At 34.2% G+C, this 72,089-nt stretch overlaps 3 protein-coding genes and 1 non-coding gene across 4 annotated transcripts; 2 read left to right on the forward strand and 2 right to left on the reverse strand.

The window, feature by feature from the left end:
* The first annotated feature begins 22,283 nt into the window (after positions 1-22,283).
* Positions 22,284-33,374, forward strand: LOC141693196 (uncharacterized). The gene is made up of 11 exons (XM_074498214.1): positions 22,284-25,342; positions 25,568-25,807; positions 26,428-26,557; positions 27,932-28,084; positions 28,223-28,464; positions 28,556-28,625; positions 29,464-29,670; positions 31,546-31,778; positions 31,971-32,049; positions 32,126-32,266; positions 32,814-33,374. Exons 1-11 carry the CDS (start codon positions 22,392-22,394, stop codon positions 32,994-32,996), a joined length of 4,629 nt encoding a protein of 1,542 aa, XP_074354315.1. The 5' UTR covers positions 22,284-22,391; the 3' UTR covers positions 32,997-33,374.
* A 1,945-nt stretch (positions 33,375-35,319) lies between these two features.
* On the reverse strand, positions 35,320-38,917 carry LOC141689641 (eukaryotic translation initiation factor 3 subunit E). The gene is made up of 8 exons (XM_074493995.1): positions 38,613-38,917; positions 38,381-38,535; positions 37,794-38,021; positions 37,578-37,699; positions 36,743-36,962; positions 36,146-36,288; positions 35,748-35,885; positions 35,320-35,644 (listed from the first exon to the last, which is right to left on the reverse strand). Exons 1-8 carry the CDS (start codon positions 38,818-38,820, stop codon positions 35,545-35,547), a joined length of 1,314 nt encoding a protein of 437 aa, XP_074350096.1. The 5' UTR covers positions 38,821-38,917; the 3' UTR covers positions 35,320-35,544.
* A 109-nt stretch (positions 38,918-39,026) lies between these two features.
* TRNAT-UGU (transfer RNA threonine (anticodon UGU)) lies at positions 39,027-39,098 on the forward strand. The gene has a single exon. It is a non-coding gene; the product is annotated as a tRNA-Thr (tRNA).
* An 800-nt stretch (positions 39,099-39,898) lies between these two features.
* LOC141689642 (calcium-binding protein CBP-like) lies at positions 39,899-41,383 on the reverse strand. The gene is made up of 5 exons (XM_074493996.1): positions 41,072-41,383; positions 40,739-40,785; positions 40,467-40,642; positions 40,337-40,355; positions 39,899-40,237 (listed from the first exon to the last, which is right to left on the reverse strand). Exons 1-5 carry the CDS (start codon positions 41,322-41,324, stop codon positions 40,133-40,135), a joined length of 600 nt encoding a protein of 199 aa, XP_074350097.1. The 5' UTR covers positions 41,325-41,383; the 3' UTR covers positions 39,899-40,132.
* Positions 41,384-72,089: the final 30,706 nt, after the last annotated feature.

A 72,089-nucleotide genomic window follows, 5' to 3' on the forward strand; every position in this document is an offset into this window, starting at 1 on the left:
ATTTTCAGCAAGACAAATTCAATTGTCTTGCCGATTGTCATTTCAGTAGAAAGACACTCAAATATGTACAGAAATTATATAACAAAATAGCAAAACTGAAATACAGACCTATAATATTTACAGAACCAAAGACAATATATCAGAATTTATTATTTTTATTCCAAAAATAGATTTCTGTTGAATTTTAGCAAATAAAATTCATAGAAAAATATTTTTAGAGAAAATAAAATATTCTGAGATATTTTAAATTAACAAGAAGGGAAAATAAAAATAGATAAGATAATATATATTACATAGAAATAAGCAAGAAATATGATACAATGATAACATAAATTTGCAAATGAATTTTTCATTTATGAAAAATTCATTTGTAAATTCATTCAAGAACAGATCTCAGATATTAACTAAATTAATCACTAAAACTATTCAACATGCCCAATTTACCAAGTAATCTGGTAAATGTGGATTCGTCAAGTGGTTTAGTGAAAATATCTGCTATTTGTTCTTCTGTTGGAACAAAAAATAGTTCAACAGTACCATTCATGACGTGCTCTCTAATAAAATGATACCTGATGTCAATGTGCTTTGTCCTCGAGTGCTGCACAGGGTTGTTGGTGATGGCTATTGCACTTGTGTTGTCACATAAAATAGGAATCTTGTTCAATACAGAGCCATAGTCTCGTAGTTGGTTCCTAATCCACAAGATCTGAGCACAGCAGCTTCCAGCAGCAATATATTCAGCCTCGGCCGTTGAGTTGGAAACTGTTTGCTGTTTCTTGCTGTACCAAGAGACTAGCCTGCTTCCTAGGAATTGACAACTTCCTGGGGTGCTTTTCCTATCAACAACACTTCCTGCATAATCTGAAAGATTCGTTTAACAGCAACGAGATGAATATCTCTAGGACCCGCTTGGAACCTTGCACATAAACATGTAGCATACATAATATCTGGTCTACTTGCAGTAAGATAGAGTAACGAGCCAATCATACCTCTGTAGCTTGTGACATCTACCTTAATGGAGTTTTTACATGGTCCAAGCTTGACAGCTGTAGTTGATGGAGTCCTTGCTGATGCAGAATCCTCTAGATTGTACTTTTTGAGGAGTTCCTTGAGATACTTGGATTGACAAATAAATGTTCCATCTAACCTTTGATTTACTTGTAATCCAAGAAAGAACTTCAGCTCTCCCATCATGCTCATTTCAAACTTGCTGTGCATTAACTTAGCAAATCTCTTACAGAGATTATCATTAGTAGACCCAAATATTATATCATCCACATAGACTTGGACTAATATAGTATCCTTCTTATGTGTTTTAGAAAAGAGAGTTTTGTCTATGACACCTCTAATAAAGCTATTTTCAATAAGAAATTCAGAGAGAGTGTCATACCATTTTCTTGGAGACTGTTTTAGCCCATAGATAGCCTTGAAAAGAAAGAAGACAAAATCCAAATGATCTGGATCTTCAAAACCAGGAGGTTGCTCTACATATACCTCTTCATCCAGCTTTCCATTCAGAAAGGCGCTCTTGACATTCATTTGATAAACTTTAAAGTTTGAAAATGCTGCGAATGCCAGAAATATCCTGATGGCCTCAAGTCTAGCCACTGGAGCATAGGTTTCATCATAATCAATGCCTTCAGCTTGAGAATACCCTTTAGCTACCAGTCTTGCCTTGTTTCTTGTAACCACACCATCTTCATCTAGTTTATTCCTGAATACCCACCTAGTACCAACATCTTTCTTGTGTACAGGCCTAGGTACCAGTTTCCAGACTTGTTGACTTTCAAACTGATTGAGTTCATCTTGCATAGCAATCACCCAATCTGGATCAGTCAGTGCTTCTTCAATTTTCTTAGGTTCCATCTCAGAAAGAAATCCTGAGAACAGACACTCATTTTGAGTAGCACGTCTAGTTCTGACTCCAACATCTGGATCACCAATAATCAACTCAAAAGGGTGAGCTTTATTCCAGACAGTCTGTCTTGGAAGATTTGATCTTGATGATTCGCCTTGAAATTCATTGTGATGTTGTGTCCTACTAGATGATCCTTCAGCATCTCCCCCTGAGTTGTTGCCATGTTGACTTGAAGATTCTCCGTCAGTAACAGTGGTATCTCCATTGTTGCCAAAGTTTCCATCACTATTACCTTGAGTATCATCAGGATTAACAGGTTCTTCACCAGCAACAACCTCAGGTTCTTGACCATGTTCTGATTCTGAATCTGACGTATCATCAAACTTCAGTTTCTCAGAAGGATCTTCAGTTTGGATACTAGGGAGTTTAGTGTCATCAAATGTAACATTGACACTTTCAGTTACTTTGTGTTGATCAATGATATACACTCTATATGATCTTCTTCCATATCCAACAAAAATACCCTCATATGCCTTTGCCTCGAACTTACCACGACGATCATCTCCATCCTTGAGCACGAAGCATCTGGCACCAAATACATGAAAGTATTTGATAGAAGGTTTCTGTTCATTCAAAATCTCATAAGGAGTTTTCATGAAGTCTTTGTTGATTAGAGTTCGATTCTGAGTATAACATGCAGTATTGACAGCTTCAGCCCAAAAGTACATTGGAAGACCTGATTCACTTAACATCGTTCTTGCAGCTTCAATCAATGTACGATTCTTCCTTTCTACCACTCCATTTTGCTGAGGGGTTCTAGGAGCTGAAAATTGTCTGGTAATCCCTTTGTCTGTACAGAATCCATTGAGAAGTGCATTCTTGAATTCTGTTCCATTATCTGACCTTATTGCTCTAACAGGGACGTTAGAATCTAACTCAATCATCTTGATATGATCAATCACAACTTGTGGTGTTTCATCCTTAGAGTGAAGAAATAAAACCCACGTATACTTGGAATAGTCATCAACTATCACAAGACAGTAACACTTCTTTGACATAGAAAGGATATTAACTGGACCAAATAAATCCATGTGCAATAATTGCAGAACACTAGTTATGGAAGATGTGTCAGTGCCTTTGTGACTTGCTTTCTTTGACTTTCCTTTCTGGCAAGCCTCACATAGTCCTTCTGGAGAGAATTCCAGCTGAGGCAGACCTCTTACCAATTCTCTTTTGACAAGAGAATTCATTGTTTTGAAATTGAGATGGGAAAGTCTCTTGTGCCATAGCCAACTCTCATCTGACGATGCCTTTGCATAGAAACAATTGACTTCAAGATTGCTTCCAGAGTTCATGTCAGCTACGAACAGATTTCCTTTCCGGATTCCCATTAAGGAGGGTTTTTCACTTTTCTTGTGCAGAATCTGACACTTCAGCTTGTCGAATAAAACATTGTAGCCGTTATCACAGAACTGACTAATGTTAAGCAGATTGTGTTCAAGTCCTTGCACAACATATACATTTTCAATGATAACATTTCCAGCTAGCAAATAGCCATATCCCTCCGTTAAACCTTTGCTGTTATCTCCAAAGGTAACCACTGGGCCAGCTTTCTCAACCATATTTGATAGCAGGGCTCTATCTCCGGTCATATGTCTTGACGATCCGCTGTCAAGAATCCATACTACCGGTTGTACCTGTTTAATGCCCTCTTTTCTTGATGATGAGGTGCTTGCATTACTAGCCATGAGAGCAAGATTCCCAACTTCTTCATCTTCACTGTCAGTATCATCCCAGCTTCTTCCCTTTGCCAGGTACGCCCTTTCATATTTACTCTTCTGATTAGAATCGTAAGAGTTCTTCCTAGCTTGTTTTGGCTTCCTGCATTCTGTGGCAAAGTGTCCCAACTCATTACAGTTGAAGCATCGAATGGTGCTTCGATCAACCATCCCTGTTTTATACCCACCACTGCTGGTGTTAGAGGATGAAGATCCACCTTTCTGGAATCTGTTGTAGTTGGACTTGTACTTGAACTTGGGATTCCTTTTGAATCTGACATTTGAGAATCTCTTGACAATCAGGGCCATTGACTCATCCTCCAATTGCTCCAGTTCTTCCAAGGAATAATAATCATCTCCTGATTGATTTGTAGTAGGAGAATCAAATTCTGCTACTATCACATTATCTTCAACCTTGGAAGACTGTACCATTCTTTCTGACTGTTGAGATTGTTGTTGATATTGTGATTGTTGTTGTTGTTCATCAGCTACTAGAGCAGTAGACGTGCTGACCACTCTTCCTTTCCCGTAAACTTCCTTCTGCTGAATCTGCTCCAACTCATAAGTATTTAACACACCATAGAGCCTTTCCAAAGAAATCTCACTCAGATCTCTTGCTTCTCTTATGGCAGTGATTCTATGTTCGAGATGAGTTGGCAGTGTTAAAAGGAACTTTTTGTTGACCTCCCTGATGGAATAGTATTTACCATTAATGTTCAGGTTGTTGATCAATGCATTGTACCTCTCAAACACTTCAGTGATTCCTTCTCCTGGATTGGATTTAAAGTATTCATACTCAAAGGTTAGGATTTCTAGTTTGTTCTCCCTAACTTCCTCTGTGCCTTCATTAATAATCTCAATAGTTTCCCAGATATGTTTGGAATCTTTACAATTCATCACATGTCTATTCATCAGGGGATTAAGGGAATCTACTAAGATTAATTGAAGGCTAGCATCCAGGGAAGCTTCTTCTATTTCAGCAGGAGAGAAGTCCTCAGGATCCTTCACATAAGTTCTCGCTTTGGTGATCACCACATCATTTTCTATTACCTCTGGTTCCATAACCATAGGAATTTTTGGACCCTTCTTCAACACTTGCAAATATTTGGGATTAGCAACCTGTAAAAACAGTAGCATCTTCTTCTTCCACATAACATAATTTTCTTTATCGAAAAGTGGAATTTTAACGGTTCCAACTTTTTGTGTAGTCATTATGAATTTTTTGAGTGAATAAAAAATTCAAGAAGTGAAAGAAACACAAAAGTCTAGGATCTAGATTTGTACGTTAATCAGAAGGCTCTGATACCAATTGTTAGGTCCCAATTTGTTTGTAGAAGGGGGGGTTGAATGCAAACAATACCGTTTCGTCGAATAAAATGCGGAATAAAATTGTGAAACAAAATTCAAGTTAAATAAAACTTTTATTAAACTTGAAAGGTGTTACAACTACGGTATCGGTTACAAGGGATTAATCTCAAATCAATTATTACAAATCTAGAGTAAATTCGACATGAACTTTTTCTATTTTTGTAATTAAAAGATCAAATGCTAAATGCGATTTGAGATTAAGTTCTAGGGATTTTAATCCGCTAGATTGATACACAAGAACAAGATAAGTATTTCTAGTTGATTGGATTTAACTTTACAATCTAAAAATTGATCTTGAAGTTGCAGATGAGATGTAATATTTATCTGCTCCTTTTTCTTTTTGTTCTTCTGTATGTTCTGTTTGATTGCTTTTTTTGTAAGTGTTTTTGAATTGGATGCTTCTGCTTCTTTTAATCAACACAGCCGAGATTAATGAACTGGTATGACAATCCTTTGTCCAATAAGACTTTCGGTGTGACAATCTTTAGAGCTAGCAAGACAATTAAAATGAACTAGCAAGACTTTCGGTATGACAATCAATTGTCATACCGATTGTCATAGTAGTACAAATGAAATTATCTTACTGAATTAATAAGTGATTTTAATCTAAATAATAATTCCATCAAGACAGTCAACTGAATTAGCATGACTTTCGGTATGACTATCAATTGTCATACCGATTGTCATACTAGTACAATTAGTTGTCTTTTTAGAATTAAAACAGATTTTAACCAATTAAAATTCTGTAAATCCTTAATATTAATTCTAAATTAATTAATCAATTTAATTCAATTAATCAATAAATTAATCCTTGCAGATATAATTTATTTTCTTAATTAAATTATATGACTTAATTAATTAATAGAGAATTAATACTAACCCTGAGCAGCATCCATTCTTCTGACAATCTTCTGAAAGTCACTGAGACTTATGAATCAATTCCGCCACTTCAATGCTGACACTCGATGTACTGTCTGGTTCATGAGTGACTAACTTTGGTGACGTTTCTTCATGTCTTGACTTTGATATTCTGATTGAATCCTTGTAATAAATGATACCCTGACGAGATCTCTGTCACTTGATTAAATCCACGATCTTGATTTATATCACTGAGGCATGATCAAATTCTTGAACTTCTTCCAGTGAATCTTCAAGTCTGCAGATGAACAATGTTTCTTTATTCTTTGACAGATGTTACATTGTGAGATCTCTCTGATGATTAATCCACTATTTACTTATTACATTCTTATTTGAGTTGAGTTAAATACTCGAATAAACGAGTAGGCTATGACATATGCCTTTCACCGTTCATTACATATTCCCTTATGAAGTGGTACTTAATATCTATGTGCTTTGTCCTTGAATGTTGTACTGAATTTTTAGTGATGGCAATTGCACTTGTGTTATCACAGAAAATAGGAATCCTCTCAACTTGCAAACCATAGTCTAGCAATTGATTTTTCATCCATAAAATCTGTGCACAGCAACTGCCAGCAACAATATATTCAGCTTCAGCTGTAGAAGTAGAAACTGAATTTTGCTTTTTATAGAACCAGGACTCAAGCTTGTTTCCTAGAAATTGACAGGTTCCTGTTGTACTTTTCTATCAATTCTACAACTTGCATAATCTGCATCTGAATAACCAGTTAGATCAAAACCAGAATCTCTAGGGTACCGAATGCCAAGTTTTGGTGTTCCCTTGAGATATCTGAAAATTCTCTTAATAGCTATTAAGTGAGATTCTCTAGGATCAGCCTGAAATCTAGCACATAAAAATGTAGCAAACATTATATCTGGCCTACTAGCTATTAAGTACAGAAGTGAGCCAACCATGCCCTTATAACTTGAAATATCCATAGACTTTTCAGTAGTATTTAATTCAAGCTTAGTTGCAGTGGTCATGGGAGTTTTTACAGATGTGCAATCCATTAAGTCAAATTTCTTCAAAAGATCATAAATGTATTTGGTTTGACTAATGAATATTCCATCACTAACTTGCTTAACTTGTGAACCAAGAAAGTAAGTTAGTTCTCCCATCATGCTCATTGCATACTTACTTTGCATCACTTTGGCAAACTTTTTACAAAGTTTCTCATCTGTAGAGCCAAAAATAATATCATCTACATAAATTTGAACAAGTATACTAGAGCCATTAATATTTCTAAAGAATAAAGTTTTATCTACAGTACCTCTTGTGAAATGATTTTCCAGAAGAAACTTTGATAAAGTGTCATACCAGGCTCTAGGTGCTTGCTTCAATCCATAAAGTGCTTTCAAAAGATAATAGACATGTTCAGGAACATTTGGATCTACAAAACCAGGAGGTTGACTGACATAGACTTCCTCCTCCAAATCTCCATTCAGAAAGGCACTTTTGACATCCATTTGATAGACCTTGAAATTGGCATGGGTTGCATAGGCTAAGAAGATTCTGATGGCTTCAAGTCTTGCAACAGGAGCAAATGTTTCATCAAAATCTATTCCTTCTTGTTGACAATAGCCCTTAGCAACCAATCTAGCTTTGTTCCTAACTACTATGCCATTTTCATCCATCTTGTTTCTGAATACCCATTTGGTGTCTATTGGATTCTTTCCTCTAGGCTTGGGCACCAGCTTCCATACATTATTCCTTTCAAATTGGTTTAGCTCCTCCTGCATAGCTAAAATCCAATCAGGATCCAACAAAGCTTCTTCTACCTTCTTTGGTTCTTCCTTGGAAAGAAAGCTGATGTATAGACATTCTTATTGAGTTGCTCTTCTGGTTTGAACTCTAGAAGAAACATCACCAATTATTAGCTCAAAGGGGTGATCTTTTGTCCATTTTCATTGTTGAGGTAGATTAGCTCTAGATGAAGAGGCCTCATTGTTGTCTTGATGTGTGATTGAGTTTTGATTGTTGGAAACTCCCCCTGAGTTTTTGAATCTTTGATTTGAGAAAGGGGAACTTTCTATAGGTGATATATCATTACTTCCTGCTCCTTTTGATAACCCGACGGATGGTGAATTTTGAGTACCGACGGATGAAGATGGTTGTCTCCCGAAGGATAGCGCAGATTGCCTCCCGACGGATGAAGCATTATGCAACTCGACAGATGTTGAGTTTTGTGCTTCATTAGTAGTAGATTTTCTGTATTATCCTTTGATACTGTTTCTTGATCACTTTCATCGTCACTGTCATCACTAACCATCTCCACATTGTCGAATTTGAGGCTCTCATGGTAATCTCCATCTTGAAGTCCTTCAATTTTTTTATCATCAAACACAGCGTGTATTGATTCCACAGTAATGTTGGTTCTTAGATTGTAGACTCTATATGCTTTACCAATAGCATATCCAACAAAAATTCCTTCGTCTGCTTTAGCATCAAACTTCTCATTTTGATCAGTTTGATTTCTCAGAATATAACATTTACAACCAAAGACATGAAGAAAATTTAGAGTTGGTTTCTTGTTCATGAACAATTGATAAGGAGTCATGCATCTTGCTTAATTAACTAGGGAAATATTCTGAGTGTAGCATGCAGTATTTACAGCTTCAACCCAGAAATATGTTGGAAGTTTAGATTCTTCAAGCATTGTCCTTGCAGCTTCAATAAGTGATCTGTTCTTCCTTTCCACTACTCCATTCTGTTGTGGAGTTCTTGCTGCTGAAAACTCATGCAGAATCCCATTTTCCTCACAGAATGATCTCATGACTGAATTTTTGAACTCAATTCCATTGTCACTTCTGATTCTTCTAACCTTGAAATCAGGATGATTATTGACTTGCCTTATGTGATTGATGATGATTTAACTAGCCTCATCTTTAGACTTTAGGAAATATGTCCAAGAAAACTTTGAGAAATCATCTACAATTACTAGGCAAAATCTTTTCCTTGAGATGGACAACACATTGACTAGTCCAAACAAATCCATGTGTAGCAGTTGCAAAAGTTCTTCAATTGTTGAATCAAGTTTCTTCCTGAATGATGCTTTAATCTGCTTCCCTTTTTGACAGACATCACACAGTTCATCCTTAGAAAACTCCACTAGAGGAATGCCTCTAACTAGTTCTTTCTTTCCTAGCTCATTCATATTCTTGAAGTTTAAATGGGATAGCTTCTTGTGCCATAGCCAACTTTCATCCTAACTTGATTTACTGAGAAGACAAGTAACAGATTCTGCATTGGATGAGTTGAAATCAGCTAGGTACACATTTCCTTTTCTCACACCAGTGAGAACCACTTTGTTGCTTCTATTGTTAGTCACAACACAGGCTTCTGAGTTGAAGGTTACTGAGTTTCCTTTATCACAAAGCTGGCTGATAGGTTGTGTTTGAGACATCCACTAAGGCAACTTCCTCAATGATGACAATGTCCTTTGAAATCAAGCCATATCCCACAGTATAACCCTTGTTGTCATCTCCAAAAGTAATACCTGGGCCAGCTTTCTCCTTGAACTCTGTGAGCAGGGTAGAATCACCAGTCATGTGTCTTGAACAACCACTATCCAAGTACCAAAAATTCTTTCTGTTTCCCTGATTACTTGAAGAACTTGTTTCTGTTTCATCAGACTTGGCCATTAGGGCTAGATTGACATAGCTGACATCTTCATCTTCATCCAGACCATCTGTTGCCCAGTCGTTTTCTTGTGTAATGAAAATCCTTTCCTTTTGTTTGAGCAGCTCAAAGTATTTTTTGCTTATAATCCACAGGCTCAAACTTTTTCTTACTGGAATCTGACTTTCTACACTCACTGGCAAAGTGCCCTGCCAAGCCACATTTGAAACATTGGAATTTTGATTTATCCACCATGTTTCTATTTGGCTTGGCTGCTCCAAAGTTCTTTTTGAACTTGAGCTTGGCAAATCTTCTGGAAAGAAATGCTAAATGTTCATCAATATCTTCCATGTCATCTTGGCTCAAAGAATCTTCACTTTCTACTTCAAGCCCCTTGCCTTTGCTTTCACAGACCCTTGAAGTTGACTCAACAGCTTCCATCTTCATCTCCTTCTCTTTCTCTAACTCAACAACTAGTGCAATGGACCCTCCTTTCTTCTTTCCTCTCTCCATCCTCTCATCTTGCTCTATTTCAAGCTCATAAGTTTTCAGGATGCCATACAGTCTCTCCAAAGTAAACTCCTTATAATCTTGTGAGTTTCTTAATGAGACTGGCATTGGTTTCCATTCCTTTGGAAGAGATCTAAGGAATTTCAGATTTGAGTCTTTTGTCTGATAGAACCTTCCATGCAACTTTAGAGCATTTAGCAGTTTTTGAAACCTACTAAAAATGTCAGTGAGAGACTCACTTTCTTCATTGTGAAAATGCTCATATTGCTGAATCAGTAGCTGCATCTTGTTTTCTCTAACTTGCTCAGTGCCATCACAGATGATCTGTATTGTATCCCAAACATCCTTGGCAATTTTGCAGTTGATAATGTTGTCAAACATATCACCATCAACTCCATTAAACAGGATATTCATGGCCTTTTTATCCTTCCTGACTTGTTCAATATCAGGATCAGACCATTCATGCCTTGGCTTGGGGACAGATGGCTTATTTCCAGTTGCAGCTCTCATTGGAACATGAGGGCCTCTTTCTTTGCAGTCCACATAGGCCTCATCTTGAGAAAGCAAATGAAGATGCATCTTTACCTTCCAATGATGGTAATTATCTTTATCCACAAAAGGAATCTTGACTCCAACATCCTTCTTGTTCATCTTGTTGTATTGTTTTGATTTTTAAACTCTTTGTTCTTCAAGAGCTTGCTCTGATACCAATTGTTAGTCCCTTAACAATGTAACAAGAATTACAGAAGGGGGGTTGAATGGAATTCTTGAAACTTTTTCTTGAATAAAAATATTCTAACTCAAATATATATATATATAAGTGTGAATTGATTAGCAGAATGCGGAATAGTTACTTGAAATGAATCAAAACACAAGTAATTAAAAACAAGAGCCTTTAAAAACTTTCTGGTGGATTTGAATGATTCCACCAAAAATATATAATATATATCGAGAGAACTCTGTGTGCAAAAATCTCACAGCTGCTTACAAAATGATAACAACTAAGAATGAGAGAAATGCTAAGAATACAACTTACAAATATTTCTCTCTTGGTTGCTTAGTTTCTTAGTTATTATTCTATTGTCGCTTCTTGGTTTATATATCACCAAGATTACAAAGTAATAAGACAGGATAATAAAATAAAAACTATCAAGTCTAATACAATGCTACTTCATTACTCTATTCCAGCATCTTTGAATATCTTCATAATAGCATGGAAATGGTAATGCTTCTTTGTTCTCGAAAACCCAGTTGAATAGGCTACCACATTCCATTTGCATACACTCGACGTATGTGACTGTGTTGTCACTGTGAACAGATATTTGAATTTGTTATCCGTCGGGTTTATGATCATCCGTCGAGTTATTGATCATCCGTCGAGTTGTTGATCATCCGTCGAATTCATTGTTGTTTATCCGTCGGGTAGCAATCAGGCACTTGACTTCATTTCTTTTATGCAGAATTACAAGACATCAACTATGTACAATTATTCAACCTATTCTGCATATCTAGTTAAAGTCAACATGACTTAAGTACTACTACAGATTCTAAACAATGTGTATGCAGAAATGTGCTACAGACTTATTGTTACATAAGCTACTCACTCGATGGATAATAAGTCATCATCCGTCGGGACTAAAATGAGTTATCCGTCGGGACTATAATCCTTATCCGTCGAGTGCTACATTTTCACTAAGTAAAATCTACCAAGGTGTTTTGATCATGAAATCATCAAGTACACAACATATACACAACAATTTTAATGAATTTTCAAATTAAGCACATATTACATATAGATAATACAATCTGTAAACACTGATCATAAAGTCTGATGTATGAGAACAAAATTTAAGCAGATTTAGAGAAAGAACCTGAAACCATTCCAAGTTCATTTACCAATTTTATAAAAGTAGCTTCACATAGTGGTTTTGTGAAGATATATGCTAGCTTTTGATTTGTTGGAACAAAATGCAATTCCACTGTACCTTCATCCACGTGTTCCCTTATGAAATGGTATCTAATGCTGATGCGCTTTATCATTGAGTGTTAAACTGGATTACCTGTCATAGCAATAGCACTTTGATTATCACAGTAAATAGGGATTTTAGAAAATTCTAACCCATAATCCAGTAACTGATTCTTCATCCAAAGAATCTGTGCACAACAGCTTCCTGCAGCAATATATTATGCTTTTGCAGTTGATGTGGAAATTGACTTTTGTTTCTTGCTAAACCAAGAAACCAATCTGCCTCCAAGAAATTGGCAGCTTCCACTAGTGATTTTCCTGTCTATTTTGCATCCTGCAAAATCTGCATCTGAGTAACCAATTAGCTTAAAATCTGATTCCCTAGGATACCACAATCCTAGATCAGTTGTACCCTTAAGGTACTTGAAAATTCTTTTCACAACTAATAAGTGAGGTTCTCTTGGATCAGCCTGAAATCTTGCACAAAGATAGGTAGCATACATGATATCGGGTCTACCTGCAGTTAGATAGAGTAATGAGTCAATCATACCTCTGTAGTTAGTAATATCTACTGATTTACCAGTATCCTTATCTAACTTGGTTGTAGTGGCCATGGGAGTGGATGCAGTTGAACAATCTTACATTCCAAATTTCTTCAGCAAATTTCTGATATACTTGGATTGACAGATAAAAGTGCCTTCTTCAGTTTGCTTGACTTGAAGGCCCAGAAAATAGCTGAGTTCTCCCATCATACTCATTTGATATCTTTATTGCATTAGCTTTGCAAACTTCTCACACAGTTTGGAATTAGTAGAACCAAATATGATATCATCAACATATATATGTACCAAAAGTAAGTCCTTTCCATAGTTGAGGTAGAATAAAGTCTTGTCAATTGTGCCTCTGTGAAATCCACTTTCCAGAAGAAATTGAGCTAAAGTCTCATACCATGCTCTTGGAGCTTGCTTTAGCCATAAAGTGCTTTGTCAAGCATGTAGACATGATTGGGAAATTTAGGATCTACAAAGCCTGGAGGTTGTTCAACATATACCTCTTCTTCCAATTCTCCATTGAGAAAAGCACTTTTCACATCCATTTGAAAGACTTTAAACTTCTTGTGAGCAGCATAAGCCAAAAAGATCTTTATGGCTTCTAATCTAGCAACTGCTGCAAATGTTTCATCATAATCAATGCCCTCCTGTTGAGAGTAACCTTTAGCAACCATTCTTGCTTTATTCTTTGTTATTATGCCATCACTGTCAGTTTTGTTTCTGAACACCTATTTTGTACCAACAACTGATCTGTTCTTTGGTCTTGGCACTAGGGTCCAGACTTTATTTCTTTCAAATTCATTTAACTCTTCCTGCATTGCTTGCACCCAATCAGTATCTTGAAGAGCTTCTTCCACTTTCTTAGGTTCAGTCTGAGATAGAAAAGAATGATAGAGACATTCATTTAAAGTTGCAGTTCTAGTTCTGACACCTGCTTCAGGATCTCCAATGATTAAATCAGGTGTATGTACTTTAGTCCACTTCCTTGTAGATGGAAGTTGATCTCTAGAAATGGATCCTCCCCCATGATCCATGTTGTCTCCATCAGCATTTTCTGATGCTCCCCCTGTAGTTATGCTCTCTGAGACTTCAGAATATGAATTTGATTTTTCAAGAGTTGAAGAATCAGAGCTTCCAGAATTATTAGAATTTGGCTCATCTGAGCTTGATGAATCAGAACTTGAAGAGCCAGTGACAGGTTCTGATGCTTCTCTAGAGTCTTCAGATGTGGTAGGATCTTCAGATTGCTCCCCCTGGACAGGTGCATTTTCCTTTGGAGTTGTTACCACAGTTTCAATAACATCAGAACTTAATCCATCAGAACTTACAGGATCATAATTTTCAGAATCAGAATTTAAATCTTCATTCTCAAATCTCAGCTGACCATGATCATCGAAATCTTCAAGTCCTGTAATCTTCTTATCATCAAAAGAGACATTGATAGATTTCATGACAACTCGTGTTATTAAATTGTAGACTCTGAAGGCTTTTGTGGAAAGTGGATATCCAACAAAAATTCCTTCATCAGCTTTTAGATCAAATGTGGAAAGCTGTTCAGGATGAGTCTTAAGAATAAAATACTTGCAACCAAATACATGAAAGTATTTCAGATTTGGCTTCTTCTTCTTCACCATTTTATATGGTGTTTTTCCATGCTTGTTTATGAGTGTTGCATTTTTTGTAAAACAAGCAGTCTGCACAGCTTCAGCCCAAAAATAGGTTGGTAGCTTTGCTTCATCAAGCATTGTTCGTGCAGCTTCAATGAGAGTCTTGTTTTTTCTTTCTACAACTCCATTTTGCTATGGAATTCCAGGTGTAGAAAATTCCTGTTTGATTCCATGATCTTTGCAGAACTCTTCCATGATTGAATTCTTGAACTCAGTGCCATTATCACTCCTTATGATTTTAACAGAATCTTTGATCAATTTATCCAGCTGTCTGACTTGATCAGTTAGGGTAGATGCAGTTTCAGTCTTCTTGTGCCAGAGGTACACCCATGTGTACCTTGTGAACTCATCCACTATAACCATAGCATATTTCTTCTTTGCAATAGACATGATATTGACTGGACCAAATAGATCAACATGCAGTAGGTGATAAGGCTCAAGAATTGATGACTTAGTTTTGCTCTTGAAAGAAGATTTTCTTTGTTTTGCCTTTTGACATGAATCACAAAGGCCATCAGGAGCAAATACTGTTTTTCGAAGTCCTCTCACAAGATCTTTCTTTACAAGCTCATTTATATTGTTGAAATTTAAATGAGAGAGTTTCTTGTGCCAATTCCAGCTTTCTTCAATTGATGCTCTACTCAACAGACAGATTGCAGAACCATCAGTACTTGTTGAAAGTCTGGCTTCATAAATGTTATCATGCCTGTATCCTTTTAGAACCACTTTGCCTGTTGAATTACTTATAACTTCACAGTATTCTTCAAAAAAATCCACATTATAACCTCTGTCACAGATTTGACTTATACTCAACAGATTGTGTTTAAGTCATGAGACTAGAGCTACTTATTCAATGATGACATTCCCAAGATTGATCTTGCCATATCCCAAAGTTTTCCCAATGTTGCATCTCCATAAGAAACTTCTGGGCCAGCTTTCTCCACAAATTCTGATAGCAGGGCTTTATTTCCAGTCATATGTCCTGAACATCCACTGTCCAAAACTAGGATGTTCTTCATGTTGCCCTTTAACTCAGCAGCATCAAAACTGCTATCAGCATTTGCCATCAAGGCATAGTTCTCCTCATCTTCAGAATCTGAGGTGTCTGTCCAGCTTTTCTTCTTTGTGACAAGTGCCTTGCCTTTGTCACTCTTTCCTTTCTTGCATTCAGGAGATATGTGGCCTCTCTCACCACAGTTGTAGCATTTGAAATTTGAGTAATCTCCTCTGTCAAACTTTCCTCCTTTGCCTTCAGATTTTCTAAAGCCCTTCTTATCAGAACTTCTACCTTTCCTGAAAAACTTCATTTCTCTTCTAAATTTCCTGTAGGCTATCTTTGTGATACCCTTCACCATAAGAGCACACAGCTTCATCATTTCTTCATCAGCATTTACTTCAGGTAGACTTTCAGTTTCTGAATCATCATCATCAGAACTTGATGATTCTGAATCAGACTTTATGATGAGAGCCTTTCCTTTTTCTTTCTTTGAGACAGCCACTTTGGGGGATTCCTCCTCAGCATTAAGAGCAACTGTTCTTGACTTTCTCCCATGTCTCTTGCTTCTTTTATCCATCTCAAGTTCATAAGTCTTAAGCATTCCATAAATTTCATCAAAAGTAGTTTCATCAAGAGCATAGTTATCTCTTATAATAGTAGCTTTCAAATCCCAACTTTCAGGAAGAGCTAAAAGAAATTTTAGATTTGAATCTTCAATGTCATATTCCTTGTCCACCAGTGACAGATCATTCAAGAGTTTGACAAACCTGTCATATAAGTCAGTTAATGACTCATCACTTTTTGAGTCAAAGTGTTCGTACTCTTGAGTGAGTATAGTCCTCCTATTTTTCTTGATTGCATCAGTTCCCTGACACATTGTCCCCAAAGCATCCCATATCTCCTTTGCAGTCTTGCAGTGAATTACCCTATTTGACATGACATTATTAATGGCACTATGCAGCAAATGCCTTACGTTTGCATCCTTGGCAATAGATGAGATATCTTCAGCTGTGTATTCACTTTTTTCCTTTGGTACGGTTTTTGCTGGCTGATCTGCAACTACAACAGAGAGCTTGATTGGCTTATGTGGTCCTTCACTAATTCTGTCAAGATATTCTGGATCTATAGCTTCCAGAAACATAGCCATCTTCACTTTCCATATGGGATATTCAGACGGTCTCAGCATGGGAACCATGATAGTCTCATATCGACTATGGGTTTGAGTCTTTGGAGTTTCTTCAGTTTTAGCGGGCTTGGTTTGATTTTCTGCTTCCTCAGACATAATTGTTTTGGATCTTTACTGTATGTGTGTTAACAGATAGGCTCCGATACCACTTGTTAGGTCACACAACACTGTAGAAGGGGTTTGAATACAGTGTAGAATACAATCAAATCGATTTAAAGCACAAGTAACAGAAAACAGATGTATTCGATATAACAAACTCTGTTATAATGGAACTATTCTCTCTCAGTGATGAACAAATATCACGAGAGCTGCTAGGTTATAATGTATAATTTTCTCGATGATCGTAACTCTTATAGAGTAAACCTATGTTTGTGTTTATATAGACACACAGTTACAAGATAACTTCTAGTTGATATGGAATATAATTATTTCTCCTAAAATATATCAACCAGATATCTTATATAATTCTTCTAGTCCTCGAACTCTTTCCATGCATATCTTATTCCATATTAGTTCTGATCTTCTTTCCTGTAAATTAGCTTCCTTCCTTAACTGTTAGTCCTTCAGTACTTAAGTTCTGATATCCATCTTCTGATATTATCTTCTGATAATCTAAGTCCTGATATCCTTAAGCCCTGACTTCCAGTAAGTCCTGATTTCAGTAAGAACTGATATTTCCTGTTAGTTAATATCTGAAAACTAAACATGAAACATATTAGACATGACATCTCAAATATATCCAACATTAATCTAATTCTAAAAATTACGGGATATTACATTTATGAATTTTTTTAAATTTATGACTATATTATTAATTTGAAAATAGTCTCTAAAGTAATTAACAAAGATACATATATTGGGCCTTGCCATTGTTATTCAAAATACTAGGACATGCGCCTAGGCTCTTATCCAGTTTCCTAACGAGCACTAGCGATCCAGATTAACCGATTAGGTCACAGTCTCTCAGACACAATTAGTAAATTTCATTGTCGATTAGTTACAGAGTGGGAGATTGAGAGTATTACAAATTTGGATCTAGTTTTTAGATAATTTTTAACTCATGTCTAGGAATGAAATTCATTAGCAAGGAGCTCGGCAAGAAGGAACTCAGCAAGAATGAGCTCAACAAATAGCCGGAGAAGTATTAATCTATGTATATCAATATGTATATGTGCAAATTAGATATTATGCTCATGTTTTGTATATATAAGTCTTTGTTATGTTTGAAAGAAGCAGAGAGAGAGAGAAAGAGAGAGAGAGAGAGAGAGAGAGGGGGGGGGGGGTTTGAGTTTGGCTGGAACTTTGGTATTAATTTGATTTTGAAAAAAATCTAATGACGTGAGGTTGTAGATCAGACAGTTGTTATTGTAAATCAGAAAGAAAAGTGGTGAAAAGACTTTGCCGAAAAACGGTCGGACCACCCCCGGTCGGTGGCCACTATGGCTGCTAGTGACCTGTGGTTGGGGGGGATGAAGAAGATGATGAATTAAATTAGAGTTAAATGCTAATGTCATAATTGATGGCGTAATGTTGGTATTTACTTAAAGAGGAGTTACAAATTTAGGATTTATTTAATTAATTGATAGATATTTTAATGAGTGCCTTGATTGAAGGCTTTTATGTGTACCTTTCGTGGTTGGCCTATTTGAGGGAATAATTTTGGCCTTTTAGAGAAAATCTTGTGGGAATTTATTGGGCCCGTTTGTGTCAATTTATTGGGTTTATTTGTGTCAATTTATTAGGTTTGTTTTGTGCCAATTCATTGGGCTTATTTTGTACCAATTTATTGAGCTTGTTTGTGTCTAACTAATATTTTGGTTAGATTTTATGTTATTATTATGTATAATATATTTAGATTTGTTTTTATAATTTTAATAATCATTTTTAATATTGTTTTTGTCTCTTTTTTTTTTATTTTCAGGATGGTAAGAGATTTAATCGGGGTTCTCATTTCAGATTTAAAGCTCAATTATCAACCAAGATCTCGGATTACAAGATAATTTTGAAGATATGCGAGATTGACCGCGCAACTATTAGACACTAGTTTATACTTAGTTTTGTATAATATATTCTTAGTGGGTACTTTTTTTCCCTCCTGAGTTTTTTTCCCATTGGATTTTACTCTTAAAGGGTTTTAATGAGGCCTTTTGTGGGTTATCTGATCGGACATTGAAGCGATATTGTCTAAGTTTCTGGGAGCACTTACTTGCCTTTCGTTTACATGATATATTTTGATGAATGAAGGAAACTTTGTCCCTCCGGATTGTATTCTTAATTTTTATCAATGAATATATATATATATATATATATATATATATTTCTACAAAAAAAAGAGTCTCAGTTATGCTTGTGTCTATTATAGTTACGATTTTGTGTATATAAGTCTATGTTAATTGTCTATTTTAACGTGTTTTGGTGTTAAAAGTTGTTCACATTAGTTTCTTATTTGTCAATTGAAAATGGGTCAAGAACTAGGGTCAAGCAAAGTAATCGATAATGCACACTGACTGATTACTATTAATTATAAATGTTATATAACAAGATGATATTGTAGTTTAATATGAATATAATATGAACATAATTTATATCATTTGTTGGACGTATTTGTGTAAAATTCGAATAGTGTTAGACGTATATGTATATCCAGTAGCAGGGTTGGATAGTAATGGACAAAGATGTTATGTTGATTATAGGGTATGTTGATTGATAACTTTCATTACAGATTCGTGTGGACTTGGACGACGGAGAACTTAGTGATAAGTCTGAGCATGGAAAATGGAAGGGGCAGGTGAGTTCAAAAGCATGAGACTATTTCATTAAAATCAAAGGTTGTCCAAAAGGTTTTGAAAAATCTAAGTGCAAATTTTGTGGCGTGGTTATCGGATCCAACGCAAATAGAAATAAAACATCAGCAATGATGAACCATTTAAAAACAGTATGTCCTATTTATAATTGTGAATTAGATAGATGGTTGTGAACAAGTTTGTGTAAATCTGCCTTGGCAAGTTTTATCATAATTTATATTTTTGTGGACTTTAGAAAGTTATATTAAACAAGCGGATAATGCATCATGATACTTTTACTCTTTTTTCGGTGACTAGACTTTTACATATATTATGTGGATAATTTATGGATACTAGAAGCTAAAAGTGGCATTATAAGACCATCATCATTTATCTGCTGGAATCCTGGAACCTGGTATATGTAAAAATAACTAGAATGTGGTCTGGGCTTCTTCTTCTGATATGGGATCATAAAGTTTTATTTTATTGATATTGAAGGGTTGTCCATTCTTTACACGTAATCAATGTCAAAGGAAGTTTGTCAGAGATAGTAATTGTATAGATGAAAAATTGTCTTTGATCTTGTTTGGTATCAAACATGATTTCATTAGTTTTTTTCTTGGCCTAGACCCTGGATTATTTGTCCAAACAATATAGAGATATGGAAAAATATGTGTCATTTTTTCTTACATTGTCTATGGGCCAACACCCCCTATAATAATGTTTATGTTCCTAATAAAATAATGTCAAGCGATTATGAAACGTGCTCGTTAAAATCTCCAAGGGCTAGTCCCTATATTTGGAGAATTGAAACTATTCGAATAACAACTTATGATATATCGGGTAAATTTAAAAAATTAGATAATTTTTATAATTAATCAAATTGGTCAAATATTTTCAACAAATTTTGAAAGTTTTCTTAAATTTTTGAAAATTTGGCTCATTTCAATATGCGAGGTTGTGCTATTTTATTTGAGGTTTTACGTTTATTGTTTAATATACGTGGTTCACTATCAATTTAATAATTCAATAATAAAAAGTCATACGACATTTACATATATAATAGAAACTGAACAAATGTATAATCATATCGCCGTTGAATCTTTCCTTCATGGATAGGCAACCAAACATTTTTTTGAAGAAATGTGTACATGTTGTAATCCTCTGATTGTTGTTTTGAGCAATTGACTATAGATGCATCACCATAAAACCCTTATCACTTAATCAATACCATGAAAATCACGCAGATCTGCAATCCCGAACATGATGAACAACAAGAAAAATTAAAACAAAAAACAAACTCTCACAATAGTTAAAGAGAAATCAAACAAAACTGTTGTGTAATACATGTCTATACATAACAAGACTAAGTCATACTGATAACCCTAAGGATAAGTTATATGATAATCTAATTTTTTATTTTGTAATTGTACTTTTTGAGTCTGTAAAAATGTTTAGTAGATTAGACTAGAGGATTTTTCTGTGAAAAATCTTCAAGCTACGAAATAAACTCTAGAAGAAGATCAAATTATGATCATGCCTCAGAGAAAGTGTAGCAACTTGGATTTTAATAATGTTGTACTAGGAAAAATGTTTTAAGACAGATATTGACAAGTCACAGATCAATAGATATCGAGAAGGCTGTCGAGAATTCCAAAATGACTTGTAGAGAAGTTCCAAGAGATATCGATAAGTCAAAATGCATGTAGAGGCCTCAGATATCGACAAGTCAAAAAGTTTATGTAGAGAATCGGAGATATCGACAAGTCATTTTTTCATGTAGAGATTTAGAGATATGGACAAGTCAAATCTTCATGTAGAGAACTAGAGATGTCGACAAGTCAAAAATCTATGTAGAGAATTGGAGATGTCGACAAGTTATTCTACATGTAGAGAACTGGAGACCTCGACAAGTCAAATACACATGTAGAGAACTCAAGATATCGATAAGTCATTATACTCATTGATATGTGACATCTCTACAGAACACAAGAGATCTCGACAAATTATCTCAAAATTCAGAATACAGACAAGTTCAAAATTCAAGATTATCAATCAACAAATAATTCGTTCACTGAATTGGAAAGTCTACAAAAGCAGTTTGAAGAATACAAGATCAAGAGTCAAGATTCACGGGACAAAGGATGGTCACAGACCTACAAGATTCTGCACAAATTTGCTAAAACTAGAAATAAAAATAAACAAGATAGTTTTAGAAACTTTGTTAGTACATTTTAGTGCAAGTTTTGTAAACATGTGATGTTGGTCTATAAAGCATGCACGAGTCCTTAGTTTAGAAGTATCAAACAAATTTAGAAAAAAACTTGCATTCTCTCTAAGATTTGAAGTTGAGTTCTTATTTTTAAGAATACAGATTTATAGCAAAATAAATTTGATTAATACAATCAAGTGAGTTTTTGATATTTTGTTTGTGTGCTTACGGTTAAACAATTTATCTCTACAAGTTCATATATACTTTGTTCATTTATAGCCAAACACTTTTAAAGCCAAAAAAATGCAAGAAATACATTCACCCCCTTTGTGTTGTATTTCAATGCACTCAATATCTAACAAAAATCGAAATAAATTGGGAACTTATTGAAGGAAAATAAAATTTTAATTAAGAATAACGAATAACAAAGAAAGGACTGGGGCTTTCCACCGATAAAAATCGATGAAAGCTCCTCAGAAAAATATTTTTGAGACAACTATTCAATTGAGAGAATGAGAGTATGCTAGGGTTTTATGACCTTGAAATCAAACTATTATTAAATCACCAATTTGTCTATTTATTTTCTCAATAATATTTTAATTTATGTTATTTTTTATTTTCTTATTATATGTTTGAAAAATAACTTATTTAGAAAAATTGTAAAATCCTAATATCCATTGAAATTTTAAAATCAACTTTAGTTAAACTTATAAATTTCCGCGGTTGATACAAACCCATCAAATAATTAAAATATAATTAAATAATTAAAACTTAAATAGTTAAATTATAAAAAATTAAAATTAAATTAACCGGTTACCGGTCCTATAAATACCCGCTCTATTAAGCCACCCGAGCTACCTGCTTCTTACACCCAAATCAAAACAAAACCAAGGGAAAAAAAATACCGTTTGAAACAATCCTGTTCAAAAAAAACCTAGCTTCATCGCCGGAAATTCATCACTTCCGGCGACTCTACTAATGTCTCCGTCGGTGACTCATATTCAATTTCCGATCTCTACACAAAAGGAATCGCAATCGACACTTCCTCGATTTCCCCCAAATCCAAACCCTAATTTTAACAAACCGCCTAATTTCAGCTCGTTCGCTTCGTCACTCAGCGATTCAACGAGTTTTAATAGCTCAAGTATTGGAAAACCGAGTGATAAAGCTTCGAATAACTCGTTTTGTTCAGTTTTCGAGTCGCGAGGGAGCTCGAATGAGTCGAATGTGGCGGTGAATTCTAGCGGTCGGTCAAGGCCGAGGCTTGTGAAGGTTAGGAGACAGAGTGGTTCGCAATACGCGAGGTCGAAGTTCGTGAAGGAGTATATCAATCGAGGTAATGATGTTAGTAATGATACTTCGAAAGTTTCTAATTTGAATAATTTTACGAATCAGTTTGGTAATACTGCAAATTTTGTAATCGGTGGTAAGACATTTGTTGATAATAAGAGTAATTTGGTGTCGGATGCGGAGCTATTCAGCCGTCGAAGTAAAGGATCAGTGGGAGTTAATGAGGCCAGGAAGGTGGGAGATTTTGAAGGAATAGGGAAGCCTAGCAATTTCGTATTTGGTTCTAATGCTAATGTTGCGAGTTTATCGTCTAACTCTAATTTAGAAGCGAAAGAGGCTGCGAACAATAAGGGAAGATATGTTGGTGAAAGGAAGAGTGGTGAAGAGGGGGCTAAATCTGAGTTTGTGTTTGGTACTACTAACAGGGCCTCGTTGTTGAATTCAAATTTGGAGAAAAAAGAAGCTGGTCCTTCTAGCTTTGTATTTGGTGCAGGCAGGAATGGTTTAAGATCAAGGTTGAATTCCAAACATGTAGGTACTAATGGAAGCGGTGGAAAGTCTTTCTCTTTTGATAACGGTAATTTAAGATCGACATCGGATGGAGGTAATAATGGTAAAGGTTTTGTGTTTGGTGCCAATATGAGTGATTCAGCTGGAACTGCAGGTGCAGGAACCGCACAATCATGGGGGAAAGCTGATAAATTCAGTTTGCTTCGTAATGGTAAAACAGAGCATTGCAATTCCAAAGTTCAGAGTGGTTTTGTATTTGGAAGTGGCTGCAAGGAAAGTTTCCAATTCAGTTCAGGTAGTCAGCATGGCAATGATAGGGAGAACTTGAATTTTAAGAAAACTGAAAATTGCAATGCTGAATTTAAGGGAAAAAACAATAATACAGATCCTGTCTCTAAGAGTGTGCCCAATTTTGTATTTGAGTCGAAAGGAAAAGAAAAAAAAATGAATTCTTCCTCTAAGAGTATGCCCAATTCTGTATTTGGGAATGGTAGTAGTATAGGTAATTCTTTTAACTGCCATGCAGATAAACTGTCAGATGAGATGCAGAAGATGAACATCCATGATTCTAAAATCGTTGATGGTGCTGACACATTTAAAAGTTTCAGAATTGGTTCATTTTCCAATTTTACGGATAAGTTTGTGTTTCCAAGTGACAAGAAGACCTCTGTTTCTTTTACTGAAAACTCAACTTTCACTTCCCTTAATAGCCCAAATGCATATGCGCCTGTTATCCAGGATGGCCAGATTAATAATATTAATGCGGCTAATGATAGAAGTTGTGAAGAAAAAGGTTTTGGATTAAATAATGAAAAGAATGTACCTTCTTTTGGAGATAGCGTGGAAAACCAGATTCCTGATTCATTGAGGAATAAGGATAGCAGATACGGCACAGGACTATTTAGTGGGCAAAACATTCCATCATTCTCCTCTTTTGGAACTCGTGGAAAGGAGAATAAATCATCAAGTTCGAAAGAGAATGGTATTGATGGAAAGCAAACTCTTGGTAATCAGACAAGTCTAAACGATGGAGTAGGTGGATCCTTTTACCCATCTTCATCTTCATCAATGGGATTTGGCTATCAGCCATTTGATAGTACTTATGAAGCTCCATCTGCAGATCAAACTAAAGATAAGGACAAAGAGTTCAGGTTTACAAGCACACCGGTTCAACATAAACCGTCCTTTACAGGTTTCATTACCCCTGATTTGAATATGCCAGCGAGTTTGTTTTCTGGTGATGAACCCTTAAAAAAGGACAAAGAGTTCACGTCTACAAACACTGTAGTTCAGCCTGAGCCGTCCATTACAGGTTTTACTACACCCAATATGAATATGCCAGCTAATTTATTTTCCGGATTAAGTGTGAAATTAGATTTCAGTGTCAGTAATGTGTCAGCCGGGGGGAGAAGAATAAAAAAGACGAGAGGAAAATTGAAGCAGCATAAAGTGTCGAGAGATATTAACTCCCAGCAAAACGAAGTGCCTCTTGATTGTGGCTCTCCTATGGATTTTTCCCCTTACCAAGAAGCTAGCTGTGCAGATGCCTTTCACTCAAATTTATCCAGTGGAACTGCTAATGAAGGTCTGGATGCTGCAAGAGAAGGATCCGGTGAAAGAGAAGGTGATAGAAAATGGAGTGAAGAAAATAAGAAAGGTTTAAAGGACCACCATAGAACTGAACCACTAATAAATTCAAAATTTGGTATTGCTGCAGAAACTATAGCCTCTCATTCTAGTATAGGAGAGTGTGATGATAATTCTCAGTATTGTGCTGCTTCAACTTCACAAAGTCATGGTAGCACAAGAGCTGTTTTTACTGCTTCATCATCTGCACAAAATGATGTACCAGCCTCAACACGTAGGAGCCTGAAAAAATATAGGATGAAAATTGGCCATGGTTCAGATTCCACTGTTAAAAGTTGGAAGACCGAGTTTGCATCTTCTTCTACCAAATCTGCGGTTCTTGGTAATAGTTATATAAAGACAGATGGCTTTCAAGCTCAGAGAGCTGGTATATCAAATACCCAGAGCAACGGGGTGAATCGGCAGTCTAAGAATGTGAAAACCATGGCAGGAGATATCAATGAGGCTGCAACTATAGAGGCATGTGAAAAGTGGCGAATCAGGTATGTGTCTCCTATGAATTTATAAGCCCCTCCGTGCTTCTTGTCTACTATTGTCAACCATCTTTTCTTTCTAAACTGTAAGTATAGAGATGTATTTTTAACTAATTCTTAGCAGTAACGTATACCTTATCTGTCTTATTGCTGTTAATTTTGAGTCCCTGCTTATATTTCCTTAACCTTAGTTTTGCTAGCTGATTTACTATTTGGGTGGATCTGATTTTTCAGTGGAAACCAAGCTTATAGGAGAGGTAACTTACAAAAAGCTGAAAACTATTATACAAAATGCATTAGTGCTATAACAGAGATGAAGACTCCGGAGTTCTGCATGGAGCCTCTTGTATTGTGCTATAGCAATCGTGCAGCAACACGATTGTGTCTTGGAAGGATTAGGGAAGCCCTCAAGGACTGTACCAGTGCAGCTTCATTAGATTCAAACTTTCAGAAGGTGCAGATAAGAGCTGCCAAGTAAGCAATTGTTATAATTTTCATTTTAACCTAAATCTTGTGCAAAATGTTTCCTACTTCCCAGAAAACAGATGTCTATTCTGTATATTGTAATCTTTAGACATCACCAATTAAAATAAATGGCTTCCATTTTACGAAGTCAGACCAGTCAGTTTTAAGATACAATCAGGTGTGGAGTTTTCATCTTAGTCTGTATCTTGTCCATTATACATACATATATATATACATATATTGATTGATATATATATATATATATATATTCAGAAGGTGCAGATAAGAGCTGCCAAGTAAGCAATTGTTATAATTTTCATTTTAACCTAAATCTTGTGCAAAATGTTTCCTACTTCCCAGAAAACAGATGTCTATTCTGTATATTGTAATCTTTAGACATCACCAATTAAAATAAATGGCTTCCATTTTACGAAGTCAGACCAGTCAGTTTTAAGATACAATCAGGTGTGGAGTTTTCATCTTAGTCTGTATCTTGTCCATTATACATACATATATATACATATATTGATTGATATATATATATATATATATATCAGTGGTTTAGAGTATATATTACCTGGTTCTAAAGTCGGTACGTATACTGATGTTTTTTTGTTTGCTTTTTTCAGTTGTCACCTGCTTCTAGGAGAAATTGAAGATGCGATTTTGCATTTCAACAAGTGCCTGGAATCCAGTGCTGATATCTGCTTGGACCGGAGAATCATGATTGAAGCTGCTGACGGCGTGCAAAAATCTCAGGTACAGCAAGATTATTTTTTTATTGATGGAACTGGATTAGTGGAGAATTTTGAAGTACATTTGAGGCATTGACCAAAATTATTTTAATATTAAGTTCACTTTTTCATAATAATTAGTCAAATTTTAAAGTATATCTCATGTAATCAGTTTACGATTAAATAATGTTTATTCTCAGGTATTTTGAGGTTTTAATTTCTTATTGCAAGTTAAGAAATGTAAATGTAGCAACTTAAAATAAAAGAAAAGGACATGCAACTTTACTTCTATTCAATTAAGACTCTTGGATTTCCTATTACCTTGCTAGATATTAGGGAATCTTTGGTTTTTTGATTCCCTAGTTTGTGTGGAGCCAAATATCAAGACCCCTCCCTTCAAAGTTGAAAACTAAGTGAGATATGCTTTGTTAGATCTTCTAGCTGCCGACTCAAGTCGGACCCTCGGACACGTCGGATCCTTTGAATGAAATGTGGACACTGTAACCAATTGAGAGTCAATGTACGAGGTTAAGTCATGAATTTGGGATGTAAACCTCTTTTCCCTCGAGAGTATTAGTAATCAATTCATTTCTTTAAGAAAAACAAATTATTCTCAAAGTTAATTACCAAATCATGTTCAACTCTGTTTAATTATACTTTGCTCAATTTAAATTTTAAAAACTATGCCATAAACCTATATACCTTTCCGGAAATTGGACACATGCCCATTTCACCGATTCTCAAAAATTCTGAGTCTGACACTCAGATACATGTATGTCCGACACTATGTACCTGAGTCCGAGCGTCATAGTTTATCTTATAATTGACTTGACTGTGGAGAAAAATATATATATATTGATTGAAACTTTAGTAGTGGCTTTGAGCTTAATATTGTTCTTATGTATCCCAATATTGTTGCACCAACATTAAGGTTATGAAATTTTGGGTATTGGTTGAACTAAGTAAATGAGGAAGTCGGGCTGCTTTCAATACGTAAAAATAGAAGCTTAATGTTGATATGTTAAAGACTATTATGTGATTCATTTGGCTGGACTTCAGGAGGTAAAAGAAATAGTTAATGTTGATGCTTGTGGATTGTAGAACATGGTAGATACCCTAGGGATAGAATTTTTCATTTTTTTGGAATCATTAATTACAGGAGTTTAAATGATCATGCACGCAAAGCCTCTGCTGGGGTTCGGACCCTCAACCTTTAGTAAATTATTACTCGAGGGTACCAGTTGAACTACAATTTTTTGATGAATTGGATGCAATATCTGTGGTTTATTGCCTTATTGGTCAAGATTTATGTTTATAGATATCAAGTGCACTTGTTATTTGTCTGTATTAAGTTGAATCGCATAACTTGCTTTCAATTGGTAATGTTTCTTGCTGGCAGAAAGTGATCGATTGTGCAAATCAGTCTGCTGAACTTTTGCAGCAGAGAACATCTGATGCAGCAAGTAAGGCTTTAAGAATCATTACGGAGGCCTTGGCAATAAGTAGTCACTCGGAAAAATTACTTGAACTGAAAGGAGAGGCTCTTTGCACGGTCAGTTGAATTACTTTCTTACCTTTTAGTTTATAAATCCATGTTGGGGATTTAATATTTAATAAGCCCGTGTCAAAATTATATGTTCATCATAAATAGGATCTCATAATCGGTTCTCTTTTTGTTTAAATTTTATAGCTGCGAAAGTATGAAGAGGTGGTTCACCTTTGTGAGCAAACCCTTGGATTTGCTGAAAAGAATTTCACCAGCACAGATACTGCTAACCAACTGTCAAACGCTGATAGTTGTAATGGCAGTAACTCCGATATAAAGTTATGGAGATGGAGATTGATGTCCAAGTCCTACTTCCATATGGGTAGGCTCGAGGCATCTCTTGAAATAATTAAGAAGCAAGAACAGCTGAGATCTACTGATCACGAGTAACTAATTTGCTTCATTATACCATATTTTAGCATCTGTTTGCTGAGCCTGTTTATAATGTGTGAGGTAATACTTATATTTCCAATGTAGGTACAGAAGCAAAGAGACAGAGTCGTCAGTAACTTTAGCTGCCACTGTTCGTGAACTTCTAGATCTGAAGGTATTATATAAATATGACATAAATTTGGGTTCTATTAGTATGTAAGAAAAGGGATAGATAATAATGTTTTGTTGATCGCAACTTACAGAATCTGCATGACATCCCGACCAAACTAAATTCTACACAGAAAGATTCAAATTTGAAAACTATGGTTATCTTATTGGCTTCCAAATATTTATTATTTACCTTTGTTTTTATTTTTAGGATTCTCTAGGAACAACAATTTCATACATGATGTTGAATTAATTAAAGGTTCTTTTACAAAAAAAAATTCTGCACTAAATGAGAACAAATAAATTGCAGGACATTTATTTTTCCATTTTGAATAAATTTAAGTCCAGGTGAATGCTATCTTCTGGTATTGAAGTCCATAATGTATTCAAATATGGATTGATGATTTGTAACAATAAGTGAACTCGTTTGAGCAGGTTATTTTATTTATCGCTTCTTTTGCATAAACTTGGATCAGCTTCTTGATATTCAAAAAGTTAAATCTAAGTGGCATTTAAGTTAACATGTCTGAGGCGTATTGGCAAGTTGAACATTATAACTGCTGTATACGTTAATATTAGATTTATCTAAAAACTTACATTCTAAACGTTCTTTCACAAAATATAGCTTGTAAAGTTGCTGATTTTAAAATCAATAATATATCATGAAATCTATCCCATCCGCGTATATGGCAATATAATTGGTTTAGGTTTTAGTTTGATCTCTTTCTATAATTATGATGTGCCCTCAACCTGTATGATCTGAATTATAATTGCGTTGATTTACTCTGTAGCTATTGAAGCAGTAGTGTAGCTCTGTATGTAATATATATTTGCGCTTCGTGCAGAATGCTGGAAATAAAGCCTTTCAATGTGGGGAGCATGCAGAAGCAATTGAGCACTATACTGCTGTCATATCGAGCAGCGTCCAGTCACGTCCTTTTACAGCTGTCTGTTTCTGCAATCGAGCTGCTGCACACCAAGCTTTGGGCAGAATTTCTGATGCCATTGCAGATTGCAGTCTAGCCATTTCTCTAAATGAAAATTATGGGAAGGTTTGTCTACACTTTTTTTTCTCTTGGCACTCAGTATATTTAATTTCTGATTGCCTCCTTGTTATATACTTGTATACACTAATGAGCTAATTCAGCTGGTTAGAAAGAACTAATGAAGGTGGCTGAAATTTATAGTATGTCTGCACCATATTCGATAAAAGTGCATTGGATGTCTTGATTTCACTAAGTACAACTTTATGCAGAAAAGGGATGTTCTGTAGATGAAAAAACAGTTATGTCCTGAAAGCATGATTTTGTAATTAATGATACCTCGGTTATATGCCCACTTCTCAAGGTAGGCTGCTTTATAGATTACGATATTTGAAGACGATATGTAATAAAAGAATGTCTGAAAACAAACCTAAAGAACACGACTTGAACAGAATAGCCTAAGCTAAGAATATAAGGTTTGTTTCTGAAAGAATTTAATCGAAAGTTTAGTGACTGTTTTCCTGAACAACCTAAACTTTGTAACTGTGCAAAATCCTTCTCTATACAAGTTCTCGGACGAGGTTTTTGAGACGAGGGAGATATTCATTCCATTCAGGCGGGTAAGGGCTTGTGTGTTCCCCCCTGGTTCCTTCTGATCCTAGAAAACGTCCGAAAAAACACGCAATCCGAAGAGGTTTTGCAGAAGTCCTTAGCCGAGGAACACGTGTATGGGATATGCATAGATGGATATTGTTTTGTGTCCAGGTAGTCGGCCTCAATAGATGTATCTGGTCTGATAAGGTACAGTACAATACGTCAATCAGGTGTCCTCATGTACTAGCAGTTTTGAATTTTTTTGAATAAACAAGATGACAAGACTTTTTCAGGAACTGGAGAAGGAAACCGAAATAATAGGTAATCCATATGGTGAAGTAGAACGTGGGTCTCCAAAACCTGATGTCGCAACAATTATCCGGTACTCAGTATAAAAAAGAAATACATTTAGTAAAATGAAAACCAAAAGCAACATAATTATTTAAATAAATGACGTAAATGTAACTAAGAGGGACTGATATATCCCAATAATTATAATTTCCCAAAAACCTAATGTGATAAGTGATAAACTTGCATGACTAGGTGATCCAAGTTAGGGCTACAAGTGAAATGATTGACAGAATTATTTGGCCTTCGTTATGTATATACTGGATCTTTTATTTGCAAAATAAAACATGCTTCACTTAAGTTACCATGTAAAAGTACTGAATGGTAATTTCCATTTAATTTTTGTGCTTTTGGTTTGTATATACCTAATGCTGTCTGTATGTAGACAATTCTTCATTAAATTTAATTGTCCTTAAAAATTAAAATTTTCTGGACTACGGCATATGAATATGGTGACAATGGTACAATCTCGCACAAATTTGCCACAATGTGACTATTTCTTCTCAAGGAATAATTATTGATAACTATTTTTCTTTTAAGGGAATAATTATTAATGAGTTCTTAATTTGCCTCTTATATTGTTATCTTCCTTTATGGTCTATACATTCCTCTATACTATTTACGTTCCTTCCACAGTTCCACGCATATATAACGAACAAATTTATAACAAAGTAACAAGTTTTTTAGAGTTAACAAACACAACACCCGTAATGACTGGACAATCATTCAAGCATTAAGGCCACACATTAATCCAACAAAATATGTAAACCATATAATTCACACTAGGGATAATGACATTTGAATGTAACGTTTGTGGGGGGGGGGGTAATGTTTGATGGTCTGCTCTGGTCTTAAGATGAATTTGTGTGATTGTTTCTATACTTTGGGTACATACTGTCAACAAAGTCTTAAGAGTAACAATTATTGTTTGGTTGATACTTAATTGGTCAACAATGAGATTCTCGGTAAATCTGAATGTGATTGCTCTAAAACAATGTGCAGGCACTTTTTAGAAGAGCAACTTTACACGAAATGATTAGAGACTACAAACAAGCAGCTAGTGACCTTCAAAGAATCATTAATCTCCAAAAGCAATCGAAAGAGTTTAATCAGGATTCTGACACACCTTTAGGAACAGGTGGGATCAGAGACTATACAAAAGAAGCTCGTAGCCGTCTTTCTTCTGTTGAACGGAAGGCCAAGAAAGGAGCTCCGTTGGATTTATATCTGCTTTTGTAAGTACTCCTATTTTCTCATGCAGCTTTATGATATGCTTCTTGTTTAGCTTTCCTCTGGTAGGTGATCTTTGCGTCTTGTAAAGTTTTCTTAATTACTGAGTACATAAATATTTTAGAATAACGATAGGAATTACCTAATTACTGATCATTGTGGTTTTAAGTTTGCATTATTTTATTTTTTCATGGCAGGGGAACTAAATCATCTGATACAACATCTGATATTAAAAAAGCATACCACAGGGCTGCACTCAAGCACCATCCTGACAAGGTATGTTGCATATAATTTTCTGAGAAATTTTTGGCGTTCACAGATTTTCTGACATCATCATCTAACGCTGGTGTAGGCTGGACAGTTCCTAGTAAGAACTGAGAGTTTAGATGAAGGACCACTAAGAAAGGAGTTTGCTGAAAAAATTCATGTGGAAGCTGATAGGCTTTTTAAGATGATTGGAGAGGCCTATGCAGTACTCTCAGATAGCAAAGGGGTATGTCACCATTAATAATTGAGATCTTCTTCATCACTGCAAGTGACAAATTATATAGTTGTGGCTTTCTGCATTAATTAGTTCTCTAAAAAAGAACCCTATCTCATAGGTACCAGGATACTGAAGGTTTTCAAGCTACAGTCATATTTGCAGTTGTATTTTTTTGCTAAGGTTTTAGGAAAATATATTGTTGGCAATGTTATGCTTGTGTGTTAAGACTCTAAAATCGACACTCGTCCCAAAATGTTTTAAAATCTAAAAAACTCCCCCAGGTTCAGTTCTGCAAGCTCATAGAAAAATGGTGGAATATCAGTACTCTTTACAGACTTTCTATTCATTAATGTGATGACAACCACAACCATTTTTATTTTCCCATTTTTTGTGTCAACCGACCCTGTTGATTGTCTTCCCGTGAATTAGTGAACATTGAGCAGAGATCAATGATCAATCTTTGTTATGACAGATCATTATTTTCTTTAGAGGTCTAATTATATGATATTTTGCTGTTTTTGGTTTAATATGCTGAATATGGATTAAATTTATGTAGCGATCTAAATATGATCTTGAAGAGGAAATAAGGAAGGAGAACGACAAGAGTAACAGTTTTCGAAGAGAATCCAATGTTTACAGCTCTCCTTTTGAGAGTAGAAGCAGCAGGGATTATGGACGTGGATGGGGAACGTATGGTGAATCATGGAAAACACACGGCAAATCACATTCTCGTTGGTAAAAGGAATTCGTCAAAATCCAGGTTGATCTGTCAGCAGCAGGGAAAATGATCCTGGATGGGGAACATATCCTGGACGGGGAACATATGATAGTGAGTCATGGAAAACATACTGCTAATCACATACTTGTTGGTAAGATGAACTCGTCAAAAAGTGTTATCCAGGTTGGTCTGCCTTTTGCCAATGGCCTTGGGCAGTATTGCCTAAAACCTAATATGAGATGTCATGAAGTATGAATCATTGTAATGGTTATTTGGTATCTTTGTTTCATATTGTTAATACGTATCCTCTCAGACATATGAGGTCCGTTTATTTATAAATGTATTTGTAGTCATTGTTTATTCAAATTTTGAAAGTAATAAATCTTGCAATTAGTTCAATTCCTTTAATTTCCAATATGTATTTATGTGTGTTGGCTAAACAATTGCTACAGGACATGATGTCTCCCTCAGTTTCAGAGTACATGTTAGTTGCTCTTGTTTTGGGCTTTGTATCACGTGCCAGAGAAATAGAGAAATGACACCTCCAACATTGACATGACTTTATATAAGGAACTGTAGAGAATCCTTGATTACATGCTAGAATTTCATCAAATTTGTTGCTAATGTAGGATAATAATTATATTTAAATATAATAAAATGTTTTATTTAAAAAAATATAATTTTAAATTTGATTCTACTGTTAAATGAGTTTGGATAAGTGTGAGTTTATTGTGATTCTACTGCAGAATCACTTTAAACTATTTCATCAAATTTAAATGATTTTTTAAATAAAAAAAAGTGTGCAACTTCATTTTTTAATTTGGTAATTAAATTTTGTAACTATATATGATGAAAAATAAAATAAATTATGTATTTATATTATTTTAATAAGGATTCTCTACGAACCTCTATATAAGAGAGCCCTCTATGGATTGCTATCCTATACATATATATTGGAACATTTACTTGTAATTGTTGCAGAGTGTTCGATATTAATGCTAAAATACATTGAAGTATTCTTATATAATAAAATATAAATTTTGATACTAAAATAGAATATATATCCATAAATTTTAAACGAGATTGAATTGATATAAATTTACTCATGTTTTCAATTATTAATAATTCATTTTTCTATTTTCTTCACGTTCATGCTTACATAGTTATTATTATTACAATATTCGTGTTCAATATTTAACGCAGGTAAGCTATATGCCTATATTGTTATTTTGCTTTTTATGTTTTTTCTTTTTGCATTTATATTTAGCCTTGAATTGGAGAACTGCATTTTTACTTTTAGTACGATACATCATACATGGTGCAATATTAAAAATATGACTGACATATTACTACTTGCAGCATTTTATTTGGACATCTCTTAGAGAAAGGGTGCTGGAAAACAGTACCACCGAATATTTATCCCAAAAGCTTAAGCATGTTATTAGTGTGGGGGCAAGATATCAAAAAAATTTCTATACTTTTAAGTTATAATGAGAAATGGAAACTACGTAACCCTGATTCATTTTATTTATTAGAGAATAGCCGACAAAATGACGTACAACTGAGTTTTTTTTTTTGAATTAACCCTACTTGCATATATTAATATTCCTCCGAAATTATATTATAAATGAGACAATTTTATATAACCTGTCATAGAAAATGCAACTTGGGCTAACATATGAGTTATATTATTCATAGATCGATATTTATACACAACTAACACATTCTCAAAATATTGAATTAAAGTCATACAATCATCTATAATATTATTAAAGTTCTATCTTCCTGGTGTTATTATAAATAGCCTTGGTGTTATTATAAATAGCCTCCATCACAAGTTTCGCGTCCAGTTCAAATATGCAGTTCGGAGTTCACTTTTACATACATGCTAATGCATATCGAAGTCCCGCCACTTCTGCCTCTCTCGTCCGTGTGTTTCCCCGACATTTGCTAATAATTTTGGGAAGCCTTCCCAATACTTAAATTAAGAGATTATTGGTTCATTACTTGTACCATCTCAATGTTTAAAAGCTCAAAAAATATCATATTTATTCGGGGCTTCTTTTTTTTAACATTGATATTTACAAGTATAAAACTAACATTTGTTTAAAATGTTCTATTTCAAAATAAAAGTTTGTTATTCATACTCTACTGTAAGCCAATTTATCTTACGCTTTCTTTTGTCTTTTTGCTGGTCAAGTTCATTTTCATTACTTATTCTTTTGGAATTTATATGGACCATCTATGTTAGGTCAATACAGTTACTAAACATTCAGCTAAACTTGCATCAGCCAGAAGAAATATTTCAATGAACAGCATGTTATAAAGAGGAATGAAATGAGAGTAGAATAAAGTAATCTCATGAGATAAATATTCAAGTTAAAAGTAAAAGAGAACAAAACGAAAGCTTAGGATGTCTTATGCAAACCAAATGGGGAACTTTAAAGTAATTGCCTGGCTATTGTTTAACAAACACCCTAATTTTCATTTCGACATCTACACTTCTGAAGTCATTACAATAAATGCCCCCAAAAAAACATAACTCATTTAAAGGCTTGTACCAACAGGTTTACCGAGCAGTTTGTGCCTGTGCATGTTCCAGTACCTGGCTGACCAACTTGTATGTCCGTCCTGAAAGTCCCTTAGTGTGGTCAATGAGCTGCTCATACCTGGAGGATGTCCAAAAAGATGTTGAATATCTTTAAGGTAAAAAACATAATTGATGGAAGAAAAAGCCTACAACTAAATATAAAGATTGTTCTGCAAACTTACACATTGGGGTGATTCGGTTCCATCGAAACAGTTCCAGTCTTGGTATCAATTTTTGCGTCAAGCTTTGAGGTCCGAATAAGATTCACGATCCACCTTTCAGCCTCCTCATAGTTCAGATTTAGTTTCTCGGCCAAAACTCTGTAAAAGATAGAAAGACATACAGAAAGCAAGGTTATGAAATGAGTAAACATGCTGTTTCCATAAATAGAAACTTCACACCGGCAATCATGCAATCTCTTATCAAAGTTACATTCCAAAAACTGTCCAGATATATATTTCTTGTTTGCTTAGTTTTTCTTGTATTTGTCAAATATATTATAGAATCCTCGATTGTCTGGGGGAACACAGACAACAGTGTTCATGAAGGTGGAAGATTAAATAGAAGACAGATCACATACCCCATATCGATGCGCTGATGAATACGACAGTAGGTCTCAAAGATAAAGAGGCGAGCATTTTCAAGGAACTCATCTCTCAGTGGCACAGTTGAAAAGTTGCTTTCTTCAATTCTTTTGCCAAGAAATGGATCATTCAAAATTACCTGCGTGCAGTTGTCAGGCTAAAAAATAAGCATGTACCTTTACAGTAGATGGCTAAATCTATTTGAAATGATTTTAAATTTTCATATCAGACCTAAAATGTTACATTGTTTATCTTATGCATGATGGGGCCAAACTGGAACACCCAAGCAAGTATTAATTGTTTTCAGTTTTAAATCTAAGAATAAATGCAAAGATCAAAACTGTTATTCTAAAATCTTCTACCAAGAGCTCGACTAAACTAAATCATTAATCAAAACTTTTAACTGAAAAGTGGAGCTGCTCGATTAAGGTGACTTTTCCAAAGTGTATGGTTATCAACTAAAAAAGGAATCAATTCATTCTACATAAAAGTACATCATTAAATCAACCTCAGAAAAAATCCTAGAGAAGTACAGATAGTGAGACTTTATTTGGAACAGATCTCGTGAGACCAAGCGGAAGTAAAAGGTTTACCTCTTCACATTCCCTCATCTTTTTCTGAGCACCATCAAAATCATAATTGACATATATGCATGCCAAAAACTGTGTGATGGGATCGTCGACGTTGTGATGTTCTTGCTGGATAACCTTTATGAACTCCTTGAATTGAGGTCTTCTCCTTTTGTTAACAATGAAAGCTGTGGCAAGATAACGTAGTAGATGGGGAGCATTTGTCTGGATAGCATTCAAGTACCTACACAAATATATTATTAGCCACAGATATGCTATATACTTTTACAAACAAGAACATTACCATATCCAAGCAATAATATTAATGCTAGTACTGAAGAGTAGGAAGAACATGTTTAAACACAATGATACCTTGTTTAAAACAGTGAAACAAATACTGTAGCTAAGGCTAAGTAAAAATACAAGCATATACTTTTCAAACACTAATTGCAAATGCCCAGATGCATGACAAAACACAGCTTCCAACCAGACAGCATGCAAACAAGAATAGAAAATAGTTTTTTTAGCTTTGTCTACAAGACAATAAAATAATTCAATGACATTGGTACAGACTACAGGTTGTAAATTTGATAAGAAAAATTGATTGTAATGCCACCCAAAAAATATGAACTGCTACTCTAGGTATCATAATAGTGTAACCAAATGAGTTGTTAATGTGTTCAGAATTTATTTCTCATAAACGAGAGTAAGTGGGCCACACAGTTATGAGAAACTACTCAAAAACTTGCTAGGTTGAATTTCAATTTGTGTACTTGTTATTGTTAAATTGCTTATTTCATGTTATCTAAACTACTAACATCAAGTCAAATAAACAGTGTAGATATGCTCAGACACATACTTGTCCTGGTTGAATAGGTCAATGATCTGTGTTCGGCCATTGTCATTATTGAAGAAGATGAACAAGCTCCAATGCATCAGCCAAATCCTATTTTGCACTTGGTTCAAAGGAGATGAGAAATTCTGCAGGGAATCGTCAGAACAAAAATTAGTTGATAAATAGTGAAAACATACATACCAGCAGAAACATGTGTACATTGACAACAAATTAAACAACCTTTGAATCAATGATTTCTTTAAGCCTGTTAACTTCTTCAAGCGCAATATCCCAGTTCTGCATCAGTATCTCAGCTGCCAGCTTACCCCATAATGCACTCAAACTCCTTTCACTATTGGTGCACAAAGCTCGATACTGATACAAATAATCAGCAGCACCAGAGTAGTTTCCACATTCAAATTGAAACTTGGCATACTGATACAATGCCTCGATCTGATCTGGACCAATCTGATTGCAGAACAAAAAAACTAAACTTAATCCACATAAATAACACAAAAAAAAACCATGCCTACTTTTACCACTAGCGACATAACAACATAAACAGTTGTAGCTCAATAAGCATTAAATAATTAAAAGAATAAAATGTATCACTTATTGAGAGTGTTAAAAATAGTTTTAAGTTGATCATATCATTTAGAATTGTCGTAATTAACATGTTCGAGTCCATTACTAACAAATGAAAGTCAGTACAAATGAAAATCGTAATTATAGTAATTAACATGTTCGAGTCCATTACTAACAGTTAAAAACACGAAAAATAAAATCATTTCAAAAAAAATCTACAAAAGAATAGAAATATACGGAACCTGATAACGGTCATTAAGCATGAGAAGATTATACTGCTTATCAGCCCTAAGCTCCTGAACAGCATTAGCATTCTGCAAAAACGTAACCAACGGAGCCGCCGCCTCTTCCAACGCCTTCAATCTGGCCACAACCTCCACTCTCCTCTCCACCATATCTACACATAACAACAATTAAACCAAGATTCAATTACATAAACTTATAAATTTAAATTAGATAAGAGATGGATGATACCTTGGGGAACATCTTCGGTTTGGTAGAGAGATTTGTGGATGTCCATGGCGTAATCAACCATATTAGTGTTGTTGAGAAGCTCGATTTTGAATTTGAGGATGTGTTCGTTTGGGTAAAGGCCTCTCTCCTGGAGGAATTCGAGCAAGGGGAAGACCAGATGCCTGTCCAGATTTGGGGCAATTCGCGGTGTCAAATCGTAGTCTGCCATGGGGAGGGAGGGAGAGAGAGAGAGAGAGAGAGAGAGAGAGAGAGAGAGAGAGAGAGAGAGAGAGAGATTGGAATAGTGAAGCGGTGCGAGTAGCGAAAGATTGGCTATCTGTTTCTACTAGGGTTTAATCGGTGAAGGACATAAAGATTATATTATATCTTGTTGGTTTTCGTTTAAATCCTTTTTTTTCTGACAAACTATTGTCCGCCCTTATAGCTCAGTGGTAGAGCGCCAGTCTTGTAAACTGGAGGTCCGTAGTTCGATCCTGCGTGAGGGCATTTTGTTTATAATACTTTCGTTCACGCTATTTTCCAGATAATATACAATGTGCATTGCATTACTTTTCCTTTAGCTTTCTTGTGCATAATAAACCATTATTAATTTTTGTGATTTAATTAGTAAACCCGTCCCATCCTCAGCTCTCACTTTGTGCATAGCATAGTACTAGCAAAGCCTAATTCCTCTTTCCAAGGTGCACTTACATTAGCTAAATCAACCAACCCATCATAAATCAGATTACATTGTCATCTCTCCCACTATGTTTAATGCACAGAGTCCCAGGCATTTCTTTGACCATTTACCAACCACCATAAATAACATACAAATACTGCTTCCTCCGTTCCAAATTAATTGTCTCAGTTGACTTTTATATCTAATTTAAGTTATTTTGATCGCATAAATTCATCAATTATTTTAAATAAAATAATTAAAGAAGATATATGATTAAATCACTTTAAAATACGCTTAAAATTCAAAGGGCACAACTAATTCTTATTTACAACTCCAAATCTTCGATCTCCGGTAAAAGTAATATAGCAACATCAAGAAAAGAAAGTTGCAAATTATGAATATAGAGGTTTCTTTCCCAGTTTCCTAATAAGAAATTAAGAACTAAACTCTCAAATTATTCTCTTTTTCCTAAATTTAGCATCCTATATGCAACAACAGCTGTTACCCATTATTTGCAAGTTTGTATCCAGAAGTTTCTCTGTTTTTTTAAAAAATAAACCAAGAATTAAATTCAAGCAGATGCATGCATTTTCTTATCATTTTCTCTACAGATAAGGAGCTTGGAAAATTGGCAGAGAAAACAAAACATGATCATCTCTCCATAGATAAAGATCATTAGAGTACAAAGTTGATGCATAAAATTTCAAATCATCCCAGAAAACAGACAAATACTGGTACCAAAGCAATAACTGATACAACTACAGCTAAATTAACTTTATTCAAAATGGCCAAACACCATTTTCAGAGACCCCTCCTCCCTAAGCAGCATAACAGGAAACTTGAAATCCAGCATTGATATAATCTATGCAATGAGGAAAGGCAACACAGTGAGCATGAAAGCTTCATAAGTGAAAGTAGCCGAGCCGCACAGTGCAGTGTCCTTCTCCTTGAACTTCTCAGTCAGCCCCTGCAACATACATACCATTTATTATGTCCATAACAATTCATACCAACAACATTGCTACACATACGGACCCGTTGCATCCTAGAATTACAACCCGTTTACCTTCACAGTCAAGCAGCACCTGTTAAGAAAGTGAAAAAGATAAAAATGCGTTAGTCAATTTATTTAGCGAAATTATAATGATAAATGTGGAACCAAAATAAATAAATTAGATGAATTTGCATAGCCATACTCAATGAAATTATCATATTCAATAGCCCTGCTAGTTCCACCATATTTGTCAAATCTGGAGATAAGCAGGTCCATAACCACAGGTGAAATTCTATAGCCAAGGCTCCTCAGAGCCTCTCTCAGTTCAAAGGCATCAATTTTTCCACTCCTGTCCTGGTCAAAACTTTCAAACTTTGCCTGGAAAAACAAACCAGCTGAATTAATCACAAACCATAAAAGTTTCATAAGCTATAAAAATAAATCGGAATTTAAGATCCCCGAAAATGCAGATACCCTCCACTCCTGAAGACTGTAGAACATACAACTGAATTCCCTTGGCCCTGTTTTTACAACACAAGATACCATTCAGAAAATCTTGAAAAATACGTTTCGACAGTAAAATCAATATAATATAAAAGTATCCAGAATCCAGGAATATTTTTTGACACAAAATTATTTATAAAGCACCTCCCTTAATCTTATACGAAAATTTAAAAAAAAACGAAAACAAAATATTTTGAGACGGTACCGGTGCCCCTTCTTAGATCCGATATGATACAATATAAATTGCATGTAGAGTGTCTGTGTAAATATATTGTATAATCATGTAAAGATGAAAATGATTACCAATTTTTCTGACGTTGGAGTTGGTGAAGTGATGCATGAGAAGGCGAACAGTCCTGGCACTGAAAGTCTGGTCACAGGAAGAGAGGGCCTTGTGGAGCTCAACATCATCAATGAAGCCACTGCCATCAACATCAGCCAACTGAAAGCATGCCACCACATTGGGATCCGTGCCTGGAGGGAATGTGGACGGTATCAGCCCCGCGAATGGGCTACCAAAAGGCGCATGAACATGATGACAGTGAGCGCCCTCCATTTTTTCAAGCTTCAGAAGTGCCTGGTCAAATTGTGAGGTGTTTTTGTTGGGTGAGAATGAATGGGGTCACCCTTTATTTATAGGAGATTTTACTATTTTATTGACTTCTAAAAGTAATTTTTTAAGAATCTGAGCGGAACGTTATTTTTATTTTTTTAGTACTTTTTAATCTTTTTGTTATTGGTTGGTAACTTGGTGTAACTGCGAACCAACACCCAACTTTTTGAATAGTAGGTACTAAGTTTTAAATAAAAACAAAAAGATTGGAATTGAAATGGAAATTAGCATTAATGTGAGGAGTTTAGAAGGATCTGGAGAATTGATATTTCCAGCTCTCGAGAATTGATATTTCCAGCTCAACTAAGTCCATTTGAAGCGATAACTAACAGCATTTTCAATGGTACAAAATCCTTAAATTGTTTATGTGGGGTCTAAGTGGCATCTAGGTGGCAATATTTAGTATTTATATAAAATTTGGAGCATTTCAACCAAAATTGTCCTTAGCAAAAAATATAGATAATCACATTTGGTTGGCTAAATTTATTGTACCATTAAATTCCTTAAATATAATTTTAATATCATATTTATAAACAATGTCATTGTAGTCTTCACCCTTGGCTAAAATTTTACATAATTGTCAATTTATCATATTCGGTCTAATGTGTGCCCATTAGTAATGTGTGCCCATTAGTCACTAACTCCAATAAAAATGTGCTCTTTTTATTGGTGGAATTGATGTGAATGCAGGACCAATTAAATGTGCTATTTTCCCTATCATATTTTAGCTAACAGTTCTACTAATTACCATTGGAAATACTCAAAGAGGGTGTATTTAATTGAGATTTTGAAGGATTAATAATAATTTATGGTTTTTACAAAATTTTCGTTGATTTTAAATATTCGCGGATTTTGACGGAGTTGATAAAAAAATGTGTAGACTTTTATGATTTTGTGAACATTTTTAGAAATTCTTCAAATTCTCTTGTATTTTGATGAGATTTCAAAAAAATGAAAATGTACTACTAAATCTATCAAAATCCACATATTTTTCAAATAAAACAATAAATAAAATCTCTACGAACACTTATTCACACGTACACCTAGTTTTAAGAAAAAAGAGAGAACGTGCACTGTGGATGCGAGTTAAAGTAATATTATTTTCTAGAAAATCCCATATCTTTTTAGATAATTTTTTGTCCTCGGCCACTTTTAACAAAATCAACTCCAAGGTCTTTAGAGTATCTCGAACAGTTTGTTAGTTCGTTTCCTAAATTTAATATAAAATATTGGATCCTAATAACTTAAGACACCAATATCTATTCTCATTTTCAAGCACATTCCCTATATTCATTTCTTATATAATATTTTATCATTAAAATGTATCATTATTTCAAAAAGCGAGGAAAGAGAAATAGTTCTTTTTAATATATATTATAAAATAAGAGTTAGAACATGAGAAAGATTAGTCAAAAATAAGAAATGTGAAGAAAATCTTAGTGGATCTTAGGGCCTGTTTGGCCACTACCGTTTAAGTAACTTATTGACTTATAAGCCAACAAGTACTTATCGACGAGTGTTTGTCGACCCAACTTATATTGATAAGTTGAATATTAGCAACGACGTACTTTTTCTCAACTTATTTTTTATTTTTGATTTTTGATTTTTTTATTAATTTTTATTTTAAAATTTATATTTTTACATGTTTTTCTAATTTAAAATTTACGAATTAAGATAATTACATTTGAAATTTATTTATTTTAGCTCAGTTAAGTAAAAAATATTCTGACATTTAACCAAACACTTATTTAACTTATAAGTATTTATCTACTTAACACTTATAAGTCTCTTATTCATTTTAAGTCATAAATTACTTATTTTAAGATTTCTCAAACGGGCACTTAGTAATTTAAGGAATCACTAGGATATTGTTGGAGTGATTTTTTTCTCCATGTTCCTTATATTATAATTTAAGATTCCAAATAGCTAAACTATTGGAGTTGCTCTTAGTACAGTTTTGTACTTGATAATCTTAAATTAGAGACACCTTGCAACTTTTTCGAATTTATAAAATTATATCTATGTATTCTTAAAGTGTACTCCATAATTTACCCATTTTTCAAATGGGTAATTTTTTTTACCCATAACCCATATTAAGTATAAAATCACTAGATCCATGGATATATCCACAAAATTTACCCAATGGGTAAATAAATTTACCCATGATCCATATTAAGTATAAAATCTATATATTCATGGATATATCCATATAAGTTTACCCATTTTTTTACCCATCAAAACACTAAACATGGAAATTTTTTGAATTTTATAATTTAAACATCTTGTTTAAGGAAATATTTGCATGATTTTCTCACATCTGTTACAACACTAATTTAATGATAATTATTGGTTTCATTATTCTCTCTCATTCTTTGAAAGCATGACCTAATTTTTTCATTGCCTACTTCAGTTTGAACAAATTATTGGTTAGTACATCTAAATTGTTCCTCCATTTTTATTAGTTGATTAGTGAGTCTCATCTTATGAATTTAGTTGATTTATATTTTTTCTACAGCCAGTTCATTTGATGGGTTGGTTTCGTATGTAAAGTTTTGAGGATAATAGCTCAAGATTTTTGTCTGTTGTTATGTCTATTTTTTGTGAAACTACTCTATCTATTACCTATTTTGGTTTGATATAATGTTGCATTGAGTTTGTTTAACAGAATTAGCCACCACAGCAAGGATTGAGTCTACAACTATTCTTGATCATGAAAGATTTAACGAATTAGGTATAATTGTTTTTTAGATTTGATTTCAAGATTTTGTGTTTGTTTTACACTCACTTATATGGATTGTGGTCACTTATTCTAAAATGGAACGACAAAGTCTGAGAAAAAGAATAGGAAATATAAATGTATCATTCTTTCTTTGTAATGGAGATTACATTTCCTGTGTATGTTGGATATCTCCAACAAATCATACATACTCTAAGTTTTTGTGATTACTCTTTATTGATCATTTGTTGACCTTCAGTAACTTCAGTGATGAGGTGTATTGACTTTTAACCTATTTACTTTATTAACTCTGATCCTTGCTAGATGCAAGCATATATTAAATTCTCAGATTTTTTGACTTGGCGTATAGATATTTGTATTTGGTTTGCGATATTGGATGGAGCAGGAATAAATATTTATATATCTTATTTACTTTCCTGTGTGCAGTTTCAGAGTTAGTGAATACCAATATATAATAAAAAAAGATTATGTCTCCATGTTGCATTTCATAGCTATATATTATTTGTGTTAATCTTTACTTATTGCGTATTTATCTATGCAGGACTTAAATGATACGTTGTTGGTTTATTACTTGCTAATATTTACCAACGGCTCCAAGTGTGATTCACATGTGTATTTTGCTAAATCAGACAGTATTAAGAAGTCATGTAATGTATTTGTAATGTAAATATCGATTAATCTTCTTTTCTTTCCAAATAATGAGATGTTAGGGAGTCAACGAGACACTTGTGTGTGAAGTTTAATTTCCATATTTATATTCTTTACAAGGGTACGCTGCTGGTACCCCTTGACAATTGATATTTATGCCTCTGCTCACAGCTTAATTACGTACTTATGCGTTTTGAAAATGCATAGGCAATTACAAGTTTTGAATTTTTTTTAATAGGTTTTGAAATTCTATATAATATAGTTAATATTTAAGATTATATTATGTTCGCCTATCTGTTTCATCCTTTTACTTACAGGATTTGTCCTTGTAAAGAAGAAGCTAGGCAAGAGAAAAGCTTCTGATAAGTTTGAGGAAGATTCAACTAGCTGGGAGACGAATGTATAATTTTAAAATGTAACATTCTGGAATCACGGTCTTCCGTCACAAGACGATGCTTTCTTGCGTTTCTTTCATTGGCTTACTGTTGCCAAAGCAGTATGTTTCCATCTGATCAGATTTGCACAAATAGTTTGTAAATTCATGCAGTGAGATAATATAACTGCCCGTAATATATTGTTATACAAAATTAAAGTGTCTTATTGCAATGAATTTTAAGTATCTGTATCACTTTTTAGCAGACGTGGTTATTGAAATATGGCTTTACTATTTCCACCCACGTAGTATTCAGAATGTGACTTTATTATTTGGAATAATATGTGTATTACTTTGCTAAGCTAAGTAAGACTCTTTCCTATTTTCCTATTCTGTTTCTTTTCTAAATTGTAAATATTTTGAAATGCAGGACTTCTTAGGGGAAGCCTTGGTTTGAAATTGAGGTTCGAGTTTTTTAATTGAGAAGATGGTACATAAAAGTTTAAACCTTCTAATTTGTTTCATCCAAATTGAACTATAATTATTAGAAAATACATATTTAACATATTTGTTTCAAGGATGAACACTGTGTGCAGACATTACTTGCTTTGAGCAATGATTGGAGTTATATTTGATATTATACTGATTGAGAGAGTATATTAGCGAAAATATCTTATATCTATTATATCTTTGAAATTCATTTGAATTCATGATAAGTGAACTCTTAAGAGAATCAAAGTGCATGTGTTACTTAGTGTTTTACTAAGAAAGTACTTTTTATTATGTTATATTAATAAAGTATTTTTTTTCTTCCTGTACAACTTCTTTCTTTATTTTTATGCAGGTAATATTTTAAGTTCCTCTTCTCAGCACTTCTTTAATTCCTGGCTAAATGAGTGATCTTCAAGGTGAACTTAGCACTACACTTAATGCAACCAGCTGAGCAAAGATGAAAATAAAAGGCAGACATGCACTTGAAGGTTATTCACTCAATCTCAGGAGGCAATCAACTTATTTAAGTCAGTTTTACTATTTTTTGAATGAACAGTTTAATAATTTAGGTTGTATTGCATTTGTAATGGGTTCACTTATGATCATTTTATATAAAAAGTAACATAATTATTATCATAATTTTATCTGTTAGTATTTATTTTGGATACTACCCCTTAGGACTGTGACATGTGTTCTTGACGATGTCATTGGAATCAGTTGGAAATAGGTGTGTTTTTATGTTAATATAGCAATGATTACCCCTCAAGACTTTTACATGGTGTTTTTTATGGTGCCAACTGTATTTTAGTTGTCAGATACGTGCGTTTTATATTAATTTAATAATGATTTATTCTCTAAAATTTATCTTGACAATCTCATTTGCTCTTCTATTTTGGTTCAGTCCATATCTCCAAATCAGTAGTTTCTCTCTTTTCTTGAGGGAGGATCTGGTGACTTCTTAGACTTTGGATAAAGGCATTGAGTCAATACATGATGTTTTATCAAGTCTTTCTCCAATTTTTAATGTGTAAAAGTTAATTTTAATATAGTGCTTTGCTTATGGCTGTAAAGGTGGACATCACTTCAAGAAATGGGGTAAGTTCAGTTACCAAAAGACTGTATTAGAAGTTGTCATATGCTGACTCAGCTGAATTGTTGGCTTTTAGACTTTTAAAGTGGAAGAAATGTTACTTCTATGAGGCATACTGGTGGAAAATATTTCCTAAGAAAAGAAGGATTCAACTTCTGCATTAGCTACACAAATATAACTTATAGGCCAGGTAAAAATATAGTGTGCATATGAGATATGTCAAATCGTTAAATTAGTCTGATTTCCCATCTAGATCAAACCTTTTCTATTTTGTATCTATGTTATTAAAATAAGTGTTTTTGTGTTTCAGGATATACTACTTGACATAAAATTAATTGCTCATAATTGTTTCTATTGAAAGATGTACATACCTTTTGTAATAATAAGAGTTAATCAAATTATAATTAGTTTAGTATAGGAATCAGGTAATTTGGTAGAGCTTGGTAATAATCAGAGCGTGATCTACATTCTCCGATTAAAGTTCAATTAGCTATAACTCCAGGTGCATTTGGTTCATGTCATATTGAAGGAGCTTTCCTAGAAGTAATTTTTGGTTTGACCTTTAAAACACTGTCAGAGTCGCTAATAAACAAGCAATGCAAATACATCATAGTGTTAAAGGTGTTGAACAAGGCAAGCTATTCTTTGTCAAGATTTAAACAGAAAATAATTGTAGTCGTATCACAAGTTTTAGCCAATAAAGTAAACATTAGTTACGAGCTGCAAGCAGAACCTGAGATCTGAAGGGAAACAAAAAATACATTTATTAGCTCATTTGGTTAATACTTATAAGGATATGAATTCAGAGACAATTACTTTGCCGATCTAGACAGGGAGGTGTCTGTCTCTGTTGTTGTATCAAGTATCCCATGTTCTAAAAGATTACAGAATTTCATTTTTGGGATATGTTGAACTTCATGTTTGAATCAACATTATTGTTTTTACTGTTTTGCTTAACACTTTTATAAAAGTTGGTGAAGACTTATACATAATTTTAAGGTGATTTTGTTGGATGGATTCATCTTTTAGCTGTTCGCAACAAGGTTTGTTTCTCTCCCTTATTCATTTGCAGCTTTGTGGTGGAACTTTTCAAGTTCTGACATTTGACATTTTTCATCCCATCAGGCAGGTTTATCATGATGGACTAAAGCTTGCCATCAGATGAAGTCAGTCCAGAGGATAAAAATAAGCTAAGCTAATGTATAACTTTACTTTTTAATAGTGATGGTTTGATGAGGGTAGAAAGCTTGAATCTTGACTCCCAATTCTTTTAAAAAGGTGGTTATGAATGTCAATGAGTCACAATGTAATCAGTTTTTGTGAATAATCTCTTAATAATATAGAGATATTTAAATTCATTTTTTCAGCTTAGACATGAATGAAGATTGGAGTTTGGAGGTCTCTTAATGATGTTTCTTTTTCCTGTAGGAAGGATCAGTCGATCAGGATTGCAAAGTGGTCAAAGAACCTAAATCATCAGTCCAAGTTGCCAGTAGATTTAGCTATTCTAATACTTCTGATGAAAAGAAGAAACATGGATTTGCACAAATAGTTTGTAAATTCATGCAGGGAGATAATGTAACTGCCCGTAATATATTGTTATACAAAATTGAAGTGTCTTATTGCAATGAATTTTAAGTATGTGTATCACTTTTTAGCAGACGTGGTAATTGAAATGTGGCTTTACTATTTCCACCCACGTGGTATTCAAAATATGACTTTACTATTCGGAATAATATGTGTATTACTTTGCTAAGCTAAGTAAGACTCTTTCCTATTTTCCTATTCTGTTTCTTTTCTAAATTTTAAATATTTTGAAATGCGGGACTTCTTAGGGGAAGCCTTGGTTTGAAATTGAGGTTCGATTTTTTTTAGTTGAGAAGATGGTACATAAAATTTTAAACCTTCTAATTTGTCTCATCCAAATTGAACTATAATTATTAGAAAATTCAGATTTAACATATTTGTTTCCAGGATGAACACTGTCTGCAGACATTACTTGCTTTGAGCAATGATTGGAGTTATATTGGATATTATACTGATTGAGAGAGTATGATTCACAGATACTAGATTCAACATCCAGTTTTATGAAGAAGAGATATGATTAGGGTTCTAATGAGACATTGATCAGATGGACACCAGCAAATACTGAAAGGTACTTTTTCCCAGTAGATCCTAATCATGTGAAGGACATTGATTTTGGTAGTAGTTCCTTGCTTGGAAAGACAACATTGTTAGTGGATGAGGAACCCCGTAAAGATAAGTTCCCAAATCTTAATCTTGCTTTAGGGGCAGACACACAAACAAATAACCATGACCAGGATCCGCCTCCTGGTAGGACAGTTATTATGTCGGAGGAAGATGCATATGCAGCTCTCTCGCTTTCACTTGCATTTCCCTTTGCAGATACAGAGCAGGTCGGGAAGCCATTTTCAACAAAAGAGCTGCTCCCATCTGGAGGGCCAAGAGGTCAGTTTTCATATAGGCTTTTCTGCTAAGTAGACACATGGGGACTGCTGTATATTATAGCCCATATGGTAGAAATATACCAATATCATGTATACTGATATTCATAGTGAGTTGTATGTGAAAGCTTAATCCTATGTGTTCATAAGCAGCATAGGATTTATAGATATTATATCTTACATTTTGATCTTTGGTTTGCAAGTGCATGGACAAAGCTGTTTGTGTATATAGAGTTGGAGAAAACTTTGGATTTATATAAAAAAATCAAGATTTTGGACCATTTTATTTTTCATAGGCATTAGTTTACCAGCAGCCTCTTTAAGTTACATATTTGTGTACTACAATTTTGGAATCTATCTTGAATCCTTACTGCTTATTGTTCTATCAATAAATTTTGGAAACTAAAAAGTGAGAAATGCCAAAATTTATCAGTGTTCAGTTTGCCAACAACCTGGATTCACCAAGTCACCAAACAGGTATAGGACTAAATCCATGGTTGTGGTCCCTTTTACCTGACAGGTATAAGAATCTATCCCCGATTCATTTGTGGTTCCTTCATAGACTTGGAACATAGATGTGGTTCCTTTATAGCACAATTTGTAATGATGGAAAAGAACCATCTTTGACATGAAATGCAAACATGACTGAGGTAATGGTTCAAGCTGCAGGAGGTGGAGAATGATAAAAGAGAAAGTTGCAGTGACATCTTAGGTCCTTATATTGATATGAAGATAATTAAAAAAATTTGAATTTCAAAAAACCAATTGGATGTATAAATATAGTAACAGATTGGAGCAGATCATGCATTATTTGAATTTAATTTTTTCCATAGATAACTTTGTTTTTGAAATTCAAATAATAACCATATAGATTAAGATGGGTCAATTGAACTTAAGTTGCAGTGACATCTTACCTCTGTTCTGAAATTACTTTTTAACTTTACTATATGAAAGGCATCCATGAATTTGTTTGTTGTGCTGTATGCATATGAGTGGTATACGGGTATGTTAATAGCATCAATTTTTCCGCCAACCTTTATAAGCCAATGGTGTCAAGTGTCATCACCAGAAACCATAGGATGCAAAGAGAGCTACATGTAGGAAACATATATTGTTGTTGTCTATAGAAGATTAGTAGGAACTAAAGATATTTTATTGTAGCCACAATTCGAATCTTATTTTAGCAGTGGTTGAGATTAGGATTATTTCTCTTAGAAGCTACTTTGGTTTTATTTTGTCCCATTTATCATCTAACATGTTAACTCTCTCTTCCAGACAGCAAAGATGATCTCGAGGCTTTGTTATTTTACTTAGATATTACATGCATGAGATACAAATCAAAGATTTTACAAGAACACTACATGTATAGGATACAAAACACTTGAGAATTACATGAATTTGAGCAAGTAATGTTCTTAAATTCTATATAACATTAATCGATTAAGTTAAGGTGTGTATACTTTAAAACTCTATCAATCAAGCAATATAATCTCAAGTTCTAACACTGATTCATGGTTCCATTGCATATATATACTGTATGAAAGCAAGATAAACTATAGACAAAGAATCGATTCATACCTCCATTGTAGAGAAAGAGTTTGATTTTACCGAGAGTGTTCTCTCCTTGGTGAAAAGAAGTTACTTTTTTCTTGAAGAAGTTGAGAATCCCAAAGTCACGGTAGTTTTTTTACGTGGGCTTCTTTTAAGACATGACTTTGATTTTATGTGGGCTTCTTTTAAGACAGGAGTTTTACATATCTCAAAATCAACTTATTTGGGTTGTTTGGGTTTTTCATTCTTTTGATATTTTCTCCCTTTTTATAATTTTTAAAAAAATGATTTTTACAAAATAGTGTTATATATTATGTTTTAATATAAGTGGGTTTTTGTATTATTTTGATTTTAAAATAAAATATTGCAATAAATTGTATGTTATGTAATATTTACTTAATTTTTTTAAAAAGTATTTAATTAAAAAAAATATTTACTCAGTTTTGTTGTACAAATTATTAAAACATTGACTACTAAAAACGTAAAAGAGAAATGTTAAAATAAGAGTTAAGAGACTTTTAATTGGTTAAAATGTGAGAGAAAGAAAACTAAAATAAAATACCGAGATTTAACGTTAAACTATAATATCAATTTTATATTTCAAAATAAACGGAACCTAAATAACTGTAATAAATAAATTAAATAAAACTAGAAGATAACCGTTTATGTTATAAAAATTACAAAATTCGAGAAATAAATTCAAAATTGAAGAAATTTGGAGCGCGCGTAACGAGTGCAAAAATTCCCTAGTAGCTTGTAATGTGTCAACTCCTACCTTTTTGCGTTACCTTTTTTTTAACAGCTAAGCACATATAGTCCCTATGTGTACTAATTTATATTGTTGACGTTGTTAACAGTGTTTGGTACACCTCATTCCCCAGACTGGTTACAACTTACAATACTTTCACTAGTTTCAACTTTCATGCCACAACTTTAGCTTACGCCTGCTTTTTAAACTTTTAATAATTGTTTTCAGCCTATAAGCATGGATATCACTCAACCCCACATATATTTATGATACACAATGATCCTAAAATTTGATTTCCTTTATGACACAATTCGCATAATTATTGATACATGTATAAAAAATAATATATGACCAAAATAGTTCAATGTGGTCAAAACATAATTATACAATTACATATATACTTTATTAAATAATTATCGAACTTTCAGAGGGGTACAATATCAACCCAAGTATTCAATCCTAATCCGCACTGAATTGTTATACCTTCTGTAAAACACTTACAATTTTCAAACTTAGTTCTAAGGTCCATTCTAACATGTACAACCAACTAGCAATTTACATGGACACCAAATTTATTTACCTTCCTCAAGAAACCTTCATCCAAATATTTGTAAAAAAAATTAAGTTTTTCTTAATCAAATTTCAGGGAGACGCCAAATTTATTTACCTTGCGCAAGATACCTTTATCCAAATACTTGTAAAAAAAATTCTAAGTTCTTCTTAGTCAAATTTCAGGAAGGCACCAAATTTATCTACCTCCCTCAAAACACCTTCATCCAAATACTTGTAAAAAAAATTAAGTTCTTCTTAGTCAAATTTCATGGAGGCACCAAATTTATTTGCCTTCCTCAAAATACCTTCATCGAAATACTTGTAAAAAAATTCTAAGTTCTTCTTAGACAAATTTCAGAGAGGCGCCAAATTATTTACCTTACTCAAGACATCTTTCATCCAAATTAAATTTTCTAACTTCTTCATAGTCAAATTTCAGGGAGTCATCAAAATTATTTACCTTCCTCAAGACACCTTTATCCAAATACTTATAAAAAAATTCTAAGTTCTTTTTAGTCAAATTTCAGGGAAACACCAAATTTATTTACCTTCTTCAAAACACCTTCATCCAAATACTTGTAAAAAAATTCTAAATTCTTCTTAGTCAAATTTCAGGGAGGCACCAAATTTATTTACTTTTCTCAGGACACCTTCACCTTCATCTAAATACTTGTAAAATTTCTCAAAGTTTTTCTTAATCAAATTTCATGGGTATACCAAATTTATTTACCGTCCTCAAGAAACTTACCCAAATACTTGCACAATTTTTTAAAGTTATACTTACTCAAATTTTAGGAAGGCACCAAATTCAGTTACCTTCCCCCAAAAAGCCATCACTAATGGACACAACCCGCTAATATTATCCGAGGAAAATACAGTTCAAAATAGCATTCACACTAGCAAATGGAGAAGAAAATTAACCGTGTTTCATTTCTTAGAAAAAGATTACAACACAAGGAGAGCTAACGAAGGACATACCCTGCAAATTCTCATTATGATACAAATTAAAAGATCTACAAGCAAAATATTACAACACAATGGGGACTAATGAAGGATGGGCCCATCAAGACCTCTTCAAGACACAAATTAAAAGGCTTACAACCAGAGTTCAGAAAGCATCTTCAACATCAAACTCCTCACGTTCCACCTCTTTCTCCACTTCTTGCAACTTCATCAATACAACTTCTCGCTTTGCAGCTTCCCACATTCTCAACCGATCAATCTTGACCATATAGAAGCTATGCAACTTGTTCTTCTCCCGAACTAACTCCTCGATCGCCTCACAAGCATGAGCACTCAAGGGTTCATCAATCCATACATCATAAGGACACTCTCTAATGGCACAACGTTTGAATCTTCGGCCAACATTACTCCCAACTCAAATAATTTTCACAACCAAAGTCTTGTCGCAATAACAAGTAGTTCTCCTTTCATCCATGATAAAATTCACAAGCCCTGCACAAGTAAGCAAAGAGATAATAAAATTCAAATAATCAAGATAAGAAAACTGTTCAACAAAACTCAAGTATTTATACACCCTCATTAGCTAGAGGTTGTAAATGGCCATTAAGACACAATTATCAAGTCACATCAAGGTCCTTCAACCCACTAAAGTAAGTTGAAGGAATGGGGGCAATGATAATATTTGCATTGAGTTCACCTATTTACGCTATGTGTTAAGTCATGCCCCAAGTCATCACGTAGATAATCTGTGACGCCCTCCAAACTCGGGTCAGAAGTTTGGGGTTCATAACACACACACATCATTTAAACCTGATTATAAAAATAATAATATGCAATGACCCTACTTACCATAATCCACGGATCATAATAGGTTAAAGTATGCACACAAGCCAAAACCACACTTATATTACAAACGTACCAAATCCCAACTAGTTAACTTATATCTGATTAGTAAACATTCTTATAAACTTTCAAACTTAAACTATTACAAAAGTCTTCAGCTAGCTTATTCCGTCTTAACCTGTAATCCTAGCTCGCACACTTGACTGGAGGTTCTCGCTACCAACCAGTTCCTTCTTAATTGGAAAAGAACATAAACAGAATCACAAAAGTGAGCTAACTAGCTCAGCAAGTCATAGTGACAATACTGAGATTAAACAATAATCAAATGAAATGATTTTAGGGAATTAAGTTTACTGATAAGCAATGATTAGAATTGGATATTCATTTTTAATTTAAAAACCAAGGTTAGGTTGCTGATCAGTCATGCACTAAGCTCGAGTAAGGCATACAACTCTGCTCTATATACTGGATCCAAGGCACACATTGGCCTAATACGACCACGAATCTGGTCTGACCACGAATCTGGTCCACATTTTAAAATAATCCAATTCTATAACAATAATAGAATAAACAATGTAGATCAATAAGCAGAATCATAAACAACATTTATCTTCAAGCATAAGGTGATTTGCAATCACCAAAATGGTATAACAAGGTAAGTACAAAAATTGGCTATGAGCCGGTAAAAGAATCGGATAAAGAAGAATCAAGGTCTCGTGGTTATAAGGATTAATCTTCTGATGTATAAGGTATGAAGGTTTGTATGTTAAACAATTCTGGTTCAGTGATCAATGTATAGTTTGTATGTATTTATGGAGTAGTTCGTATATTTGCGGTTCGTATCTAGGTATTTAACAATCAATGGTTTACAACGAATAAGGCTTACAACTCAAAATCAATAACTGGAATCAAATTTTAAGGTTAAATACTTCAAAGCACTTGCAGTATCAAACATAACTATTCCAAACACATATCAAGATAGTTTAGGAATCGCTTGCCTTTTCTCAATCTGCTGACGCTTCACTTGTTATCGTTCACCGACTCCCAATCACTGACTACCTGCTTCCCCTTTCTATGCCTTGCTTCCTATGCTAGACATCACAAGTATCTATCAATACTCATTCTCACGTTATTTTATTCGATACAAGCATCTATATACCCTTCGTTTCACCCAAATCCGACTTACGGATTGAAAGTTACGATAAAAACAGTTAAACAATACTCACATAAGCATATCATACATCAATCGGATCACATATAGCACATATCATGTAAGATATTCAATAAAATAAATTTTCAAAGAAGATTTAAGGTTAAAATGATTTTCCAGGAATTTAATACGAACTTTTAACCATTTTTTCGAAATTAAAACGGGTCGTCGAGTTATTTATAAACAAAAAAGGTTCGAATACCCGACTCTGACTTTAAAATCATTTTATAATAATTATCGAGGCTTGAAAATAATTTAAAATAATATTTTAAAACTCGAAACTAGTTTTCAAAATTTTTAAATCAAAAGAAATAATTAAATTAAACTGATAAAAATAATCAATTAAAATTAATTAATAATCAATTAAATCAATTAATCAATTAATATTTAAATTAGTTTATCAATTAAATAATTAATTAACTAAATAATTCAGATTTATTTTTGAATTGAAAATAATTTTTGAAATTAATATAATGATTTTTTTTGGAATTTATAATAACTAAAAATGAATTTCTAAAATTAAAATAAATAGAAAATATGATTTTTAAATAATTTTAAAACAGGAAACCTATTTTTACAAGTTTTACAAACTATTGGGACTAAACTTCACCATCTACAAAACTACTGGGAGCAATCTTCAAATTTGCAAAGTTCGCCGTCGTTTTCGCCGGAAAACGCCCTGTCTCGCCGGAGAAGGCGATTCAGGTACGCTCAGGTCACCATCACCTCCAGAATCAAACTACATAACACAAGGAATTTATCCATGCAATCACCTTTAACAGTGACCACAAAGTTGGCCGGAAAAGCTTGAAGAAATCCCGCCGGCCGGCGAGATCTTCTTTGCTCCGGTCAGCCCAACTCCGGTATCGTCTATTCATGAGACCACCACCAATCGATTCCTCTTTTCAAGATCTACACATTGACACCAACCAATCAACCTAATAACCCCTAGATCAAAAAGCCCTATTTTTCAATTAAAAACATTCATACGGGTTATAAACCCTAATTTCTTAATTCGAGAATTAAATCCACTTTTGGACATGTTATTGAATTCCAAATTCAACATATGATATACCAAAATGATCAGAATCACATTATCTACAACATGCAATCATCAAATCATACAAACAACATCAAAATTAAAAATTTATAATTAATCCCAAAATAATTCAAATTTAAATAAAATTATAGAAAAGTACCAGTTGATTCTGTAGTAGTATGGATAGTAGAATCTGATAGTACTCTTCAATACCTTCATTTTGGTTACTAGAACTCCAAAATCCGATATCGATAACACCTTCAAATATAGGTTTGATTCTCAAGAACACTTATGAATATTATGATTTTCTGTGAAAATTATATATTTTTACTGTTTGCAAATGATTATCTGTACAAAATAAAATATGACAAGGGCTTAGGGCTATTTATATTTATGGAATATTGGTTCCCCGTTGGATCCTATCAGATATAAAAATAGAATACTTAATCGCTAAGTATTAATAAAATGGATCCAATTCGGTACCGGTTTTAGGATAATTATCAAAACCGGGTTTTTTGTAAATACAGACTTGGTCTCAGCGCTTTGGTTACACGAATTACGAGAAGATAATATAAAAGTTTAATCAAAATATCTCGTTTCTCGAAGATACGGGTTTTATCGATTTACCGAAACGAATATTATATCGAAAATTTTTCGCCGGGACCCACACAGCTAAAACCATGCTCCGAATCGAAAAGTCAAAACATGGAAAATGCTCGAAAAATTTAAATTTGGTTAGAAAGGAGTTTTCCCGAGACTTCCGGGTTGTAAAAACTTAAAAATGATTGAAGTCGGTCGATTCCCGATTATACAAAATAGTTTATAAATACTCGGAAAAATAATTTATTAAATCCATAAATCATTTATAAAATCATATAACAACATAACAATTAATAGCAAAATATCAAAATTATCTATACTTTATTTTGGACATATAAAAATTAAAATATTCACATTTTACCACATTTAATCATCCAAACACATATACAAATCAGCAGATAATTCACCAAAAATTCACAGTATAACATAGAATATTTATTTATTGATTAAAATAATTACACAATATATCCCGGATATTACATCCTTCCCCCTTAAAAGGATTCTGTCCTCAAAATCTCCCAAGTAAACAAATGAGGGTACTTTTCTTGCATATCACTTTCTAGCTCCCTGGTTGATTCTTCAACCCTTGGGTTCCTCCACAATACTCTTACTAACTTTATAACTTTATTTCTTAACACCTTCTCTCTTTTTTCTTTAATCTCTATCGGACTCTCTACATAAGACAAATTAGCCTGGAGTTCTAACGGCTCGTACTCAATTACATGCCTGGAATTTGAATTATACTTCTTAAGCATCGATACGTGAAAGACATTATGAATGTGCTCCATATGCGGGGGTAACGCCAATTTGTATGTTACCCTGCCGACACGCTTCAAAATTTCAAAAGGTCCAACGTATCTTGGACTCAACTTCCCTTTTTTTCGAACCTAGACAATCCTTTCCACGGTGACACTTTCAACAAGACTAAATCTCCATCTTCAAATTCCATATCCTTTCTTGATTGATCTTCATATTTTCTCTGATGATCTTGGGCTGCAATTAACCTTTTCTGAATAACTTCAACAACTTCTTTTGTTTGTTGCCTCGATTCGGGTCCGAGTGTCTTGCGTTCTCCTACTTCATCCCAATACACTGGTGATCGACATTTACGTCCATAAAGGGCTTCGTAGGGTGGCCTTCCAATGATGGTGTGATAACTGTTGTTGAAAGCAAATTCTACTAAGGGTATATGCTCGTCCCAACTTCCTTTGAAATCAATAGCACAAACATGTAACATGTCCTCAATTGTCTGAATCATTCTTTCACTTTGGCCATCGGTTTGTGGATGATAAGCTATACTCATATTCAATTTAGTTCCCAAACATTCCTGAAGCCAAAACCTTGAATTATATCGTGGATCTCGATCAGATACAATAGACAAGAGGAATCCATGACGGACTACTATCTCCTTCAGATACATGTGAACCAACTTTTCCAATGAAAATCTTTCATTAATAGGTAGAAAATGAGCTGATTTAATAAGTCTGTCCACTATAACCCAAATGGCATCGTGGTTTGCTTTCGTCCTTGGTAATCCGACTATAAAATCCATGGCGATATTCTCCCACTTCCATTCTGGAATCTCTAATGGTTGCAATAATTCACTTGGTCTCTGGTGCTCCGCCTTAACTCTCTGACATATATAACATTTATTGACCCATTTTGCAATTTCTATTTTCATGTCTGGCCACCAATAATTCTCCTTTAAATCTCTGTACATTTTGGTACTCCATGGATGGAGTGAATACTTTAAATTGTGAGCTTTTTGTAAATTTTCATTCTTCAACTCCGCTACTGGTGGAATCCAAATTCTGGAAGAAAATCTTAGAATACCTTGATCATCCTTTTGACTGCACAACTCTTTTCCTACCAAACGATTGATATCCTCCCATTACTTTCTCTTGACACTTCTTTATCTTCTCTAACAATTCTGGCTGAAAAGTCATACTATACATCTTTGCTTCATTGGGCTTACAAAGTCTGATCTCCAATTCTGATTTCTGAAATTCCTTATATAACTCCTCGGGGACTGTCAACATGTTCAATCTCTCCTTTCGGCTTAATGTGTCTATCACTACATTTGCTTTACCTGGTTGATAGTTAATCATACAATCATAATCCTTGATCAACTCCAACCACCTTCTCTGTCTCATGTTCATATCCTTTTGCGTGAATATGTATTTCAAACTCTTATGATCCGTATAAATCTCACATTTTTCTCCATATAGATAATGTCTCCAAATCTTCAAAGTGGATATTATTGCTGCTAGTTCCAAGTCATGAGTAGGATATTTCTGCTCATGAGGTTTTAGTTGTCTCGACGCATATGCAATAACTTTATCGTGCTGCATCAAAACACAACCTAATCCCTTATGAGAAGCATCACTATAGATTTCAAAATTTCCTTGATCATCTGGAAGTGACAAAACAGGTGTCGTGATCAATCTCTTCTTCAATTCTTGAAAACTTTCTTCATACTTCTCGTTCCATATGAACTTCTCATTTTTCCTGGTAAGCTTTGTCAAAGGCATCGCAATCTTCGAGAATTCTTGAACAAATCGTCGATAATATCCTGCTAATCCCAAGAAACTTCTCACTTCTGTTGGTGTTTTTGGCCTTTTCCAATTCATTACAGCTTCAATCTTCGTTGGGTCCACTTTGATTCCTTCATTACTAACTATATGTCCTAAGAACTGAACTTCCTGTAACCAAAACTCACACTTTGAAAATTTAGCATACAACTTTTCCTTCCTCAAAATTTCCAAAGATATCCTTAGATGTTTCGCATGGTCTTTCATTGACTACGAGTAAATTAAAATATCATCTATAAACACAATAACAAACTTGTCCAAATAATCCTTGAAAATTTTGTTCATCAAGTCCATAAACGTTGTTGGGGCATTAGTCAATCCAAAAGACATCACTAAGAATTCATAATGATAGTACCTTATTCTGAAAGCTGTCTTTGGTATATCTTCAAGTTTAATATTCAACTGGTGATATCCGGATCTCAGATCAATCTTAGAGAAATACTTGGCTCCTTTCAGCTGGTCAAACAGATCGTCGATTCGAGGTAATGGATACTTGTTCTAGATAGTAAGCTTGTTAAGCTCCCGATAGTCGATGCTAGGGCTGAGTAAAAAACCGAATTAAAACCGAAACCAAACCGAAACCGGAAAAAACCGGAGAAAACCGATCCGAATAAAACCGATCCGAAACCGAAACCGAAAAATAAAAAACCGAACCGATTTAAATGGTTGGGTTCCGGTTTTACATCTTAACCGAACCGATTAAAACTGAACCGAACCGGTTATTAAAAAAATAATTAAATAACAAATATTATATATATATATCTTTATAAATTTTAAAACTAATAAATATATTATACATTTTAGGATTTTAAGCTCTCTGTATTCGATGGAAGTCTGGCAGGGTTTTGAGACTTGTAGTTTCAGTTACAGGCCTAGTTAATTGTTTGATGGAAGTGTGTTTGTTCTAGTTGGCTTTAAGTCTTGTATCTAGCAATGACTATCTTTCAACAATTAACAAGTAAATCACTTCCACCCTGGCATGGCAATTAACCAAGATATAGAGTTTTATCTTGGGCCTTTTGAAATCAAATTCTTATATTGTACCTCACACCTCGACATGTCAGCACTCTACAACATCATAACAGAGTTTCATTTACTAAAACTCATATTGAAAAAGAAAACCATAACTAAGAAAATCTTGTTTGTATATTATTTTTCACTTTAAAATTTGTCGATTTTGTAACCGAAACCGAGCCGATTATAACCGAACCGGGATTTTTAAATCCGAAACCGAATCCGAATCCGAACCGATGGTTGCGGTTTTTAAATTTAAAAACCGAAGATATATGGTTGCGGTTCCGGTTTTATCTCGAAACCGAACCGAACCGGCCCATGCTCTCCCCTAGTCGATGCACAACCTCATGCTTCTGTCCTTCATCTTAACAAATAACACCGGTGCACCCCATGGGGATACACTGGGTCTAATCACTCCTTTTTCTAACAACTCTTGCAATTGCTTCGCTAACTCCTTCATCTCAACAGGCGTCATTCTGTACGGGGCCTTAGATACTGGTTCCGTTCCAAATGCTAAGTCGATTGCAAACTTAATTTTCTATCTGGTGGAAGTCCTGGTAACTCATCTGGGAATACATCTGGAAACTCATTGACTACATGAATATCTTCAATTTTTGCTGACTCTTGATTTCTATCTATCACATAAGCAATGAAATTCTCACATCTTTGTCGCAATAATTTCATAGTTTGAATCATATTTAAGAACTTATTTGCTTGCCCGTCACCACTTTCTCATCCGGTGTCTTCAAAATTACCTTCTTATTACGACAATCTATCTGAGCATCGTGCTTAGATAGCCAGTCCCATCCTAAAATAACGTCAAATTCTCCTAACTTAAATGGTTTCAGATCCACACAGAACTTATTGCCAGAAATCTCAATTTCACAGTTCACACACACTTGATTAACATATACACACTCTTAATTTGCTATTTCCACAGTCATTATTTCGTTTAACAATTCAACTGGACAATTCAAATTATCAATAAAATCTTGAGAAATAAACAATCGAGTTGCTCCTGAATCTACTAACACTTTGGCACATAAAGAATTTACAGTAAGCGTACCTGCCACAACATCAGTGTCTTGAATAGCATCCTTCACAGACATGTCAAAAACTCTAGCTATTGGAGAGTTATTCAGTACTGGAGTACATCCCATGATTTTCAATGCATTACTAACTAGGGCTGGTGTCTTGCAATCTCTCGCTATGTGTCCTGTCTTTCCGCACTTGAAACATATAAATCCAATTGCTGGAACATTGATTGCTGGATTCCTGGTAGGCTGGTCCTTATTTACTGGCTCTCTGGCTGGATGATTATGGAATTCCCTTGAATAGTGCCCTTTTTGGTTACATCTATAACAAACCACATTCAACTTATTACAGACTCCTCCATGTTTCTTTCCACATACTTGGTGATTTGGTAAAGCTAGCCTCTGTTGATTTGGCTGGTTCCCAGTGGCTGCACGGTTGCCTTGTCCTCCGTCGCCTGCATTTTGATTTCTAAAATTAAAATTCCTTCCGGGTTGAAACTTGCCTTTCTTCTGGTTAAGATTTGGAAACTTCCCTGCTTGTTATTGTCCTTCATTTTCTTCAAAATTCCTTTTCTTACTCTCCTTCTCCTTCTGTGACATTTCACTCTCCCTTTCCGCAATCATAGCCTTTTGTACAACTCCTGCATACATGTCCAACTCAAATATAACTACCTTCCTTCTGATCCATGGCTTAAGACCTTGCTGGAATCTCTTAGCTTTCTTCCTATCAGTATCCACATATGATGGTACAAACCTTGACAATACCTCAAATTTACTTTCATAATCCGCTACTGACATATTTCCCTGCTTTAACTCGAGAAACTTCAATTCCATTTGATCCTGAACAAACTGAGGAAAATACTTCTCTAGAAATAACTCCCTAAATCTTTCCCAAGTAATAACATCTGTACCTTCCAATGTCTTAACAGTTTCCCACCAGTAGGTGGCTTCATTCTTCAAATAGTAGCTTGCAAACTCAACTTTATGTTCCTCCCTCACCCTGACTGAAGCAAATGACTTCTCTATCTCCTTTAACCAAACTCTCGCTTCAATCGAATCTAAAGAATCTTTGAATTATGATGGATTCACCGCGAGAAAAGTCTTAAAAGTTACCTGAGGATTGGCCTGTCTCTGCTGTTATTGAGTTAGGCTGACTGTTTGTTGAGCCAAGATCTGAAGAATCTGGGCTACAGTTGGGTCTATGGGACCTGGATTAGCATTATGGTTAATGTTTCCTTGGTTGTTGTTGTTGGTTTCTTCATTCTAGCTAATAGAACGGATATTTTTTCTAGGAGGCATTTTCTGTAAAGAATCAAACAACTTCTTTAGCCTTTAAATCAAATTCTTTTTATGAAAAGTTTTTATAAAAAAGAAATATCTCTTTTTGAGAACATTTGTAATAGTTGAACTAAGTAAATTGCATGCTTCTTTACAGAATATAAATAATTAAGGGATATGGTGCATGTTATCACAAGAGTTTATAACTGGTGCAGTAAGTAAAGTAAGGTAAACAGGTGTAGTAATGTAAATGACAATGCTGGAAAAGAAAAGGTAATGATATATATATATATATATATATCAAAGTTTGGTAGTACAAGCGTGAAAACGCTTCAACAAAAGTAAAAGATACAACAGGCCTACACACTAGTCAGCAAGTCTAATCTATAAATAAAAACCAAAAGTCTGCTGATACACACTATACACTATTGTACATATAACAGTTATCACAACATCTTTGTCATCTAGCTCATGGAAAATCTGGACCTCCAATCTCCTCAAGCTCCTCTAAAACCCACTTAGCCCACTCCATAAGAAATTCAGGGGTAATATCCTTATGAGTAACTCAAGCTATCCTCACAGCAGTTGCTCTCCGAAACACCTGGATTCTCTCTCTAAGATGCCTCTCTCCACTCCCGATATCTCTGTTGCGCATAATATTTAGTAACTCCTGGATCTGTCCTCGTAGATGTTGCTGCTCCATAAGGCAAGCCTCAAACTGATGGTATGGAACAGGGTATGGAGAAAACTAAAAAGATAAACCCGCAACTGAATGCCCAGTAGAATCGAAATTAGCAGGTGGGGGTCCTCGGATAGGTGGCATCATACCATGGGGTGGAATAGCTCACAGTGGTGCAGCCGTCACAACAGGAGGTAGTATAGCTAACACCGGTGGAATAGCAGGACGTGGATAAGATGATGGTCCTCCAACTGAAGGCTCGGAATGATCAGATGGTACTAGAATAAAGGAATCTGCCATCGCTGCTATCTGAAAATCACACAGCAAGATAAGATTCTCGAATCACAACATGAATCAAACTAATACCTACTATACGGTCACGCTCAAACTCTCGGTGTTCTACCTTTCTATTTCTTACTCCTAATCTTAACCCTCTATCCATTCCCAAAAATCTAGGCTTGTATCAGTGACTTATAACCTGTAGCTCTGATACCAAACCTGTGACGCCCTTCAAAACCGGTTAGAAGTTTGGGGTTCACAACACACACACACACACCATTTAAACCTATTATGAAAATAATAATATGCAATGACCCTACTTACCATGATCCACAGATCGCAACAGGTTAAAGTATGCACACAAGCCACAACCACACTTATATTACAAACGTGCCAAATCCCAACTAGTTAACTTATATATGAACAGTAAACATTCTTACAAACTTTCAAACTTAAACTATTACAAAAGTCTTCAGCTAACTTATTCGACTTAACCTGGAATCCTAGCTCGCACACTTGACTGAGGATCCTCGCTACCAACAGGTTCCTTCTTTACTGGAAAAGAACATAAACAGAACCGCAAAAGTGAGCTAACTAGCTCAGCAAGTCACAGTGACAATCTGAGATTAAACAAAGATCAAATGAAATGATTTTAGGTAATTAAGTTGACTGATATGCAATGATTAGAATTAGATATTCATTTTTACTTTAAAAACCAAGCTTAGGTTGTTGATCAGTCACACACTAACCCCGAACAAGGCACACAACTCTACTCTATATACTGGATCCAAGGCACACATTGGCCTAATACGACTACGAATCTGGTCCACATTTATAAAACCATCCAATTCTATAACAATAATATAATAAATAATGTAAATCAATAAGCAAAATTATAAACAACATTTGTCTTCAAGCACAAGGTGATTTGCAATCACCAAAAGGGTATAACAAGGTAAGTACAAAGATTCACTATCAGCCGGTAAAAAAATCAGATAAAGAAGAATCAAGGTCTCATGGTTATAAGGATCATTCTTCTGATGTATAAGGTATGAAGGTTTTTATGTTAAAAAATTCCAGTTAAGTGATCAGTGTATAGTTTGTATGTATTTGTAGAGTAATATCGTGTATCTACGGTTCGTATCTGGGTATTGAACAATCAATGGTTTATAAAGAATAAGTCTTACGACTCAATATTAATAACTGGAATCAGGATTTAAGGTTAAATACTTCAAAGCACTTGCAATATAAAATAAAACTATTCCAAACACATATCAAGATAGTGTAGGAATCACTTGCCTTTTCTCAATCTGCTTACGCTTCACTTGCTCTTGTTCACCGACTCCTAATCACTGACTACATGCTTCCCCTTTCTATGCCTTGCTTCCTCTGCTAGACATCACAAATATCTATCAATACTCATTCTCACTTTATTCTATTCAAAACAAGCTTCTATCTACCATTCGTTTCACCCAAATCCGACTTATGGATTGAAAGTTACGATAAAAATAGTTAAACAATACTCACATAAGCATATCGTACATCAATCGGAACACATATAACACATAGCACGTAAGATATTCGATAAAAATAATTTTCCAAAGAAGATTTGAGGTTAAAATGATTTTTCAGGTATTTAATACGAATTTTTAACCATTTTTTGGAATTAAAACGGGTCGTCGAGTCATTTATAAATAAATAACAAGGTTCGAATACCCGAATCTGACTTTAAAATCATTTTATAATAATTATAGAGCCTTGAAAATAATTTAAAATAATATTTTAAAACTCGAAACTATTTTTTCGAAATTTTTAAATCAAAAGAAATAATTAAATCTAATTAAATAATTAATTAAAATTAATTAATAATCAATCAAATCAATTAATCAATTAATATTTTAATTAATTAATTAACTTAAAACTTCAGGTTTATTTTTGAATTAAAAATAATTTCAGAATTAAAATAATGATTTTTTGGAATTTTTAATAATTAAAAAAAATTCTGAAATTAAAATAATTAGAAAATATGATTTTTAAATAATTTTAAAACAGGAATCCTACTTTTGCAAGTTTTACAAACTACATGGACTAAACTTCACCATCTACAAAACTACTGGGGCCAATCTGCAAATTTGCAAAGTTCGCCGTCATTTCGCTGGAAAACGTCTTGTCTCGCCGGAGAAGGCGATTCAGGTACGCTCAGTGTAACACCCCACTTAAACAAGTAGATGTTACACAAGTTAAGTCTTATTTATTAATGAAAGCAAAACAAGCTAAACATTATTTATTAAACTAATAAAAGTTCAAAATCTTCAAAATAAAGTTATTTAACAAGATCCAAAATAATATGGAATAAAACATGTCCTTGACTTTATTTTCATCTAGTTAAACAAGCTAAAAACTGGGTAGCACTCATCACACCCCCGCTCTACCCCTGACTACCTGTGGAAAGAAATAAATACGGGTGAGCCAAATGCCCAGTACGAATATATTTTTAAAATGTAAAACAAATGGGTACCTTTCATATAAATAATTATCCAAGAAGAAGGGTAATATGACAGTAGATTTTTATAGTCAACGAAGCAAACTAATCAGACAAATCAAATAAATGGCTGAGAACAAGTAAAGTGGGTACTAATAAGGGCATCTTATAAAACCTCTGTTCGCTAGTAAATACCAAGAAAATCACAGTGCAAACAATTCCTTCTCCGGTTATCCACAAGAATGATAAAATAAAATGTATAAAACATTTCCCCAAACAAACAAAATGATCATGATCTTAATCATGCCTCATACCCCAGAGACATGCTCGCATACTCATAGCACCGATACGAGTTAGTGCCGAGAGCATCAAAGACTGCAAAAACTCCATTTGTCTTGTCTGTGATTTACCCACACAGATAAGTTTAAGAGCCCAAACAAATCGGTTACAAAGTTGTTTTCCAAGTAGTCAGAATGAGATGGTATATAAACTCAATATCTTTCTTTTATAATATTAATGTGGGACAGAATCCCCATAACCCATTTCAAACAAGCAACTTTGTCGCAATATATTCATGGATTCCACTAAGAAAATGTCTTAGATCCAAATATGAAAATTGAAGTCCTCATGTCAAGGAACAACCTCCAAGTGTTAGCTTCCGGAAATCATATCAAGAACATATATAAAATATGCTTCAAACTTTCCATTTTCTAACAGTAGTTAGAATGAGATGGATACTATAAATAAATAAAGAATCAACTATAATCTCAAGAAAAATATGCGACGGAGGGATATACAAGGTGTAGCAAAAAGTCACAATTTATAGAAATATAACTGAGGAGTATAATGGAAAATGTATAGGATTTAATAAAAAGAAAGGGACTAGATATCCGTACCTGGAATGAATCTAGAATATTTAATAATGGTGAAACAACTCCAATTCAACCTCTAGATCAATCTTTAATATATAAAAAAAAAAATTATAAATAGATGTTTACTATATTTCTAAAGGCTTAACAAGATAAAAATATAATTATCTGCATGCTCACTATACATATTAATAATACTTTATTAAACATGTAGGTAATAACTATAGATTATAAAAGGTAAAATAGTTTATAAAAATAATTTCATATATTTTTAAATTTTGTAACTGTGACAATAAAGTATAAGAATTTTAACATAACACTGAAATGCACTTATTACCTTTTTAGGAAAAATACAACATAATAATAATAATAATAATAACAATAATTATATGACTTAACTAATTATTCAATAATAAAAGTCTATAAATCTTAACTAATAAATGAGATTCTCATATATTTTAACACATGCATAACTATAATTAAACTAATGCCTCATACTTCATCATTTAATATAATTATTTAACACCAATTTATTTTTTTACACAATTTCCTTATAACTTAAGTGATAAAATAAAATTAAAACTAATCATATACTAGAATGAGACTCACTTAACCATGATATCATGAATTTACTAAAATTTATACTATTAAAACCCACTTACTTAATATGAATAAATAATTTATAAAAAAAAGTTCATATTCATATTGTTACAAATTTGATGAAATCATAAGTATTGATTCAAATAATTAAATTATGACTTACTTTATACATTTAAAATACAAACGTAAAAATTTATTTTTATTTTTACATTCAAAATCTATGTTACACGTAGACAAATAATGCACCAAATAAAATATGGGGTATTATATTCTCCCCCTCTTAAAATAATTTCGTCCTCGAAATTCCAGTGATGTACCTGATTTGAAGACGTATGGTTATCTTGCACGAACTGAATCCTTAGTTTCCTAAGTAGATTCTCGAAATGATGATTTTTCCATAAAATTTTAACAAAAGGGATCGTGTTCTTGCGCAATACTCTCCCATCCCTTGCCAATATAGCTTCAGCTTCTTCTTCACAACACAAATCTTCACGAAATGCGTCTAAGGGATACTAAACAATATGATTAGGATGATATACATACTTCCTCAGAACCGATGCATGAAATACATTGTTCACTCGTGACAATTGTGGCGGTAAAGTAACTATATATGCCACTGCTCCAACCCACTCAAGAATCTCAAAAGGTCCTATATACCTTAGAATTAGCTTACCCTTCTGACCAAATCACTGAATGCCTCTCTGAGGGGATACCTTAAGGAAGACCTTGTCTCCTGCTTTAAATTCATATTCTCGCTTACCCTTATCAGCATAACTCTTCTGTCTATATTGAGCTTGTTCAAGTCTTTCTCGAGCAACTACTACCTTATCTGTAGTGACTTGGACTAGATCGGGACCCTCTAAAAGCTTTTCTCCTACTTCATTCCGACAAGTAGGTGTTCTGCACTTGCCCCCATAGAGTGCCTCAAAAGGAGCCATACAAATGTTGCTCTGCCAACTGTTATGTTAGGTCACACACACTCAAATCGAACTTAAAGAACTTGAGTAACAGAAAACAAACTTTATTGAAACAATAAACTCTGTTACAATATAGAACTCTTACCTCTCAGTGATGAACAAATATCACGAGAGCTGCTAGGGTTATATAGAATAATAACTTCGATAATGATAACTCTTATAGTGTAAACCCTATGCATGTGTTTATATACTACACAGTTACAATATAATCGCTAATTGACATGGAATATAATTCTGCTTCCTAAAATATATCAATCAGATATCTTCTATTCCAAGTATTCCATTCTTCATGGAATTCCTTCTTCATGCATATCTCTTCTTATGTTTTATCTCTATCTTCTTTCCTTTAATCAGCTACTGTCCTTATCTGATTGTCCTTCAGCACTTAAGTTCTGATATCTATCTTCTGATGATTATCTCCTGATAATATAAGTACTGATATCCTTAAGTCCTGACTTCCAGTATAAGTACTGATCAACAGTTAAGTACTGATCTATCCTGTTCACACAAGATCTGAAAGCTAAACATAAGACATATTAGCCATGACATTATCAAATATATCTAAAAATCTCCCCCAACTTGTAAATTAACAAAATATACAAGTTAAACAGATATTTGATGATGTCAAAAACATTAAGTACAAATGCATGAGAAATAGACTAGATAACTACAACTTACAGTCCTTAAAGTTTTACCAATTTCAACTTCTGATAACAACTTCAATCTGCATAAATATCAGAATTTAAGCAGTTGTAGATCTTCGACTTGGCTTCATCATCTTCTGATCTCTCTGATGTCAGGAGTTGTTCTGAGATAGTTCTTCAACAAACATTTCTCAGCATATCTTAGTTCATCAATCATTCTCCTTTTAACACCTTTAAGCTCTGCAGTATCTTCACCAGTTTGAAAGATTGCAGCTCTGAGATCATTAATCTTTGCTTTCCTTAACTCCTGGTCTAGTCTTATGACATAAGCTTTGTCAGATTCAAGATTGAATTCAAGTCCTTTAATACCAAGATACGTTCTGATCTGTGCAGTATTAGGCTTCATATCAACAATATCCCCATTGTGATCTCTGTACTTTGGAACATATCTGCTGTCAGACTTAACATAATAAAGCCTTTTCTGTCTCTGAATATGTTCTTTTAAGTAGTTTGCAGCAGTCTCTATTATTCTGTCATCCACTTGAAGTAAGAAAAGTACATGCTCCAATTCTTTAAAATACTTCAAAGAAATGGCATTTTGTCTTATATGATAAACCCTACCATCTGTCATGAAATATAACATGATGTATTATTTCAAGTAGGTATGGTAAACCACCTGTACAGATTCTAGTTGATTCAATCTCTCAGGAGTTGTTCCAATACCTGGTTCACTCAAGGAAGTTGGATCATCGGTAGTGTTGTGTACTCTTCTTTCATCAGCACTTCCCAATCCAGTTTTATCTCTAGCTTCCTTTCCAGTAACTACTCTTGCTTCAAAACCACTTGGAGTAGTCTTCAAAGATTGAGTCTGTTTTGCTTTAGTGAATCCTGGTAGGAGTGTTTTAGATCTATTTTCTGATATCAAGTTAACTTGAGCACTGTCAGAGGTTACTTACTTCTTCTGAATATCAGAACTTACAATTTCTTGACTCTGAACAACTTGAGCCATGTCAGAGGTTGTTTTAAGAACTTTTCTTGAAGTCAGAGCAAGATCATCTTTTCCATCAGTAATTTCTTCTTCCTCAGGAGATACATAAGGCTTGATAGGTTCACCAACCTTTTCTTTACCCTTGGATCTTGGATCTATCTGTGGTTGTGATCTAGCCAAAGTTTCTTCAGTATGTATCCTTTCTTTGATCACAATGCCTTTAGGTTTTGGAAGTAACTTTTTACCAGAAGCTTCAGATTTAGATGTGACTTTCTCTGATTTAAGTCTGGCTTCTTCTTCCTTTAAACTTTCCAAGTCCATCCCTGGATTTTCTTGAAGAAATAACTGTCTTGACATTTCCTCATCAAGATCTAGAAGTTCATCAGAACTTATCCTTTTACCAGCAGCAGAACTTATTCTTTTCCCAGTATCAGAACTTGTTCTGTGACTAGCTTGTCTTGATGTAAACCTTCTACCTTGACTATGACCACTACCCATTCCAGAGTTTCCTTGGTCATCTTTTCCATCATCCTTTCCTTGCAGTGTCTTGTTGGTTTTGCATTTGGACTTAATTACCTTCTCCCCCTTTTTGGCATCAGCAGGTAATAAAAGAGAGATAAGTAGTTCCACTGAGGTCTGGATTTCAGTAAGTTGCGATTGCTGAGAAGCTTGATTTGTCAGAATTTGATCAATTTGAGCTTGTTGCTTCTCTTGAGTTTTCTCAATATAAGCAACCCTGTCAATGGTAGGTTGGAAGAACTTTTTCTTATCAATTTTCCAAACTTGTTCCTGTTTGATAAAGTTCTCCTGAATCTTGTGTAGCTCTGCATGAGTGTTGGAATGAAGACCTTGTAGATGTTTAGTACTCAATGCAGTGACTCTAAGCTGGGTTTTAAAATCATCAGAATGTAACATTTCATCAGCTTTAGTCAAGTGCTCAGCAAGATGTAAAGCATTTGGAACACATGAAACTGAGTTCCATTCCTTAGTCCACTCCTGACCTGCAGGAGTTTCACTCCAAGGTACCGGTGCATCCCTAATAACAAACTCCTTTACCAGTTCAGACTTAGGAAGAGTCAGTGGAGGAGTATGTCCTGAAGGACCTGCTTCATCAGTATCTACAGTTGTAGCAGCCTCACCAGTATCTCCAACATTTGCAGCATCAGAACTTAGAGAATCAGTATCTTCTGATAAGACAACAGTGTGAGTAGCAATGGAGGCTTCAGCATCCTCTAATTGCTGATCGGATACTAAGTTCTGATCAACAGCCATATCCTGATGCTCACCTAAAATCTGATCATCAGCATCTTGATGCAGAGAAGGTGTTAGTGATAACTCAGGAGTTTGAGCAGCATCAGTAACAGGTGTTGTGGAAGGATTATTTGCAGTTGGAGCTTCTAAGAAAAGTATTTCAGGCACAACCAGGTTCTGAATATCAATTTCAGCACTTGTGCCTGGATCAACAAGAGACACAGAAGGTGAATTAGCCTTGTCAGATACAGGTTCCTGAGATGGAGTTGATGGAGAAGAAGTGACTGGAGCAAATTCCTTATCTTGTGAGATCAGAGATTCCTGATCCCCTTCCTTAGCTGCTTCCTCCTCATCATCTGAAACTGGCCTTTGTGCCCTCTGTTTCTTGTACTTCCTTGTTGATTTGGATTCCTTGGGAGTTTCAGGAACCGTCATACGTCTAAGCCTCTTGAGAAGCCTAGAACCCCCAATTGCAGAATCCTTCTGAGAAGTTGTCTTCTCAGCTTCATTTACCACAGGTTCTGAAGAACGAATCTGATCCTCAGAATCTGATTCATCTCTCAAAGTAATTCTCCTCCTCTTTTGAGGTGTTTGAGGAACAGTCTTTGTTCTCTTTGGCTTAGAGGATGTAGGCTTCACAGTAGGTGCTGAAGGAGAAGGTTGAGCAGTCTGTGAAGTGGAGAGATAGGATTTGAGATAAGTTCTGAGGGT

The sequence above is a fragment of the Apium graveolens genome, chromosome 10, assembly GCF_009905375.1.
Source record: "Apium graveolens cultivar Ventura chromosome 10, ASM990537v1, whole genome shotgun sequence".
Lineage (NCBI taxonomy): Eukaryota > Viridiplantae > Streptophyta > Magnoliopsida > Apiales > Apiaceae > Apium > Apium graveolens.

Excerpts from the sequence above, each read along its gene's own strand:
- LOC141693196 (XM_074498214.1), top strand. The coding sequence starts at position 22,392 with ATGTCTCCGTCGGTGACTCATATTCAATTTCCGATCTCTACACAAAAG. Across the intron at positions 28,626-29,463 it reads GTGAACTTCTAGATCTGAAG|AATGCTGGAAATAAAGCCTT; the intron begins GTATTATATAAA and ends CGCTTCGTGCAG. Across the intron at positions 32,267-32,813 it reads TACTCTCAGATAGCAAAGGG|CGATCTAAATATGATCTTGA; the intron begins GTATGTCACCAT and ends AAATTTATGTAG.
- LOC141689642 (XM_074493996.1), bottom strand. The coding sequence starts at position 41,324 with ATGGAGGGCGCTCACTGTCATCATGTTCATGCGCCTTTTGGTAGCCCA. Across the intron at positions 40,786-41,071 it reads CTCCAACGTCAGAAAAATTG|GGCCAAGGGAATTCAGTTGT; the intron begins GTAATCATTTTC and ends TTGTAAAAACAG. Across the intron at positions 40,643-40,738 it reads ACAGTCTTCAGGAGTGGAGG|GCAAAGTTTGAAAGTTTTGA; the intron begins GTATCTGCATTT and ends TTGTTTTTCCAG.
- LOC141689641 (XM_074493995.1), bottom strand. The coding sequence starts at position 38,820 with ATGGCAGACTACGATTTGACACCGCGAATTGCCCCAAATCTGGACAGG. Across the intron at positions 36,963-37,577 it reads GACCTATTCAACCAGGACAA|GTACTTGAATGCTATCCAGA; the intron begins GTATGTGTCTGA and ends ATATTTGTGTAG. Across the intron at positions 35,886-36,145 it reads CATCAGCGCATCGATATGGG|AGTTTTGGCCGAGAAACTAA; the intron begins GTATGTGATCTG and ends TATCTTTTACAG.